The sequence below is a fragment of the Mixophyes fleayi genome, chromosome 3, assembly GCF_038048845.1.
Source record: "Mixophyes fleayi isolate aMixFle1 chromosome 3, aMixFle1.hap1, whole genome shotgun sequence".
In the NCBI taxonomy this organism is placed as follows: domain Eukaryota; kingdom Metazoa; phylum Chordata; class Amphibia; order Anura; family Limnodynastidae; genus Mixophyes; species Mixophyes fleayi.
Window position 1 is genome coordinate 207,539,432 of NC_134404.1, and position 72,089 is coordinate 207,611,520.

Below are 72,089 nucleotides of genomic sequence, written 5' to 3' on the forward strand. Positions count from 1 at the left end.
TATAGGCAGGGTCCACCTTTCCTCTCTCCCTATTGTTTAGTATAGTCAGGCCCCCTCCCTCTATCTATATAGTTTAGTACAGGCAATCCTATAGTTTAGTACAGGCAACCCTCCCTCCGTCCATCTCTCCCTTTAGTTTAGTATAGCCAGCCCCCACTATAATTTAGTGTAGTCAGGCTCACCCTCCCTTCCTATTGTATAGTATAGACAGACCCCACTATAGTTTAGCATTGGCAGCCCACATCCCTATATATTGGTATAGACAGCCCACCAACCTCCCTGCAGTTTTATAATGGACAGGCCCCTCCCTACATTCTTACAGTTTAGTATAGGCCGCCCCCAACCATAGTTTAGTATTTGCAGGCTCCCCTCCCTCTCTCCCTATAGTTTAGTACAGACAGACCCCCCTCAATCTCTCACTATAGTGTAGTGTAGGCAGCCCCCACCCTCTCTCCCTATAGCCAACCCCACTCCCTCCCTATTTCCCTATAGAATAGTATTGACCTCCACTTGCTGTCTCCATATAAGTTAGTATAGGCAGCCCACCCCTCTCTTTCTCACTCCATTCCTTTAGTTTTGTATTCGCAGCCCCCCCCATCACTATAGTTTTGTGTAGGCAGGACCCCTCCCTCTCTCTATATATTTTAGTGTAGGCAGCTACTCCTCCCTTTCTCCCTATAGTTTTCAATAGGTAGCCCCCTTCTCCCTCCCTTTCTAATAATTTAGTATAGGCAGGCCCTCCCCTCCCTCTCTCCCTATAGTTTAGTATAGGCAGTATCTCCTCCTTCTCTCCCTATAGTTTTCAATAGGTAGCCCCTTCTCCCTCCCTAAAGTTTAGAAAATGCAGGCCCCCCCTCCTCCATCCCTATAGATTGGCAAATACAGCCCCTCATTCCTCTTTCCCTATAGTTTAGTATAGGCATCTGGGACTGGATCACTCATAAATAACTTATGGTATCAATTTATTTAAGGGAAGTAGCGCAGGGCGCTGATTTATATAAATTGCCAATGCACTTATTTTTAATATTGTATATATTCTGAAAGAGGAAATCGTTATTTCTGAGACCAGGGTAGAAACTGGCTTTTCCTGTTCTCATCTTACTGAAAGATATGCCTCATTTCTGATGCATATATCTAATACAATAGGCCTTTGTGGATGGAGGTCTTGTATGTATTGGGATGTATTTATTATGGAAGTGTCATTGTTTAGGATTTGTAAGGTTGCTAGTGGAAAACTCCAATTAGGCATATGTGCAAGGGAGTCTGATAGCAGGAAATGCTAACAAAGTTTTGTGATGAAGTGTCATGCCTGCTCTGGCCAAAGGCCCAGGGAGTCGTTACTGTGTGGCCTTTTGACCAGAGTGAATTTCATAGACAAGTGCAAATTTTGTTAGCTTTGCAATGCATGTAAATCCATGTTTGTGTAAATAGGGTATATCCTGATGCTGAAATGTATAAATGCACTGACTTGTACACTGAAATGTGTTCTTCTGATTTTCATCTGACCTGATCACACTGGTATCTTCCACCAGTGTGTGAGAGCAAATAAACATCTTGCTTCAAAGACCTGCTTGGAAGGATATTCAATATAGCTGTATTCCTGGGATCTACAGATTAGACCATAAATGTAATCCGTTCCAGTACCACCACTCTGCCTGCTACCCAGCAGCCCTGGTCAATGTGATAGGCCAGAGGGGATCCGTTCACAGCAACTCGTATCCATAGTAAGAGGTCCGGAGTTACCAGCCCGGGTACACCAGCAATGATGTACACTAGCAGCGTCAGTGACCCAGAAGGAACGTGGTTCTGAGTGCCATAGAAGGAGCTCAGGGGTGGCAGCATTGCAAGCCCCTCCTACTTCGGTAAGAGGGTGCATTTGGGATAACGAAATGGAACGGGGGCAAAGTAAGCCCAGCCGGTTCCCAGCAACAATAGACAGGGTGGCATAGGCTGTCCATCCTGTCACAGCATCCCCCCTCCTTTTCTCCCTATAGGTTAGTATAGACAGCCCCCCTCCCTCCCTTACTATAATTTAGATAGTATAGACAGGACCTCCCCTCCCTCTCTCCTTATAGTTTAGTATAGGCAGCCCCCCTCCCTCTTTCCCAATAGGTTAGTATATGAAGCCCCCCCTTCTTCTCTCCCTCAAGTTTAGTATAGGCAGTTTCCGAGCCCTCTATCTCTAATGTTATTTATAGGCAACCTCTCCCTCCTCCCCCTATAGTTTATTTAGGCATCTCATCCTCACTCCCTCCCTATAGTTAAGCATTGACATCCCCCTTCCCTTTCACCATCTCTTTAGTTTAGTAGAGGAGGCACCGCCCTCCCGTCCTCTATTTTGTTTAGGAGGCCCCCTCCCTCTCTCCCTATAGTTTAGTATAAGTAGACCCAGCTTCCCCTCTCCCTAGAGTTTAATATAAGCAGGCTTTCTTCCTTCTTTCCTCATTTTAAAAACATCCCCCTCTAATCCCTCTCTCCATCCCTATAGTTTATTATAGGCATCCCCTCTCCTAACTCTCTCCCTATAGTTTAGTATAGGCAGTCTCTCCTTCTTTCTCTATAATTTAGTATAGGCAGCCCCCCTCCCTCTCTTCATTCAATATAGTATAAGCAGCCCCTCCCACTCCCTTCCAATAATTTAGTATAGGCAGGCCCTCCCCTCTCTCCCTGTAGATTAGTGTTCCAGGCCCCCCTTTCTTCGTTCCATCCCTATAGGCAGTCCCCTCCCTACCCTCCATACCTATAGTTTAGTATAGGCAGCCCCCCTTTCCTCTCTACCTAGAGTTTATTATAGGCAGGTTCCCTTTTCTTTCTTCCTATTGTTTGGTATAGACAGACCCACCCTTCCCTCCCTCCCTATAGTTTATTATAGGCAGCCCCCCTTACTCTCTCCCTGTAGTTTAATTTAGGTAGACCCCTCCCTTCCACCATCTCTAAAGTTTAGTATATGAAGCCCCCTTTTCCTCTCTCCCTAGAGTTCTATTGTGAAGTATCGACAACAACCACCTCCCTCTCTTCCTATTGTTTATTATAGGCATCCCCCCCTCAATCTTTCTCTGTAGTTTAGCATTGGCATCCCCCTTCCCTCCATCCCTTTAGTTTAGTAGAGTCAGGCACCGCCCTCCCTCTCTCCATTTTGTTTAGTATAGGCAGGCCTCCTCCCTCTCTCCCTATAGTTTAGTATATGCAGACCCCGCTCCCTCTCTCTCTACTGTTTAAACAGCTCCCTCTCTTCCCTTCACTCCAACCCTATAGTTTGTTATAGGCATCCCCCTTCCCCTTACTCTCTCCCTATAGTTTAGTGTAGACAGCCCCCTCCCTCCCTCCATATAGTTTAGTCCTTCTTCCCTCTCACTCTATAGTTTAGAATAGGCAGTCCCCCTTCTTTCTCTATAGTTTAGTATAGGCAGCTCCTCCCCCTTTATTCCTATAATTTATTATATCCAGTTCCCCCCCCTCCCTCTCTCCCTATAGTTTAGTAAAGGCAGCCCCTCTCCCTCCCCCCAGACCTATAGTTCAGTACAGGGAGGCTTCCCATCCCTCCCTCTCTATAGTTTCATAGGCAGACCCCGCTCTCCCTCTCCCTATAGTTTAGTATAGTGAGACCACCCTCTCTAACTATAGTTTAGTATAAACAGGCCCTCCTCTTTTACACCCTATAGATTAGTATAGGCAGATTCCCTCCCTTTCTCTCTTTAGTTAAGTATAAGCAAGCCCTTAATCTCCATCCATCCCAATTGTTTAGTATAGTCAGCCTCCCCTCCCTCTACTTCTATAGTTTAGTATATGTAGCCCTCCTCCCTCCCTCCATTCATTCCTATAATTTAGTAGTCAGGATCCACCTTCCCTCTTTCCCTATAGTTTAGTATATGCAGGCCCCCCATCTCTCCCTATAGTTTAGTGTAGGCAGCCCTCCGTCCCTCTCTCCCTATAGTTTAGTATAGACAGCTGCCACTATAGTTTAGTGTAGGCAGGCACACCCTCCCTCCCTATAGTATAGCATAGGCAGCCCCCCCTATACTTTAGCATAGACAACCACCTTCCCTCCCTCCATCCTTATAGTTTAGTACAGGCCGCCCCAACCATAGTTAAGTATTGACAGACCCCACTCCCTCTCTCTCCCTATAGTTTAGTATAGCCAACCCCCCTCTCAACCTCCAACTCTATAGATTAGTATAGGTACCCCCTTGCTCTCTCCATATAGGTTAGTATAGACAGCCCACTCCTCTCTTCTTCACTCCATGCCTTTAGTTTAGTATAGACAGGCCCCCCTCCCTCTCTTCCTATAGTTTACTATATGCAGCCCCTACTTCCTCTCTCCCTAGAGTTTAGTATAGACAGGCTCCCTTCCCTCTCTCCCTATAGTTTAGCATATGCAGCCCCTTCCTCTCCCCCTAGAGTTTAGTATAGGGAGGATTCCTTCTCTCTCTCCCTATTGTTAAGTATAGCCAGCCCTCCATCCCTCCTTCTACTCTATAGTTCAGATTCGGCAGCCCTCTTCTTTCTCTATAGTTTAGTATAGGCAGGCCCACCCCCTTTATTCCTATAGTTTGTTACATCCAGTTTCCTCACTTTAACTCTCCCTATAGTTTAGTATAGGCAGCGCCCTCTCCTTCCCTGCATCCCTACAGTTTAGCAAAGGCAGACTCCCCTCCCTTTCTCCCTATAGTTTAGCAAAGGCAGCCACCCAGTCCCTCATTCCATATAGTGTTGTTTAGGCAGCTCCCCTCCTTCTCTCCCTATAGTTTAGAATAGGCAGCGCCCCCTCTCCCTCCCTCCATCCTTATAGTTTAGTATAGGCACGCACTCTCCTCCCTCCCTATAGATTAGTATAAGCAAGCCCCCCTTTCCTCGTTCCCTCCCTATAGTTTAGTATAGTCAGTCCACGCCTCTTTCTGTATAGTTTAGTATTGGCAGGCCTGCTCTCCCTAGCACCCTATAGCTTATTACAGACATCCCTGCTCTCCTCACTCTCTCCCTATTTTTTAGTGTAAGAAGCCTCCCCTCCCTCCATTTTATTGTTTAGTATAGGCAGGCCCTGCCTTCATTCCCTCCATATAGCTTAGTATAGGCAGCCTCCCTCCTTCTCTCCATATAATTTAGTGTAGGTGTCCCCTCCTCCTCTCTTCCTATAGCTTAGTATATCCAGGTCCCCCACTACCTCTCTCACTTTAGTTTAATATAGGAAGGATCCCTCCCTCCCTGCATCCCTACAGATTAGAATAGGCAGCTACCCCTCCTTCTCTCACTATAGTTTAGTATAGTCAGCCCCCCATCCCTCCCTCCATATAGTGTAGCATAGACAGCCCACCTTCACTATTTTCCTATTGTTTAGTATAGGCAGCCCCCCCCTCTCTCCTACCCTCCATCCCTATAGTTTAGGCAGGCCCCCCTCCCTCCTTCCAATAGGTTAGTATAGGCAGGCCCTTCCCTCCCTTCCTCTAATTTAGTATAAGCACGCCCCCGTTCCCTCGTTCCATCCCTATAGTTTGGTATATGCAGCCCCCCCTCCCTCCCTCCCTCCATATCTATAGTTTAGTATAGAGAGGCTTCCCATCCCTCCCTCCCTATAGTTTTTTATAGGCAGACCCCCCTCTCCCTCTGCCTATAGTTTAGTATACTCAGCCCCCCTCTCTCCCTATAGTTTAGTATAAGTAGGTGCCCCTCCCTAGCACCCTAAAATTTAGTATAGGCAGACCCCATTATCTCTACCCCTATAGATTTGTATAGGTAGCCCCCACTATAGTTTAGCATAGGCATCCCCCCTCCCTGTAGATTAGCATAGACAGCCCCCCTCCCACCCTGTAGTTTAGTATAGGCAGAACCCTCAATAGTTTAGTACAGGCAGACACCCCTCCCTTCCTCCCTATAGTTTATAATGGGCAGGCCCCCTCCCTCCTTCCATCCTTATTATTTAGAATATGCCGCACCCAACCACAGTTTAGTACAAGCAAGTCCCCCTCCCTCTAACTCTATTCTTTAGTACAGGCAGCAGACCCCTTCCTCTCTCCCTATAGTTTAGTGTAGACAACCCGATCTCTCGCTCCATCCCTATAGAAAAGTATAGGCACCCCCGCTTGCTCTCTCCATATAGGTTAGTATAGGCAACCAACCCCGCTCTTCCTCACTCCAACCCTTTAGGTTAGTATAGGCAGGCCCCCCTCTCCGTCACTATAGTTTTGTATAGACAGGCCCCCTTCTCCCTCTCTCCCTATAGTTTAGTGTAGGCGGCATTTCCTCCTCTCTCCTTATAGTTTAGTAATGGCAGCCCCCCTCCCTCCTTTCCTATAATTTAGTATAGGCAAGCCCTCCTCCCTTTCTCCCTTTAGCTTAGTATAGACAGCCTCCCATCCCTTACTCCATGCCTATAGTTTAGTATAGGCAGCTCCCTACTCCCTCCCTATAATTTAGTACAAGCAGGCCACCCTACCTCCCTCCCTATAGTTTACTATAGGCAGGCCCCCCTCCCTGTCTCCTTATAGTTTAGTAAAGGCAGCCTTGCCTCCAAATAGTTTAGCATAGACAGCCCCCCCACCCACCCTGTAGTTTAGAATAGGCAGAACCCTCAATAGTTTAGTACAGGCAGGCCTCCCTCTCTTCCTCCCTATAGTTTATAATGGGCAGGCAACCTCCCTCCTATAGTTTAGTATTTGCATCCCCCCTTCCTTTCTCCCTAGAGTTTAGTATAGGCAGGTTACCTTCCCTCTGGCTATACTATTGGTAAGTATAGCCAGCACTCCCTCCTTCTTTCCCTATAGTTTATTATAGGCAGTCCCTCCTTCCTAAACTATAGTGGGAGGGGGGCTGATGGCCCTATAGTTTAGTATAGTCAGGCCCCCCTCAGTCTCTCCCTATAGTTTCGTATAGGCAGCCCCCCATCTCTCCCTATAGTTTAGTACAGGCAACTCTCCGTCCCTCTCTCCCTTTAGTTTAGTATAGCCAGCCCCCACTATAGTTTAGTGTAGGCAGGCTCACCCTCCCTTCCTATTGTATAGGATAGGCAGCCCCCACTATAGTTTAGCATTGGCAGCCCAAATCCCTATTAATTAGTATGGACAGCCCACATCCCTCCCTGTAGTTTAGTATAGTCAGCAGCCCCCATACTTTAGTATAGGCAGGTCACCCTCCCTTCCTATAGTTTTATAATGGGCAGGCCCCCCTACATCCTTATAGTTTAGTATAGGCCGCCCCCAACCATAGTTGACTATTGGCAGGCCCCCTTCCCTCTCTCCCTATAGTTTAGTAAAGGCAGCCCTCACCCTCTCTCCCTATAGTTTAGTATAGCCAACCCTCCTTCCTCTCTACTTCCCTATAGAATAGTATTAACCCCCCCCCTTGATCTCTCCATATAGGTAAGTATAGGCAGCCCACCCCTCTCTTCCTCACTCCATCCCTTTAGTTTTGTATAGGTAGGACCCCCTCACTCTCTCTCTATATTTTAGTGTAGACAGCCACTCCTCCCTTTCTCTCTATATTTTAGAATAGGCAGCCCCCTCTCCTTACCTGCATCCCTACAGTTTAGAATAGGCAGTAAAGGCAGCCCCTCTCCCTCCCTCCAGACCTGTAGTTCAGGCTCTCTATAGTTTTCATAGGTAGACCCCCCTCTCCCTCTCCCTATAGTTTAGTATAGTCAGACTGCCCTCTCTCACTATAGTTTAGTATAAGCAGGCCCACCTCTTTTACATCTTATAGATCAGTATAGGCAGATTCCCTCCCTTTCTCTCTGTAGTTAAGTATAAGCAAGCCCTTAATCTCCCTCCATCACTATTGTTTAGTATAGGCAGGTCCCCCTCCCTCTACCCTTATAGTTTAGTATCGGCAGCCCTCCTCTCTCCCTATAGTTTAGTATAGACAGTCACCGCTATAATTTAGTGTAGGCAGGCACACCCTCTCTATAGTATAGCATAGGCAGTCCCCCTTATACTTTAGTATAGACAACCCCCTTCCTTCCCTCTATCCTTATAGTTTAGTATAGGCCGCCCCCTACCACAGTTTAGTATTGGCAGGCGCCCTCCCTCTCTCCATATTGTCGAAGTCAGTAAATTGGATAAAGTCATTTCAATTAAAGTCTAGCAAACTTGGTTGTCTTTGTCTGAAAAGATGCGTACGGTACGCTATGACGTACAAGGGCACGCTACGGCGTGAAAGGGCGTACGCATCCACTACACGTGGCAGCAACAGTAATTGGTCTTTTACCATACATTCGCACAAACACGCATACTTATAAAATAGTACACATTATTGGTAGTTGCAACACATAGTCAGTTATGTCGAAATATAGTAGTATTTATATGTTATATCAGAGTTACATGCATATTAGTGAAATACACAGAACGGGTTAAAGGAATAACATCATGAGTGGTATCATAATAAACCTTGTTACATATCCTATTGTTTGGTGCGCTCTGCGAGGGAATCGCAGAGTGCATGCGCAAGTTATGAATGATAGGGAATTATGAACTACTTAAGACCAAGGAATTCTGGCGGGAAGAGCAGAGCATACCCCCTGCAGAGATGACCCCCTCCTTTGGATTCCTTAGGATGAACCAGCCAATGATTGACAACCCCTTGGACATTCCTGAGACCCGGACCAATAGATGCAAGCCATACCATCTTCATTGTATTACTGTACTTGATTGTGTATATAAGCAGCAGCTTGTGATCCATAGTGGAGACTTCTTGTCCCCAGACTTCAGGATTGAATGACTGCACTGGATCCAGAGCGCCTGCGTTAAGTAACGGCTGTATTTACTATTACATCGCTTGAGCATATTTTTTCCACTTATTACGAATAAATCTTTGTGCGTTGGAAACACAAATCGAGGTTCGACAATCGTTATTGGTTAGCGACAATACGCACATAACAATTGGGGGCTCGTGAGCTTTGGAGGTTTCGTTGCCGATGATATGCAAGACCAACGGATTTCGGTTCCTCAACAAAGGGTGGAGACGCGTCATAAACGGGTAAGAACGCATGGTGTTCAAAACCTGAATTTTACTCTGTGTTGTGAAACCGAATGTCCGTTTTGCATTATCTAGGGCACGCTAACTAGAACCTAGGGACAAAAGAGAAAACTGTTTCTTCTTTCTGTCATTGTGCGTTTTAACTGTATTGCATTGTTTAGCGTATGTGTACTTCCTGCTGTGCGTTGCGAACTTCCGGTAAACTTGCCACGTGGTTAAACAATCGTTTTGATAGTTATTATACATGCATAGTATAATTACTTGTGAAAGCCTCTGAGACATTATTACTATTGTTGGGAACTTTTGATTTTCTGCGCAGAAAAGGTGTATAGTGTGTGATGTTGTAACGTAGATACACTGTTTTATTGTTGAGGTGCTCAGTTGCTGTCTGACGAGGCGGATTGCCCAACTGAAGGACGGTATACAGGGCAGGTATACCGAATGCGAAAACGAAGTTTTCGCAAAAGCGCTACCAATAGATCGCAAGGTTTGCTAATAATTAGTATTGGTAGGCAGTGCGATCCGGTCGCACCGTTAGTGCGAATTGGTGAAGCAGCTAGGAGGAATTATACTGGAAAGGCAGGTTGATTGTATCGACTTTGTGCTCCCAGCGATAATAAACTCAGCAGATTTTGTGGTTTAGCCAGGGTATCGAGGAGCTGATAGCCCTTGGGGCCCACAGTGATATTTCTGTATTAGGGAAAAGCGAGTGAGCGCGGCTAAAGGAAATACGTTCACCGAGGATTATAGATCTCTAGCGGTGAGTATAGCAACAGAGTTGAAATTATTAGGTGGAAAGAACAGAGCATTGCGGTGTGTCTGTATTTCACATTTGGCCGGAAGGAACAGAGCATTGCGGTGTGTCTGTGTTCCGGGTAGAAGGTATATTGTTCAACATGGGTGCTAAGCATACGCTAGAGATGGTCAGTGTACTGCCTAAGGAAGGCCCTATTGGTTCAGCGAGGTTTCTCATGTGTAAGAAGTATGGTGCATATGCAACTGTGTATTGTGACACGTGGGTCGGGATGACCAAAGCTTGTGATAGGCCTTTCCCAACAATAGGGAGTTTTAATGCAGAGGTACTGAATACTGTAAAAGATAAAATATGGTTGATCAAGTCAACGAAAAAGAGAAATAGACATAATGATTGTTTAAAATTGTGGCAAATGGAAGGTAACACGTGGCAGAGCAGCGAATGCAAACCGGAAATAGGCGTGGCGAAAAGCGCGCGCAAGGCGGATGTAACCATTGAGAAGCGTGGCGAACTCAGCGCAAGCGCGCCCCCGCCACCTTATGTGGCGGGAGGGGTAAGTACAGCCGTTGTTAAAACTGAAAATAGAAAAATTACTAAATTGTACCCTGTTTTAAATCAATTTCAATCAAGTGTATCTGAAAACGAAGATGAACCCACTGTGATTTCGGCCATTGCCCATGCTGTTAATGTACTAGAGGCTCAGCGCAAGTATGAGAAAATGGCTGAGATAGGTGAGAGTAGCGTGATCACTAGGAGTGAAAGTGTTCTAAATCTAGGGCCTGTAAATCCTGTAGCGTCCCCTGAAGTTAGTGTACCAGAGGGTGTGTTCCCGGTCCGCACAATATCAGTTCCCAATGGGAAACCGGATAAGGATGGTGTAGTTCCTTTAAGAAATGTTACAATGCATTGTCCCTGGACTAGATCAGAATTACGTTCCATTATGACTGAATTCCCAGATCCTAGAAAAGAGTTAGCTAAATGTCAGAAATTTGTTAAGGACTTAGGGAATGCTCATGAACCAACCAGTAAGGATTGGCGGGTAGTGTTGAGGGCGTGTCTTCCTCCCAATACTAACATACAAAAATTTATTGGAGATTGTTTGTTGGAGGAAGATGACACCCTGACTGATGAGATTAACCAACGGAATATAGAACAAATTGTCAAACACTTAGCCATCTGTTTTCCAGTAGTAGTAAATTGGAGTAAGATTTTCACCATTAAATAAAAAAGATAGTGAAACTGCCTCAGATTACTTTGCTAGAGCTATAACAGCGATTGCACGATTTACTGGGATATCCAATATAAGTGAGGACCCACATCACAGAGAGGTAGCTGTAGGGGTACTGATGGATGGCCTTAGGGAAAATTTAAAGACGAGAGTACAAACCACATTACCTAATTGGAGAGGCGTCACGGTAGACTTCCTTAGGGAGTCTGCTGTGGAGCATGACAAGAACCTTTTTAGAAAAAGGGAAGAGAAAAGTGATAGGTTAATGACGGTAAGTATACAGGCTCTAGAAGGGGTGCATACACGACCACCAGCATACAACCCATATAACAGGAAACCTAAAGTGATCAGGTGTTTCAACTGTAACGAGGAAGGACATTACAGGAGAGATTGTAATAAAGAAAGACCCAATACACATAGGGGTGGGTCACATAGATATCCTCCAAGAAAGGATTCACATAGACTAGAAGACTCACATCTACCCGCGCATATTACGGCAGCAAATGCTGCGCGGGAAATCAATAGTCAGCGCTAGGGGTCAGGTCATACCTGTAGTCTACAGCCAGTGAGGTTAACTGAGAGTCAGAGTGAAGAACCAACAATGATAGTTGACATAGCTGGCAGGAAACAAACTTTTCTTGTAGATACAGGGGCGGCCCGATCTGTGATAACCTCTCCTTTCAATCTACAGGTGACCAGCAAAACTATTCCAGCTATGGGGGTGACGGGAAAAGTGTTACATTATCCTCTAACTAAACCCGCCGAAGTTACTATCGGGCCTCTGCATACTAAGCATTCGTTTCTCTTGGCTGCAGCGGCTCCTACTAACTTGCTAGGGAGAGACTTGTTATGTAAAATGGGATGTGTCATATACTGTACTTCAGATGGTGTGTTCCTAGATATACCCGAGAAGGTTGCACATGAGGTACAGGACATATTGGACACCCCTCCAAGGTTAATGTTACACTCTCCTGTTATAGAACAAAGTCCATCTCAAGTAAAGGGGATGTTGCTGGAAATACCAGGTTCCCTATGGACCAGAGATGGACAGGACACTGGACTGATGGCAAACGTAGCCCCTGTCATGGTCAATCTAAAAAGTGGTAGGATAGCTCCAAAAATCCCACAGTATCCATTAAAACCAGAGGTGGAACTAGGGGTATATCCTGTTATTGAGAGGCTGTTACAACAAGGGATTTTAATTCGTACAGCCAGTACAGCAAATAGTCCCATTTTCCCTGTGAAGAAGAGTGGGGGGAGGGGCTATAGATTAGTCCAGGACTTAAGGGGAATTAACAAAGTTGTTGAGAGCCAATTCCCCGTAGTGCCGAATCCAGCTGTCATCCTCATGCAGATTCCACCGTCTGCCAGTCATTTTACTGTCATTGATCTATGTTCTGCTTTCTTTTCAGTCCCTCTTCACCCTGACTGCCAATACCTTTTTGCATTCTCCTACAGGGGAGTGCAATACACATGGACCAGACTACCCCAGGGGTTCATTGACAGCCCCAGTATTTTCTCCCAAGCCTTACATGACTGTTTGCAATCCTTTCAACCCCACAATGGGTCTGTTCTAATTCAATATGTGGACGATTTGTTGTTGTGCTCTGATTCTTTTATGTCATGTTTACATGATACTAAATTGTTGTTGCTTCATCTTTCACAAACAGGGCACAAGGTGGCAAAGGATAAATTACAGCCATGTCAGACTAAGGTCAAATACTTAGGACACTGCCTCACTAAGGGGCTAAGACACCTGACAACCGACAGAATTGAGGCCATACAACACATGACCCTGCCGCAGAGCCAGAAGCAGATTCGTACTTTCTTGGGGATGTGTGTATACTGTAGGTCCTGGATCCCAGGTTTTTCTATTCTAGCATTACCATTGCAGGAGCTAGTCTCTTCCTCAAAACCAGAACGTGTCGTACACACAGAAGAGTCAGAGCAAGCGTTCTTTAATCTTAAAGATAGTCTGACAAGAGCACCTGCATTGGGAATACCTGATTATGAAAAGCCTTTTGAGCTATTTTGTACAGAAGCTGATGGCTGTGCAGCAGGTGTCCTCACACAGAAACATGGTGACGCTAGCAGACCGGTAGCATACTACAGTGCACAATTAGACAATGTGGCAAGGTCACTCCCAACATGTCTTAGAAGTGTAGCAGCAACGGCCCTTCTAGTAAGTAAGAGTGAGGATGTAGTATTAGGACATAATTCAACCATCTATACACCCCATGCTGTATCAGCTCTGTTAAATTCAGCCCAAACCAGACATGTTTCTTCAGCTAGATTCACAAAGTGGGAACTAGCCCTGATGGCCCCCTCAAACATCACCATCAAACGATGTAGCACCCTAAATCCAGCTACATACCTTCCGTATGTGTCTCAAGAGACACAAAGGGTGGGAGGTGAGGAGACCCTGGTTGATGATGAGTTAGGCAAGAATACTGACACGCATGACTGTATGGAACACCTGAATCAGACCTTTACTGCAAGGCCCGACATACGTGACACCCCCTTAGAAAATGTAGATTTTACGTTTTATACAGACGGAAGTTGCCATAGACAGACAGAGACAGGAGAGCTATGTACTGGTTACGCTGTTGTAGACGATCAGGATGTGGTAGAAGCTGAACCCCTTGGCCCACCTCACTCAGCCCAGGTGGCGGAACTAGTAGCACTAAGGAGAGCGTGTGAATTGGCAGAGGGTAAATCAGCCAACATATATACTGACTCTAGGTACGCCTTCGGGGTAGTGCATGATTTTGGGGCCCTTTGGCGTCTTAGAAACTTTACGACAGCAGCAGGTACACCAGTGGCACACTCACAACACATAAAAGGACTTCTGACAGCGATACAGTTACCCAGAACAGTAGCCGTCATAAAGTGCAAAGCCCATACCTTTGAAGAAGACCCAGTGTCATTGGGCAACAGCAGGGCAGACGAAGCTGCTAAATGGGCAGCAGGGCAACCTATGACTGTATCGACCGAGACTATGATGGTTTTTCAGACATTAGACACGCAGAAATTAATTGAAATGCAAGATTTGTGTTCCCTGCAGGAGAAGGCGGTCTGGAAGGCGAAGGGATGTGGTCAAGAGTCCTCAGGACTCTGGAGGGATGGACAAGGTAAGCCTGTAGCTCCCCGAACATACTATCCAAGCCTGGCTGAAGCAGCACACGGCCTGACTCACCTGGGTAAAGAAGGTATGTGCAAACTGGTGAGAGCATACTGGTGTGCTCCCGGATTTTCCTCTCAAGCTGGTAAGAAAGCAATGTCATGTCTTACTTGTTTGAGGAAAAATGTTGGGAAAACTATTCCAACTGAGCCATCCCACATCCCTCCTACAGACGGACCTTTTCAGGTAATACAAATTGACTATATCCAACTACCACCGTGCAGGAATCTAAAGTATGTGTTAGTGTGTATTGATGTGTTTTCCGGTTGGGTAGAAGCATATCCGGCAGCCACTAATACTGCTGTGTTCACTGCAAAGAAAATTGTACAAGACTTTGTGTGTAGGTTCGGTATCCCTAGAATCATTGAAAGTGATAGGGGTACCCATTTTACTGGTGATGTCTTCCAAAATATGTGTAAACTCATGGGAATCAGTAGCAGACTTCACACCCCTTACCGACCACAAGCCAGTGGTAAGGTGGAGAGAGTAAACGGTACTATCAAGAACAAACTAGGTAAGATAATGGCTGAAACTGGGTTGGCATGGCCTGAGGCTTTGCCGTTGGTCCTCCACAGCATTCGAACCACTCCTAGACCTCCTCTTAATCTGTCCCCCTTTGAGATACTGTTCGGACGACAACCTCATTTGATCGTGAGTCCACAAGACGACTTAAAGTGTAATAATGAAGTGACTGTACAATATCTTATAAGAATGAGTAGACAGCTGAAACAACAACAACAAAAGCTAAAAATGCTGTCACCTGGTATGCCAGAGACGAACTGTCATGATGTTGAACCTGGAGACTATGTTATGATCCGCAATTTCTTACGTTCAGGTTGTTTAACAGACCGTTGGGAAGGCCCGTACCAAGTGCTGCTGACCAGTACTACATCACTGAAGGTTGCAGAGAGAGACACTTGGGTCCATTCCACCCACTGCAGGAGAGTCCATAATCCGGAGAAAGTGCAAGACAAGGCTCAGACCGACGACATAGAGCTGTCACTTGTGAGCCTGTTCCGGGAGACCTAAAGCCTGCAGTTGAGACACCTGAACCAGAGACGTTGCCTCAGAACTATCTTTCCAGCGATGGAGTGGCGGTTTTTGTTTTTCTTTTGTTCCAGGATTTTCCTTGTTTTTACTTTTTCTAGGACATTCTATTTTTGTGAAGGAGGATGGAGGACGGAGGAGAGTTCTGGGAGTGATACGGATGAAATAGAGGCCGAAGAAAAGTTAATAGGATATCCTGAGCAGCCCATTATCAAACTTGGTCCAGGGGTTATGAAAAGGTCTGCTAGCTCAGGAACTCGGAGGCAGTGTGAGGGGCTATTGTCTGATGAGTATTGTATCTGCAAGTTCTGCAACTCCCTAGTTGACGAGAGATGCATCCAACGATGCCAGTCCCCCAGTACTCTGAATATAGGCGGGCATCCTTTGGAGGATTATCACTCCCTGGTGGGTAAGGTGCTAAACCAAACTGAGTGTTGGGTGTGCTCTCATGTGCCTCAAGGGCAGCATAACATAGGACTAGTGCCATTCCCGCTAAACATATCCGAAGTACTCGAATTAAGGGGTGGGAGGCCCATAGAAGGGAGGTACAATAACACTAGGTCCCCTAGTCTGACGCTTCGACAATACTCCATAGGCAGATCGTTGCTGTGCCTAAACATATCTCATGCAAAGCGCCTGGAGAATTGGGAGGCTGACCTATCAGATCAGACAATGGCTCGCCACACTCATTTTAGAGAGAGACTCACAAGGTCACTACTAGGCAGGAATGCTGATGGAAGTCACAAGTTAGGGCGTATAACCAAACATAAGAAGGTATCTATTGGAAAAGTCTCTACAGATAAATGTGAAAATATCATTAATACCGACACGTGTATAGAGCAGATGGAGACACTAGGCATGGGTAGTTTTATCAAAACTCTGTGTGATATAATTCATGGGCATACTGTTCCTTATGTTCTCCCTGATGATGTGTATTTTGTTTGTGGGAGAAAAGCTTATTCCTGGGTGACTCCGAGTTCCAAGGGCTTGTGTTTCTTAGCTAAACTGGTTCCTGAAATCATGACTATTACTCATGAAGAAATGGTAGATATTCACAAGACTACATCACCACCATACATACACACACAGTATGAACACCGTGGCAAGAGAAATATGATTCCTGGTGAGGAACCCATAGCTACAAAATTGATTAGTGAAACTGCTGGTTTCCAAGTTATGGTTGCTCTAGATCTCACCAGGACTGCTCGGGGAACATTAAACTTTAAATATATCCAAGACCTAGCTAAATTAATAGATAATATCACCGAGATGTATGATGACACTTTCAGGTATACTGGAAGGGAGCTACAAGCGTACAAGAAGGAGTTGGTGCAACATAGACTGGTACTAAATTATCTCACCTCTATTACTGGTGGGTACTGTGTGACACTGGCCACCCAGTTCGGTGTCAAATGTTGCACGTACATTACTAATAATACGGAAGACCCTAAAGAGGTTATAGACCGGAAGATGGATGAAATTTTGCAGCTGAAATGGGAATTTCGAAAGAGCCATAATTCTTCGTTATATGAGGTCGGGGAAAAGGTGGCGGGTTGGTTCTCATGGTTGAACCCAGCAAAATGGTTCTCCGGTCTGGGGAAGTGGGTACAGGAAATGATTGCGAGTGTAGGTAAGCTCCTTCTCCTTATACTGGGTGTCATCTTAGCAATTGGTTTAGTTGTCAAATGTGTTCCTACTGTGTTGAAGTGTGGAAAACGGTCTCATAAGACTTACACTGAGAAAGAGACTGAAAGGGTGGTACCAGATACCGAGATCATGATCTGTGAAGAAGTATTGTATAATCCTGAACTTGAAACGGTGATTGGGTGATAGTTTATTACACTATCAAAGGGTGGAACTGTCGAAGTCAGTAAATTGGATAAAGTCATTTCAATTAAAGTCTAGCAAACTTGGTTGTCTTTGTCTGAAAAGATGCGTACGGTACGCTATGACGTACAAGGGCACGCTACGGCGTGAAAGGGCGTACGCATCCACTACACGTGGCAGCAACAGTAATTGGTCTTTTACCATACATTCGCACAAACACGCATACTTATAAAATAGTACACATTATTGGTAGTTGCAACACATAGTCAGTTATGTCGAAATATAGTAGTATTTATATGTTATATCAGAGTTACATGCATATTAGTGAAATACACAGAACGGGTTAAAGGAATAACATCATGAGTGGTATCATAATAAACCTTGTTACATATCCTATTGTTTGGTGCGCTCTGCGAGGGAATCGCAGAGTGCATGCGCAAGTTATGAATGATAGGGAATTATGAACTACTTAAGACCAAGGAATTCTGGCGGGAAGAGCAGAGCATACCCCCTGCAGAGATGACCCCCTCCTTTGGATTCCTTAGGATGAACCAGCCAATGATTGACAACCCCTTGGACATTCCTGAGACCCGGACCAATAGATGCAAGCCATACCATCTTCATTGTATTACTGTACTTGATTGTGTATATAAGCAGCAGCTTGTGATCCATAGTGGAGACTTCTTGTCCCCAGACTTCAGGATTGAATGACTGCACTGGATCCAGAGCGCCTGCGTTAAGTAACGGCTGTATTTACTATTACATCGCTTGAGCATATTTTTTCCACTTATTACGAATAAATCTTTGTGCGTTGGAAACACAAATCGAGGTTCGACAATCGTTATTGGTTAGCGACAATACGCACATAACAATATAGTTTAGTACAGGCAGCCCCCCCTCACTCTCTCACTATAGTTTAGTTTAGGCAGCCCCCACACTCTCTCCCTATAGTTTATTATAGCCAACCCTCCTCCAACGCTACTTCCCTATAGAATAGTATTGACCCCCCTTGCTCACTCCATATAGGTTACTATAAGCAGCTCACCCCTCTCTTCCTCAACCCTTTAGTTTAGTATAGGCAGGCCCCACCTGCCTCCGTCAATATAGTTTTTTATAGGCAGGCCTCCATCCCTCTCTCCTTATAGTTTAGTGTAAGCGGCCCCTCCTACCTTTCTCACTATAGTTTAATACAGGCACTACTCCTCCATCCCATCCTATAATTTAGGATAGGCACGCCCTCTTCTCCCTCTCACCCTATAGTTTAGTATAGGCAGGCCCTGCTCCCTCCCTCCTTATTGTTAAGTATAGCCAGCCCTCCCTCCCTCCATCCATATAGTTTGGTATAGGTAGCCCCCTTCTCCCTCCCTATAGTTTAGTATATGCAGGCCCTGCTTCCTCACTCCCTAGAGTTTAGTATGGGCAGGCTACCTTCCCTCTCCTCCTATTGGTAAGTATAGCAAGCACTCCCTCCCTCTTATCCTATAGTTTAGTACCCTCCTTCCAAAAGTTTAGTATAGACATCCTCTCCTCCAACCCTATAGTTTCGTATAGACAGGTCCCCTTCCTCCATCCCTGTAGTTTAGTATAGGCAGCCCCCCTCCCTGTCTCAATATAGTCTACTAAAGCCAGGGCCCCCACCCTCTCTCACTATAGTTTAGTATATGTATGCCCCGCTTCCTCACTCCCTAGAGTTTAGTATAGGCAGGCTACCTTCCCTCTCCTCCTATTGGTAAGTATAGCCAGCACTCCCTCCCTCTTTCCCTATAGTTTAGTATAGGCAGTCCCTCCTCCCTCCCTACATCCCTATAGATTAGTAAAAACAGCCTCCCCTTCCTCCCTCAATATAGTTTAGTATAGGCAGCCCCCCTCCCTCCATCTCTATAGATTAGCATAGACTAGACCTCCTCCCTCTCTCCATCAGTATAGATTAGTAAAGACAGCCCCCTCCCTCCCCACATAGATTTTTATAATCATCCCCCCTCACTCTTTCCCTGTAGTTAAGCATTGACATCACCCCTTTCATCCCTCCATCCCTTTAGTTTAGTAGAGGCAAACACCGCCCTCCCTCTCTCCATTTTGTTTAGTACATGCAGGCCCCCTCCCTCTCTCCCTATAGTTTAGTATATTCAGACCCCCCCGCTCTCTCTCTATTGCTTATTATAAACAGCCCCCTCTCCAACCCTTACTCCATCGCTATAGTGTATTATAGGCATCCCCCCTCCCCTCACTCTCTCCCTATAGTTTAGTATAGGCAGCACCGCCTCCTTCTACCTCTAAAGTTTAGTGTAGGCAGGGTCCACCTTCCCTCTCTCCCTATAGTTTAGTATCGGCAGCCCACTCCTCCCTACCTTCCTCCATTACTATAGTTTATTATAGGCAGGGCCCCCTCTTTACCTCCATCCCTATAGTTTAGTATAGGCAGGCCCCACTTCCTCTCTCCCTATCGTTTAGTATAGGCAGCCCCCTCTCCCTCTCTCTGTATAGCTTAGTATAGGCAGCCACCCCCCTATTTATTTCCATCCCTATAGATCAGTATAGTGCAGACCCTCCCCTTCCTCTCTCCCTATAGTTTAATATAGGCAGCCCCCCTCTCTCCCTCCCTCCATCCCTATTGTTTAGTATAGGAAGCCCGCTCCCTTCCTATAGTTTAGCATAGGCAGCCCACCATCTCTCTCTCCCTATTGTTTAGAATAGGCACCCCCACCTCTCTTTCCATAGTTAAGTATAGGCTGGTTTTCCTCCCTCACTTCCTATAGTTTAGCATAGGCAGACCCCTGTTTCCCTCTCTCCCTATAGTTTAGAATAGAAATGCACTCCTCCCTATCTCCTTAAGTTTACTATAGGCAGCCCCCCTTCCTCACTCCCTATAGTTTAGTATAGGCAGGCCCCCCTCCCTAGAGTATAGGCAGCCCCCCCTATATTTTAGTATAGGCAGCCCCTCCGTCCTTTTCTCTCTATAGTTTAGAATTAGCAGCACCCCCTGTGTCTTCCTATATTTTAGTATAGGTAGCTCCTTGTTCCTCTCTCCCTATAGTTTGGTATAGGCAGCACACCCTATAGTTTACTATAGGCAGGGAACCCCCTCCCTCCCTTTCTTCTTATAGTTTAGTATAGGCAGCCCCACTATAGTTTAGTATAGGCAGCCCCCCCTTCCTATAGTTTAGTATAGGCAGCCCCCCTAAAGTTTAGTATAGACAGGCCCCCCTCCCTCCCTATAGTTTAGTATATTCAGTCCCCAACCCTCCCTATAGTACAGCATAGGCAGCTCCCCTAATGTTTAGCATAGGCATCCCCCCTCCCTATAGTTTAGTATAAACAGCCCGCCTCTCTCCCCATAGTTTAGTATAGGCAGCACACCCTATAGTTTAGTATAGGCAGGACCCACTTTCTCCCTCTGTCCCTATAGTTTAGTAATGGCAGCCTCCCCATAGTTTAGGGTAGTCAGCCGCCTCATTTCTCCTTATAGTTTAGGAAGGGCTGCACCCCCTCCCTCTCTCTCTAGTTTAGTATACCCAGCCCCCCTATAGTTAAGTATAGGCAAGCCCCCCTCCATCCCTATAGTTTAGCATAGTCAGCCCCCCTATATTATTGCATAGGCAGCCCCTCCTATAGTTTAGCATATGAAGTCCCCTTCCATATAGTTTAGTATAGACAGTCCCCCCTCCCTCCCTATAGTTTAGTATCGGCTGCAGCCCCTATAGTTTAGTATAGGCAGGCCCCTCTCCCTTCCTCCCTATAGTATATTATAGGCAGCCACCCTCCCTCCTTCCAACCCTATAGTTTAGTATAGGCCGCCCCCCGCCTGGTGGTAGTCACCTTAACGATGCTGTAAACACTGACAGTGTTTACAACGACCTAAATAATACAAATGTAAAGACAGAGACATGTTAAAAACATTGACTTACGTGTACACAGACTCAGCCCAGTTCCGATGTGAGGAGACCCCGACAATTGAAAATGACGTCACTTTAATATTTAAAGCTGCAATGAAACGGACCCGGCGTACGATCATGGAATGTAAGTATGAACTTTACCGTACCAGGGTTAGGGTTAGGGTACTTACATTACATGATCGTACGCTGGGTCCGCTGCCACTTTGAATATTTAAGTCGTGGTTCAAAGTAGAGATGGTCACTGACCCGCGTGTTTTGGTTTTGGATTCGGTTTTGGATCTGGATTACCGTCGTGTTTTGGTTTTGGTTTTGGTTTTACAAAACTGCCATTGCGTGTTTTGGTTTTGGTTTTGGTTTTGTTTGGTTTTGTTTTGCTATTTTTTTGGAAAATCCATGTTTTTGGGCCTAAATTAACCCAATTTAGTGCTCCAACTGTTTTAGAGACAAGTAATCTAATTGTTGAGGTAATAAATCATCCAAAAAAACAGTTTAATTCTTCGTTGGTAGGCCTATTCTACACACAAAACAGATTGTCTTCCTCTCCATCTATGCATATTGGCAATGCAGCCATCGTCTTTGAATGTATATTACACCCTACACTTATAGTTAAATATGTAAAGAAATGGAAAAAGCCAGTTTGGTTTCTGTCTCTCAAGGCCCCCCTCCACTTGTATAAAATACCAAAAAATTCAGCCATTATAGACTGTACAATATTAATTGACATGGAGAAAGACAGTTTGGTTTCTGTCTCTCTAGGCCCCCCTCCACTTGTATAAAATACAAAAAAATCCAGCCGTTATAGACTGTACAATATTAATTGACATGGAGAAAGCCAGTTTGGTTTCTGTCTCTCTAGGCCCCCCTCCACTTGTATAAAATACTAATAAATTCAGCCGTTATATACTGTACAATATAAATTGAAATGGACAAAGGCAGTTTGGTATCTGTCTGCATCAGATCCTCTCTCCACTAGGAGTAAAATAGAAAACTATTCAGCTGTTATATAATCTAGAATATAAATAGAAATTGAGAAAGGCAATTTGGTATCTGTCTGCATCATAATCATCAACATCATCATTAGCGCCCTCGTCGCCTACACAAATCTCCCCCTCATCCTCTTCTAATTCCAAAGTGGCATCCTCAATTTGGGTATCACCGGCTACACTCGGGCTATTAAGGCACACATCAGCAGAATGCTCACGATTAGACATCCCACTGTTGGATGGACTCTCCACAGGGATTGTTGTCATTTGTGAATCAGAGCAAATATTCTCCTGTAATGCCTCACTGTTATCTTGCAGCTCGGCTTTGACGCGTAACAGTAGTTGTGCACCAATTGTAGGCTGGGTAACTTTTTGGGATCTGCCACTAATAGCCAAAGGTGAAGGCCTCATTCTCTCTTTGCCACTGCGTGTGTAGAATGGCATGCTTGCAATTTTTTTTTTATCGTCACTTAACTTTTGCTCAGTTACACTTCTTTTTCGCTTCAATACAGTAAAATTTTTTTTGGTTTTTGTTTTTTGCACTAATTTGAAAACACTCTGTTGTTTGACATCGCCTTGGCCAGATGACGTACTGGGAACACTAACATCAGGACTGGTGACAGAACCTGGTTGCTCATTCAGATCATATGTGGACTGCTTTGAATCCATTCTGAGCGCAAACCACTGGGGAGTGCTAAAAATTATTTAGTAGATACTGCTGACAGATATGACTTTTGACAGCCAGAAATATTAATGCACAATTAGGGAGGACACCCCAAAAGCACTGAGGAGTGCTAAAAATTATTTAGTAGATACTGCTGACAGATATGACTTTTAAAAGCCAGAAATATTAATGCACAATTAGGGAGGACACCCCAAAAGCACTAAGGGGTGCTAAAAATTATTTAGTAGATACTGCTGACAGATATGACTTTTGACAGCCAGAAATATTAATGCACAATTAAGGAGGACACCCCAAAAGCACTAAGGAGTGCTAAAAATTATTTAGTAGATACTGCTGACAGTTATGACTTTTGACAGCCAGAAATATTAATGCACAATTAGGGAGGACACCCCAAAAGCACTGAGGAGTGCTAAAAATTATTTAGTAGATACTGCTGACAGATATGACTTTTGACAGCCAGAAATATTAATGCACAATTAGGGAGGACACCCCAAAAGCACTGAGGAGTGCTAAAAATTATTTAGTAGATACTGCTGACAGATATGACTTTTGACAGCCAGAAATATTAATGCACAATTAGGGAGGACACCCCAAAAGCACTGAGGAGTGCTTAAAATTATTTAGTAGATACTGCTGACAGATATGACTTTTGACAGCCAGAAATATTAATGCACAATTAGGGAGGACACCCCAAAAGCACTGAGGAGTGCTAAAAATTATTTAGTAGATACTGCTGACAGATATGACTTTTGACAGCCAGAATTATTAATGCACAATTAGGGAGGACACCCCAAAAGCACTGAGGAGTGCTAAAAATTATTTAGTAGATACTGCTGACAGATATGACTTTTGACAGCCAGAAATATTAATGCACAATTAGGGAGGACATCCCAAAAGCACTGAGGAGTGCTAAAAATTATTTAGTAGATACTGCTGACAGATATGACTTTTGACAGCCAGAAATATTTATGCACAATTATGGGGGACACCCCAAAAGCGCTGGGGAGTGCCAAATATGAAGAAAAAATAATAAACCTCTATCCTCCTCTCTGCACTAGCGATTTTGGTTAGAGCAATTGCAAGAACAATATTGTATTCTCTGTCCCTGCTCTAATTAGCCTATGACTACACCCTGCTCTCTCCCTCTGTCAAATGGCGATGGATTGCTGTGGAGGCATGTATTTATAAAGTTGAAGTATCGCGAGAACCGAGCCCCGAGATCCGACGATGTCACAATGACGTTCGGCCTCGATTTGGATTCGGAATGGGCGGGAGAGTACCGAGCTGCTCAGCTCGGTACTCGGATACCCAAAGTTCGGGTGGGTTCGGTTCTCGGAGAACCGGACCCGCCCATCTCTAGTTCAAAGTGACGTCATTTTTAATTGTCGGCCTCTCCTCACATCGGAACTAGGCTGAATCTGTGTAAACGTAAGTCAGTGTTTTTAACATGTCGCTGTTTTTACATTCAGACTATTTAGGTCACTGTAAACACTGTCAGTGTTTACAGCATTGGGAACACGTACTACACCCGTTATTATTGCTGTGTTAGTTACAACAGGAATCCATTATTTATTATTTAGCTTACCAAAATGCAACTAATGTTATTTTTATACAATGATTTCAGTATTTTAACTGATGTTGTTTATTACCTATTATAGGGAGTTTTGTATATACAGTATTTATACAGTATGTGCTCAACCTGTCCTATGTAGTCTCAAACAATCACTTATGAACCTCAAAAAGCATAAATTCTCTTCACAGACCTATTTTTGCACAATCAAACCCACTTTTACTGGGAAAAGCAAGTTTGGAATGCAATAATTGCAGCATCTGTTTGCAGTGCTGCCAAATGGAATCTTGGGCCCTGGTGCGGTTGCCTCAGGCTGCATGTACAGATATGGGAAATAGATACGTATGTACTTTGAGTAAGAAATGCTATTTTGCGTGCAAGGCCATTAAGAGATCTAGACAAGAGGCTCTTCCAATTATATTGGATGATGAACGGACCTTGGCAGACTTGGAATCTCTGCATATGGAGAATGGTAGCTCAGTTCAAGTTAATACTTGTCAAGAGGGCAAACTGAGGGGCCTATTGAACAAGTTGTCCCTACAAAGAGGGGAGGTGATAGGTTTAACCAGTTAAGCAAATGGGAAGCCTATTGGATTTTTAGACTCAAAACACTGACACCACATGGTCTGAATGACTCTATAGAACTCAATAATATCTAAGTATTCTGGCTTGTTCATTCTTTATTCCATTTTTATCTTTAAATTTGTTTTCATTTTTTATTTATCATGATTATTATTATTTTTTTATGTGTATGCATTGTGGTGTTTGTCTTTTGATTCTTCAGTTGTCATGCCATATATTTCAGAGTTATGCTATTTCCCTTGATGGGGTTTTGTAGCATCTGCAATATATTTTTTTTGTTATGTTTAGTATATATATATTTTTCTATAAATGTATTGAATTCTGGGGACTGTGAGCCTTTCTATATGTTATTATATTTATTTGTTATTAATTGAGTAATGGGGTGTTTGACTATATGGATTAACATAATGTCAGTTTATTTGATTGATTATATAATTTTATATTGTTTTTATAAATTGTTTGTTATGTATGTTTTTTGTTATTTATGGCCGTTGCATTAATCAGATGTAAACAGTATTTAGGTATGTTTATTACTTACCCTTTCTTTGACTCATTGTCTTAAGTTTGATTACTGTAGGTTGGTTGGTTACTTTTTAATCATGCTACCTGTAATGAGCAGAATGGACTGCTCGTTTAGATCTACCTGAATGAGGAACTTGTTGGACTCTCAGCTGTAGACCACAAGATTGGCTGTGTGCTCATTGAGGGAATTGGACCATGTGATTCTGCTACAGCTCTTTAAAACAGTACATATTAATGGATTACTATCTATGTCTCTAATGAAACGGATGTTTGTCAGCTGAGAAATGTGTCAGCCTATATTTCACTTTGGTGGATGTTAGTGCACTTCAACCCCGGGGTAGTCTCTTACTTTATTTACATCAATTGGACTGTTTTTTGACATATTCCATGCTGTGGAAGTGGCAGGAATTCGTGGTTGGAGAGATGGTGTGGATCTTAATCGTTCTCAACAACTTTTCCGGGCTGCTCAAGGTGTCCGAGTTCGTCTTGCGGCTCCGTTTCCGGGATTTGCTCAAGTACTTCAGGTTTATCTTCCCCCCCATATATCATCGATTTTGCATTTCGATGTGATAAAAGGGAGCAATTACTTCAAAGTATTTTGAACGGGACGCTTACCAGGTTATTATACGAGTAACAAATTGGAGTCACACTCAGTTGTGACACATGGAAGCTTCAATACAGGATTCTTTCCATTCAAAGTCTGGCAACAGTGGTAATTACAAGATTCCAATCAATGCCATGGAATATCTACCATAGTTTATTTAATTGCCCTTTATTTGTATATAAAGGTTGCATATAATACAGTACCAAATATATATACCATATGAATTACAAATTTCCACCAATGTTTTAATGTTTATTTTTATGTTAAAATTATTAAATGGTTACATTTTAGTTTCAAGCTTAGCACTCTCTTTTGTTTATATTTCATGCATATGTTACTTACGGGCTCCAGAACCCGTTCTGAGAGAGCTGCAGCTTGACTAAGCACTGTCACTATTATTGTAGAGGTCATTTTAGTGCCCGACTTGTTGTCTGTTTCAGATATGGGAAAAGCCAGTTCACTGTGCACAAGCTATGTGAGGTGTGATCACATAGGAAGATTTTGGCCTCACACAGTCACTTTTTCGCCCCCTATTCCAGCTCAACTGGAGCCATAGATGAAAGGATAAAAATCAGATTGCCAATGCAAAGCCTCCAAGAAATGCCCAGGAAGTGTACTTTTTGTACACGCCCCCCCCCCCACCCCCCACACTCTTTCAGCGACCCTGTCTTCAGGGCAAAAGTTTTCAGCACTGATATGCAAAGGCGGACTGATGGTGATTGGTACTTGTTAAGTGTGTATTAAATATAGAAATGTATTTAGTTATTAAATGTGGAAGTGTATTTAGGTATTAAATGTGGAAGTGTATTTAGTTTACACTGAAGTGCAGAAATCTGATTTTATTTTGTGATGCAGGATTATGTAAATGAGATTATGCCAGAAAGAGGGTAATTTACATGGGCATTCCCTGCTTTGTTCAAAAAGTATTAAAATTTCTGCCACCCCTGTAGTCTTGACCTCTATTCTTATAGTGGGACGCATTTTGCACTTTCCAGTTAGACTTCTGCAGCTAATCGAATTACTAGGTGTAATGTAATAAACAAACATAATAGTGGCATATAATAAACATAGTTTTGATGTTCCATCACTCTTACGATTAAATTAAGACATAAATGAAGCTAAACAGAACAGTATTTTTGGGGAATAAAAGAAAAAGATAAACTGATAAAGGTAAGAGCGCACTTATGGGGGCTTGTCATTGCCCAGAAACCCCCAGGAAAACTATCAATTCACGTCAGGCATAAGTGAGGATGTTAATACTCCTACTGCTTTCATTGTAAAACTATTACATTCCACTCTCTTACAGTCATTTCTAAATTTCCACTTTGACCACTGTATGTACTATATGGACAAAAGTATCTCCAGCGAAGTGCAATCTTAATGCTTTTAGCATACCAAGTCATTTTGGACATATATATATATATATATATATATATATATATATATATATATATATATAATCATCATCATCATCACCATTTATTTATATAGCGCCACTGATTCCGCAGCGCTGTACAGAGAACTCATTCACATCAGTCCCTGCCCCATTGGAGCTTACAGTCTAAATTCCAGTTAGAACCGACTGAATCCCACCCCTGGGTATATTTACTAAACTGCGGGTTTGAAAAATTGGAGATATTGCCTATAGTAACCAATCAGATTCTATTTAACATTTATTTAGTACATTCTACAAAATGACAACCAGAATCTGGTTTCTATAGGCAACATCTCCACTTTTTCAAACCCCCAGTTTAGTTAATATACCCCTAGGTCCGCTTAAAACTTGTTTCAGAGAACATAAACACAATATAAGTATAGGTTTACAGACACATTGTCTAGCTAGACACTTTACTTTGGTACACTGTCAGAACCCGATAGGTTTGGAATCGGAATGATAGAAAAAACAAACAGGGGAATGGATAGATATCGGAAACTGTGTGAAGCCAAAATGTCATGCATATATAAATTACAATCATTAGCCCTTAATGGGCTTAATGAAGCCCTAGAATTTTATGATGGCTAATATTAAAGACAAAATTAGGGATATATTAACTAAACTTTGGGTTTGAAAAAAAGTGGAGATGTTGCCTTGAGCAACCAATCAGATTGAAGCTGTCATTTTGTAGAATGCACTAAATAAATGACAGCTACAATCTGATTGGTTGTTAAAGGTAACATCTCCACTTTTTCAAACCCGCAGTTTAGTAAATATACACCATAGTCTCATCTTATAATATTCCTGAGGAATTTTATAGGTAAATATTCTTCTAATTAATTCTTCATACTTTAATCTTAGCTTATTGAAAGATGTATGGGTACTATTTGTACACTTCTTTGATATATCACAATGTTTAATACAACCAGTGCTTTTTTTGTAAGAAAAAAGGTGGCGGAACTCACATCACGTAGTCAATCACTGAAAACACACACATCAGTTGTATAACGAAACATAACAGTCACCGCCCGCAGTAAGCTCAGCACGCAACCCCACGACCAATCACAAGCTGAGCAGCACCACAAGCCGAGTAGTGCCATCACAACCAGCGCGGACGAAGTATACATGCATCGGACTCGACACACAAGCAGCCCGCATGCACCATTTTAATGATTTTTCCGCCAACCTGCTATGTTCGACTTAGCGATTCAAGTCCATGTGGACCAAACATCAAATATTCAAAAGTTACTTTTAAAACTTGGAAAGATTCTGTGAGTTCTATGACAAAAAAAGCACTGATTACAACCATGAGAAAACCATATATGACTTAATTATATACATACATATGCTTATGAGAAAACTATAGGGTAAATGTATCAAGCTGAGAATTTCTGGCGGGTTTGAAAAGTGGAGATGTTTTCCATCATTAACCAATCAGAGTCTAGCATTCATTTTGTAGAATGTACTAAATATATGATAACTAGTATCTGATTGGTTGCTATAGGCAACATCTCCACCTTTCAAACCTACCAGAAGCTCGCAACTTGATACATTTTCCCCTATGACTTAACATCCTTGGAGTAGTGGATTACAATTTATTTATGTATCTGTTTCTATAGTACATTGATTCCTATAGATTTCTACGATAGATGATTGTCCATGTGAGACAGATAGAGAACCCTTGCTCACAACAACTTGCTTGCCTCATGCGGACATTATATGGATTCAGTTAATAAATGTTGCTGAGATAGTTATATGTATTGATCAATATTTAATAATAATTAAGAATGTCTATAATATAATTTTAATACCCAAAAGTTGCTTCTAATGAGAATTAATATTTCATTTATGTGCGTTTTATATAAATAATAATTAATATTTGTTTTATGCGCGCTGAATTTATTTTTAGGATTTAAGCTTTTTCTGAGTCACTGTGGAGGTTTAATTAATATACTTATGAATCTATATGTCACAAACATTTTTTTTAATTGGCCTAACTTACAACATTAATAATACTGTTGTGCTCCTGAGATCAGATCCATCAATATATTTCTAATCATGATTTTATATACCACTAAAATTTTTGAATCGATTGAATCTATAATAGTACTGTTGTGCTCATAAGATCAGCTCCATTTTTTATTTGTTGAATACACACTATCACACAAGTTTGAAGTTATGCAATTAAGTAATTATCAGGTGCTAAGTTTTTAATTCCTATTTAAACACAGAAGAAAAGAGAAGAATAAATATCTTTGTAAAAGTCTGACAGAGTCAGATGAAACACGTTAAGCTGGGTACACACTACAGAAATTGCGACCAACTTTTTATGCCGAGCAATTTTACATGCGATCGATGGTCCGATCGCTCAGTCCATGGACTGCATACACACTAGCCTTGTTTAGGACGAGAAAGGGAAGAGCGGACGTCCCGTTAGCGACTTTTTACAGCCATGTTGTCGTGAACAATGATTTAAATTCCGTACACACTGCAGCGACATTTGCGGGGAAATGTACGAGATACCAAAGACATTAGCATAAAGGGGCAGAGCTTTAGCTATAGTTAACTCCCTTTATTTCTATAAAATAGAAGTTTAGTAATATACATTACATTTAGAAAAACATTTAACTGCTAAAGTGGAATGCAATGAATATTCCCTAATAATAAAACCCCTTCGTATGTAATGGAATGCTCCATTCTCGGCGTGCATCATCGCCAATTGGTCCACAGCAGAAACAAACGCCCATGTCTGAGTGTATAAAATGACAGAGGAACCTGTTTGGCGCCGAGGAGCATCAGAAGATGGCGAGTGAGAAAGTGGCAGTGGGGGTTGCGGGTGAGAAGATGTCAGTGGGGATTGCGGGTGAGGAGAAGGTGTCAGTGGGGGTTGCAGCTACAGAGACGGAGATAGAGTCAGAGATGGTGCTGGAAGGGCCAAAAAATGTTGGAAAAGTTAAGGTGGGGGATGGAGATACTCAAGAAGAGCAAAAAGCAAATCCAATGAGCCCAAGAGCGGTGGAGATGATGGTAAAAGTACTGGACCAGGACGACAACGACATTAAAAAAGGTCAGTAGCAGATGTAGGATACCTGTATTGTAGATGTAGATGTAGTAGATGTAGTGTCACATAAAGCAATAGAAAATGCTAATTTATAACCTAATTTTTTATGTCAGAAGGAAGATTTAACGGTGAGAAGGCCTGTTTAGATAACACTGATACCATTAATGTTAGCAAACAAGGAGAAATTGAACAAGAAAAATATACTAAAGAAGTTCTACACAAGGGTATTTCAGTGAACATGTGTAGACACCTAAATATTTTGGGCACATACCTGTACCGTTATAATAACGTTATAATAACCAAAATGGCGCCTGCTTTCCAGAATGCTCGGAGGTTAAGCCCGCTACTATTGCGATTTCGCCACAGGGGCCAAAATATAGATATAAACTGATCTCGAGCAGTGTGAAAGGTGAGAAAATGAGAGAATTTATGTAGTAGATTATAAATTACAGATATAGGAGTTAAGTGATAAAAAAATGTATTTCCTTGTTTCGTAGATAAAGAAATCAAAAGGATTAGAAACGACATCAAGATCTGTTCTGCCACAAACCAGTAGCACCTTTAAAAATAACTTAAAAATAATACTCTGCAGTATTCAGCTCTGTGATTGGTTTGGGTGCGCTCACTTCTCATGCGGATCTTTCTGACAGCTGTGTGTGTTACAAACGAGATTGGAATGAAAATATTAAACGGTACGACCAACCAAATGAGACGAGAATCGTCCACTTGGGCAGACTTTCGACCATCGTGTCACAGACAGGGCCGGATTAACCATAGGGCTAACTGGGCTACAGCCCAGGGGTCTATGGCATCAAGGGGGCCCTTGAAAGTGCTCAGCAGCAGTATTGATCGATTGGGGGCGGGGGCGCCCCTGGCGCGATCAGTGCTGCTGAGCACTTTCACTGCGGTCCTTCGTCGGCGAGCTGTAGTCTCCTTACTGAGGAGATCTCGTGTGTCTCACTCTCAAGAGATCTCCTCAGTAAAGAGCGTACAGCGTGCCGGAGAAGGATGTAAGTGCCGGGGGTGTGGGGGGGGGGGCGGGCAGCTCGGATCACGGGGGGGGGGGGGGGGCCTCACGGGGCAATGGAGGCCCCCTTAGCCCAGGGGCCTCCATTCCCTTAATCCGGCCCTGGTCAGAGCACACACTGAGCCGACTTTTGAACGAGTGGTCCTATGTCGGCAGTTTGAGCTGATTATTGGACGAAAACAGTGTAGTGTGTACCCAGCTTTAGTGGTTGTTTCTCCAGGAGTAACTTATTTCCCTACAGATATCGAGTGATTGGAAAATTCAACCAGAAGATTCTGTATTTCCTGATGACCACTGCGCAGTCATTATACGCTCTTATATGCTTTACATGACTCTGTCTGAAAACTACCATCAGTAGCATTTCTTTGGAACCTAACCCAGCTGCTGTCGGCTGCTGTTAAGAGCATCTGGTTGAGGGGGTATTACAAGTACAGATTATTCTGAGGAGATGGAATTTCAAAAAATTGGTTTTAATACAACCTAGAGAGGATTTTATAGAACAATACTAAACTGGAATTAACATTTTTTTATTCAAGTCACCTTTAATCTGCAGTTTAATTTACTACTTCAGGATATTCCAACCGAGCATTCTCTGTTTCTGGATCGTACTAGATTATAATGTATTTTTAAGCTAAAAATGTGTAAGATATTTTAATAATATTTTTATAAATGTACATAAACAAGTTTCGGCGACTTGCAGAAATCGGAGCTTCATACATTTACCCGCATGATAATTAATGATCATTTTTATGTGAATAATTGATAGAGAACTTGGATACTAATATATAATAGTGTGCTGAAGTGATGAAGGGATGATGGAGAAGAAAAATAAATATAATGATGTGTCAATGTCAGTAGTGAACAATAACATAACCTTATAAACAATAAGAATTACAACAGAGGGATGGTCATCAGCCCAAAGGATATTAAAAGACTGAGGTTTGGAATCCAGTCTGGTATAGGCTCCTAAACATGAAAGAGTTAAGAACAAGGGGCATGACTGGATTACTTGGCTAATCCCATGCTGTGTCACAATGGAAGTTTCTTAGCTGGCCTGGTCATAAATACTCTGTGGATTTATGAACTTCCTCTTTGATCCTGTGTAAGTTTGAATAAGTAACACTCACTTTATTTAGCTGTCTGATTTTTTTCTTCCAGCACTGTGGTTTAGCCCTTCTGCTCCATGGGAGATTTCTGTCCTCCCTGAGCTAGCCTTAGGACACCTGCGTTATGGTTTGAGAGGTGTACAGCTGTATCAAACTCCCCACCTGCTACTGTCCTGTTTCCCTTTGTGCCTCCTTTCCTGTCCTCTTTTGCTGTGTCTCTATCATCTGCCTGTTATTGTGTCTTCATTTGTTTTGTCCCATTTTGTGCATTTTCCTGTTGTGTTCACTGCTTGTTTGTTGCCTTGTACCTTTTTTCTCCTGCCTGTTCCCTGCCTTTTACTTAAATCCCTTTCCCCTTTCAACCACCCTCAGTCCTTGCCCTGCGATGTTAGCTTCTGCCAGTGCCAGCTCTGACCTTGCAAAGTGGTGGTCACTGGTTCCGCAGTCCCTCCGGCACCATGCATCCACCGCCCATCTTACAGCAGTTGCACTGTATGGCTGCCGGTGACTGTCAGAGGGAATACCTGCCTATTTTCTTGCATCCGTCTGTCAGGCTCTCTGCTGCCAGAGGGCAGTTAAAGAACCCATGCATGGCGCTGGCCTGCTGGTGCCTGGCCTGATCCCTCCAGTGGGCTTGCTCTTCCATCCCCTTATCATTTTAATACAGTTTTTCCCCCCATCTCCCTCCACTGTCCCCATTAGCTCTGCTGGCCTGTGAGAGGTAGGGGTTTGTGCAGTCCTGCTTCTGTTAATATTGCTGGCCATGTATCGGGCCATGCTCTTGGGAGTGGCCCTAGTGCTGGTTTGGCTGATGACTTCATTGCCCCATCCCATTGCCTTCTGGCTCGGTGGGGAGTTTGGGGGTCCCACTTATTAGCTCGACCACTGTCTGCCTCTCCGGTCGGGGTCCTTCCTGGGCTAATAGTGCATCCTACTGTGCTGTTGGGGCCTAGTGGGGTTTCTCCTGGCCTTCAGAAGCCGGAGGGTGATGCTCAGGGCTTTGGGGGCTGCCCCTTTTCACTCTGCTGGATCTCAAATGTTGCAGGGTTCCCTTGCCAGTGTGTGGTCTTTCCCTGGGCCTGCTTTCCTTCTCTTGCCAGGGTCTTTCTCTCAGTCCATTCCTTGGTCATTCTCTGAGCCTACAGTGACTTTGGACTTCTGTCTCCTCAGATTTTCTAGCCTATGTTCTCTGGGGCTTCCACTCCCAATGGGGGCGGGTAGATTTTCCTGTTATCAATATCCGCATTTAATGTATGGTGTTGCAATCCCCTTTTCTTGCCCTTTCACAATGACGCTGGCCCTGGACCCAGCTTCCTACCCCCCCCTTCTCTGTAGCTCATGACGGTGGCACTAACATTACTGTTTCAGCCAGTGTCTCAGCAGCCAGGGTGGCCAACACTCTGCATCTGCTGGAGGTGGATGAATCAGAGGGGCAGGAAGCAGTGGACTGTTAGTCACCGTCCCCCGCATTGCATGAATAGAGAGGGGACAGCGGGGACGGCTGCCTGCCGGCTGGGGAATCTTTGTTTCTAGGCAACAGAGACGCTGCATTCCCCAGCCATCAGAACGCTCCCTGAGTAGGTGCAGTAGCATGCCTCGTCGCTAATTCTGGCTTCCCGTCGGCGGTCAGTGACGTCATTGACCGTCGGCCACTCACCTGCTTTGCAACTCTGTATAAACCTGACTCTGACACCATTAGGGTGCCAGAGTATCAGGTCTTTTCCTGCCTCCAGCATTCCATGTGCTATTCTGCTGCATTTGATCTCCTGTGATGACCACGCTTGCACCTTGACTATTTTCCTAGATCATGATTTGATTTGCTTGATCTCCTGGTTTGACCTTGGCTACTCTGACCATCCCTTTGGATCTCCCTCAGTACTATATTGTCCGATTGGCTTGATCCGAATCGTCCTGACCACCCTCTACTAAAATGGTAACTATCCTGGAGAACCGGGACCTACGCATCCTTAGCAGCAAAGTCCAAACCTCCTTGCTGGGTTCCCTGGTGAATGCTGTGGTTGTGTTAGACTCCGCTCTTCCTTGTACAGTATCACCAATACCAGTTAGTAGCTCCATCCAATTCACTAGCCTGACATGGACCCAGTTCTGGTTGGTGTTCCAGGTTCAGATGATAACCCTGGGTGAGCATGATATTACTCCTGATGATGTGGTGTTGCCTGAATTTTCTGATTGTGTGAGCTCCAGTAAGGAGTCTTCGGGATAGTCTGCCCGAATAAACTACTTAAGGTTTTGCATAAGCATTGTGCAGGCAAGAATGCCCCAGTGGGGAGGAGTTGTAGCGGGATACCGCAAAGCAGGTCCGGTGTTACAGGCGATGAGATCATTAAGGCCATTTTCATTGGGGTGCGCCTGTCTGTGCTGGATTGGATTAGGAAGGGCCAGTGTGTAGACCTGTTTACTATCACAAACAAGGTGAGGGCGATGATAGGTGAGGTTAGCGCGAGAGGTGGGGCGATACTAAAAGTTATAGGACCTATCATATTTGGTTATGCGGATTTTATCTTTTTGCTACCTGTTACTTGGACACAAGGCCTGGAGAGTATCTTAATGTTCTTAGATACATGCATATGGTACATGACATGTACATGAACTCTAAGCAGGGCGCATGGTTAGCTTATGAGGAGGAGTTTCAGGCCAAGTATGACAGCCTTTTGAGCATCATGTTTGGGTTTAGGACATAGAGGTGTGGCTTAATGTTTCCCAGGAAGGGAGGGAGGGCGTGGACAGTTTTGCGCAGCATCGCTGGGCGCGCAAGGGAGGCCTGGCATGCCCTTCCACAAAGTGAAAAATGCTATGCATTCAACAATGCTTGCTTGCCACTTTGTGCACTTCTGCCTGTGCTGCAGTGCCATTAAGTCTTGTGATAAGCCCATGGGTAGGAACATTCCCCCGTTAACACTGCTAAGTAAGGCCCTATCTCCTATTAAGTTGGATTGCCTGGATCGGTGGCCTCCTTCTGTTGCATTCCGCTTTGAATCCTTCCATGTGGCTCCGCTTGACCAATGAATTTTATGTCAACAAGTATCTTACTGCGGGTTGCGCTATGTCCTAAGCATTTTTTGCATGTTTTACTTCATGTCTTCAATAGTACTTCAAGGTTGGTACTGGTCCCATTACTGGGACAATTTAATTGTGGTCGGGGAGAGAAAGTCTGCTTCCTGTATGAAAGCTTTGTTGACTTTACTTGCACTATTTCATTCCCTTGCGGTTCCAGACGCACGCGATAAGATGGAGAGTTCTACGACCTGCCTGTCTTATTTGGGTGTGGAGTTTGACACTGCCATCTCCCCGCTGATAAGGTGCATAAGCTTCAGGTGATGATTACGGAGGTGCGGGGTTCCTCAATTTTGGGTCTCTTTAATATTGCCTACACGATTGTTCCCATTGGACGGATCTTCTATCGAAGCTTAAAAGGGCTTCTGCAGGCCGCACTAAGACCCTTAGCCTTGTTTCCTTGTCTTTGGAAATACATGAAAACTTAAGAGCGTAGGAGGTGCTTCTGCATAAGTTTAAAAGGGTGCAGCTTTTCAACAACGCCACGGGGGCGGTGGGTTTTGCCACTTATTTTGACGGCAGTTGGTGCGCTGCACGGTCGCCTTCGGAATGGATCTGACTTCGTTTTGCTGCAATTGTTTCTGTGGCCCTGGAGCTGAGGGCTCCCAGTTTCCAGTGGAAGCAGATTGTATTTTGGTTTGACAATTTGGGTGTGGTGCAAGTCATTAACAGGCAGAATGAGTTATGTCTACCTGTTGTCAGCCTTTTGTGGCGGTTAGTTTTATGTTTCTTGCAGTTTGACGTGTGTTTTTGAGCTCGGCACATGTTGGCTGATGCTCTGTCTGGTGAGCGCTAGGATAGGTTTAGGGCCTTGGTGCCTCATGCAACCTTCAGTAGCACACCTTGTTCTGCTTATGTCTGGCAGATAGTCAAGCCAACATAGAAGGCCCTGCCGAACTTTCCCTCGCACTCCACACTTTTAAGAAGTATAGAGGTTCCTGGAAGGAGCGGTCTTTGTTTGGGGATACCTATGCCATCCAAGGTAAAGGGTTACACCAGTGCATGTTCTCCTTTATTTGGGCTAAGTATTGAGGCAGTAGGTCCAAGGCTGTGATTGCTGCTACCCTTGCAGGCATATCCTTTTTTCCTTTCGTATTGGGGCACCTATGTCAGCAGCAGTGGCGGGTGCTACTTTATAGAGTATTCAACAGCTGGGGCGATGAAATCTAATGCCTACAAACAGTATGTGCGGCCTTCTCTGCTGTCCTGATTTACTGATTGTGTTTCTTTCTTCTTTCTCACTTTCTCTTTTCTCTTTCTCTTCTCCTCTTTCTAGCTCTTGGGGACAGAGGGCTTCAGCTGCTTGTTGCATTTGGATGCAGAGGCGCCAAGGGATGTGTCTATTTTTTTCTTTGAAAGCAGGCTTGATTGGCTCTTGGCTATAGCAAAGGTTTTACGGTTTTACCTTTATCTGAGTCCCTGTTACGGACTTACCTTATCCCCGCCGCTCCGTCCAGCCGCACTTCCGCATTCAGGACCATGTGACCGCACCCGGAGGCGGTCACATGACCACAACCCAGAGGCGGGGATTTTGAATCCCCGTCTGTATAAAAACCTCACTCTGACACTCGCTGAGTGTCAGAGCAACACTTACCTGTTCCTGGCTCCTGCTCTTCGTGGATTGCAGTGTCTTCCTGTTCCTGTGTCTCCTGTGTGCTGATCTCTGCCTGTTTGACTTCCCTGGCTCTCTATTCCCTGTGTACCGACCCGGCTTGCTGACCATTCTCCTATTCTTGTGACCCGTGTACCGAACCTGGCTTGTTGACTCCGAGTTGCCTTCTGATTCTGCCTGACTCCACTCCTGTGTACCGAACCGGCTCGTTGACTACGCTACCACCGCTTCACTCCGCTGTACTACATCTTGAGGCGAACCTGGGGACCGCGACCTGCGACTCCTGGCAGCGAAGCCCACCCCGCCTTGCGGCGGTTCTTGGTGAACACCGGGGAGATCGTTAGACTCCGCACCTCAGGTAAGCCAGCGCTAATCAAGATTAGTAATATAGTATCCAGAATCTGTTACAGTTTGCTCTGACCATGGATACCACAGCTAAAGATCTGTTGGAGCATTTGGTAGGAAGGATGGATAAACAAGAAGCTAACCAAGAGCAACTTTTAAAATTCCTCAATAGCCTATCCACTCGCTTGGATGTTGTCCAGAACACCCTAGTGGCTGGTGGATCACCTGGGCCGGCAGTGGCCCCTGTACCTCAGGCAGCAGCAGCAGCTTCTTCCTCGCAGCTACGGTTACCTAACCCACCTAAGTTTGATGGAGACCCTAAAAATTGCAGAGGATTTTTAAATCAATGCTCTATACAATTCGAGCTTCTACCTGGGAACTTCCCCTCCGGAAAAACGAAAGTGGCCTATGTGATTTCGTTATTGTCCGGTCAAGCCTTAGCATGGGCTTCCCCCTTATGGGAGAGGGACGACCCCATTCTACATGACTTCAACCTCTTTTTGTCCACCTTCAAGAAAATATTTGATGAGCCAGGAAGGGTGTCCAATGCCGCTTCCGGCTTACTACGACTCCGCCAGGGAAACCAGTCTGTGGGGCAGTATGCGGTCCACTTCAGAACCATGGCCTCTGAACTTCGCTGGAATGATGAGGCTCTAGTAGCTACATTCTGGCAGGGCCTTTCAGACCGAATCAAAGACGAGTTGGTATCCCAGGAACTCCCTACATCTTTGGACGACATTATCTCCCTCTGTGTCAAAGTTGATTTGCGTTTCAAGGAACGTAATTCCGAGAAGGAACAGTCGCGGCGTAGCATGATTCGCTTGGCCCCCAACTTCCAAACCCCTGTTTTTCCCCCTGAAGAGCCCATGCAACTTGGGAGGACCCGCCTATCAGCCGAAGAGAGGGAGAGGAGATTTCGGAACAAGTTGTGTTTATATTGTGGTGAGAGTGGCCATCTTCTGAGTTCTTGTCCCAAACGCTCGGGAAACGACAGGGCCTAACGAGTTCTGGAGCTGTGTCGTTGGGCCTCTTTTCTCAGTGTCAGTCAGTTCCCAATAGTAATGATTGCCTGTCTATTCCCATTTCCCTTCAGTTAGGACTAAAGACCTTCCCGCAGTCGGCTCTTCTAGATTCCGGGGCCGCAGGAAATTTCATTTCTGCCACAGTAGTTAAACAATTCGCTATTCCCACACAAGCCTTGGAACAACCCATCTCTCTGATGGCCATTGATGGGGGAAGAATCCCTGAGGGGTCCATCTTGGTACGCACTATTCCTCTTCTACTTCAGATAGGAGCACTTCATCGGGAGAAGATTTCTTTTCTAGTAATACAGAGATCTACCAACCCAGTCATCCTAGGACTTCCTTGGTTTCATGCCCACTCTCCCACCTTGGACTGGAAATCTGGTCACATATTGTCCTGGGGACAGTCCTGCTTCTCTCGCTGCCTACAGAGAGTGGTTCCCCCGAATAGTCCCAGACGTACCCAAGAATTTCCTGTGACTCTCCTGCCTGAGCCATACCAAACCTTCTCTGATGTTTTCTGTCAACAAGAGGCCACTAGACTTCCTCCTCACAGAATCTGGGACTGTGGCATTGATCTGATACCTGGTAAACCCATTCCCAGGGGCCGTGTTTACCCCCTTTCCCTCCCGGAATCTAAGGCTATGGAGGAGTACATCCAAGAAAATCTAAGCAGGGGCTTCATCCGCAAGTCTGCCTCCCCAGCTGGGGCTGGCTTCTTCTTCGTAAAAAAGAAAGATGGGGGCCTCCGCCCTTGCATTGATTACAGAGGCCTGAATGCCATTACCGTTAAAAATCGGTATCCACTGCCACTGATTTCTGAACTATTTGACCGGATCAAGGGTGCCACCATCTTTTCTAAACTTGACCTCAGAGGAGCGTATAACCTTATACGCATTAAGGAGGGGGATGAATGGAAGACGGCGTTTAACACCCGAGACGGCCACTTTGAATATCTAGTCATGCCTTTCGGGCTATGCAATGCCCCAGCCATATTTCAGAGCTTTATGAATGAGCTGTTTCAAGACCTCTTGTACCAATCTGTAGTCATCTACTTGGACGACATTCTCATCTTTTCTCAAGATCTAGCATCTCATCGTACTCATGTATTGGAGGTCCTCTCTCGTATTCGAAAAAATCAGTTATTTTGCAAATTGGAGAAATGCACCTTCGAGCAGAGACAAATTCCCTTCCTGGGATATATTATTTCGGGCACCGGTCTACAGATGGATCCCACAAAATTGAAAGCCATACTTGACTGGCCCCAACCTTCAGGCCTTAAAGCCACTCAACGCTTCCTAGGATTCTCCAACTATTATCGTCAATTTATCAAGGGGTACTCCTCTCTCGTGGCTCCCATCACAGCATTGACCCGCAAATCTGCTGACGCTGGTATTTGGTCCTCTGAGGCTATCCAAGCCTTTATATTATTAAAGTCTCTCTTTTCATCCGCACCCATTCTTCAACAGCCAGATTGTTCTCGTCCCTTTGTCCTGGAGGTAGATGCCTCTTCTGTTGGCACAGGAGCCGTACTATCACAGCGAGGTCCTTCTGGAAAACTTCATCCCTGCGGATTCTTTTCCCGTCGCTTTTTACCTGCTGAGAGGAATTATGGGATTGGCGACAAAGAGCTCCTGGCCATCAAATTGGCTCTCTCCGAATGGAGACATTTACTAGAAGGAGCACAATTCCCTATCACCATATACACCGACCATAAGAATTTGCTATACTTACGCACTGCCCGATGTCTAAATCCTCGACAAGCAAGGTGGTCCTTATTCTTCTCACGCTTTGATTTCAACATCACTTTTCACTCAGGATCTAAGAACACGAAGGCAGACGCCTTATCTCGCTCTTTTGATCCTGCTGACATGGAATCCTCGGAGGATAAGAAATTCATTGTAAATCCATGTCAAGTATTGGCAGCTACACACCTAAAAAAGGGCTGCCCTCCAGGCAAAACATTCATCTTGCCACATCTACGCACCCGGCTCCTTCACTGGGCTCATCACTCACTCTTCTCTGGGCATGCCGGCATTCGCAAGACCTGGGACTTATTGTCCCGAAGCTACTGGTGGCCTTCCTTGCTGGAGGATGTGAAGAAATTTGTTGCTGCTTGTTCCAAATGTGCTCAACACAAGACCTCTAGGAAGAAGCCTTATGGATGCTTGCTCCCATTACCCATTCCTGATTACCCTTGGTCACAGATCTCCATGGATTTTATCACGGACCTTCCCCCTTCCAAATCCTGTACTGTAGTGCTTGTGGTCACGGATCGCTTCTCTAAAACAGCTCACTTTATTGCTCTCAAAGGCCTTCCTTCTTCCTCCTCCTTAGCCGATATTTTTATTAAAGAAATATTTCGCCTCCATGGCTGTCCTCAACATATTGTCTCCGATAGGGGATCACAATTCATATCAAAATTTTGGCGGTCTTTTTGCAATAAATCCGGGATTAAGCTTGACTTCTCTTCCGCATATCATCCCCAGTCCAATGGGGCTACTGAGAGAACCAACCAAGAATTAGAGAAGTTTCTAAGAATATTTATCTCTAGTAACCAAGACAACTGGGTGGACCTTCTCCCTTGGGCCGAGTTCGCCCATAACAACCATTTTCATGAGGCCATCTCTAACTCCCCCTTTTTTGTTCTGTATGGCTGCCATCCTAGACTACCCACCTTCTCTCAAGTCTCATCTTCTGAAGTTCCAGCAGTGGACTCTCTGGTTCGTAACTTCTCCGATATTTGGGAACAAACCAAGACAAACTTAAAACAAGCAACTTCTCGTTCCAAAAAATTCTACGATAAAAGGAGAAGAATGACTCCAAGTTTTTCAGTTGGTGACAGGGTATGGCTATCCACCCAGAACATTCGTTTAAAGGTTCCCAGTAAAAAATTTGCTCCCAAGTTTATTGGCCCATTTGCTATATCTGAGATTATTAATCCCGTAGCCTTTAGATTGAGTCTGCCTCCCTCTTTACGTATACCCAATGTCTTCCATGTCTCCTTGTTAAAACCGATGGTAACCAACAGATTCTCCACCTCATCCAGAACTCCTCCTCCTGCTGTGGATCGGGATCAAGTTGAATACGAGATTAAAACTATCCTAGATTCTCGTAAAGTTCAAGGTGCCATACAGTTCTTGGTGGATTGGAAGGGTTACGGTCCTGAGGAGCGCTCATGGGTAAGAGCCATTGACCTACATGCTCCCCGTCTACTTAGATCCTTCCATAAAAAATTTCCTTTGAAACCCTATTAGGTGTCCGGAGTCCACCTTTATGGCAGGGGGTACTGTTACGGACTTACCTTATCCCCGCCGCTCCGTCCAGCCGCACTTCCGCATTCAGGACCATGTGACCGCACCCGGAGGCGGTCACATGACCACAACCCAGAGGCGGGGATTTTGAATCCCCGTCTGTATAAAAACCTCACTCTGACACTCGCTGAGTGTCAGAGCAACACTTACCTGTTCCTGGCTCCTGCTCTTCGTGGATTGCAGTGTCTTCCTGTTCCTGTGTCTCCTGTGTGCTGATCTCTGCCTGTTTGACTTCCCTGGCTCTCTATTCCCTGTGTACCGACCCGGCTTGCTGACCATTCTCCTATTCTTGTGACCCGTGTACCGAACCTGGCTTGTTGACTCCGAGTTGCCTTCTGATTCTGCCTGACTCCACTCCTGTGTACCGAACCGGCTCGTTGACTACGCTACCACCGCTTCACTCCGCTGTACTACATCTTGAGGCGAACCTGGGGACCGCGACCTGCGACTCCTGGCAGCGAAGCCCACCCCGCCTTGCGGCGGTTCTTGGTGAACACCGGGGAGATCGTTAGACTCCGCACCTCAGGTAAGCCAGCGCTAATCAAGATTAGTAATATAGTATCCAGAATCTGTTACAGTCCCCTGATAAGTTGCCTCTTGTCTTTCACCCTTTGTTTTTCTGTGCTCAATTCTATGCATCCTCTTTTTTGTGGGGCTCTTCTCTGGCCGGTCGTGGTGTATGATTCCCATGGTATTTTTTTATCTCCTGATGGTTTGTTGGCTGCTGGTTATTGTAGATACTGGGTTTGAAGTCTTAAGGCTATATTTACTAAACTGCGGGTTTGAAAAATTGGAGATGTTGCCTATAGCAACCAATAAGATTCTATCTTTCATTTATTCAGTGCTTTCTACAAAACGATAGCTAGAATATGATTGGTTGCTATAGACAACATCTCCACTTTTTCAAACCCGCAGTTTAGTAAATATACCCCTTAATTTTTTTTCTCCTGCCTTACAGGCCGTCGGGAATCCAGGTGATTGGCCATTCCTTTGTGCATTGGACTGCTTTGTATTGGTTGGCCAGGGAAATTTTTTCTTCCCAGGTCGGGTTGTTGTGGTATGGTTGAAGCAGAAGGGTCTGCGCTGGTCTGGTTTTCGTACCAAATGGTGCTTATGGCTTATCAGGGAAGTATAAAACAACTAAGAAGAGCTGAGTGCACAAAACATCACATAGATCCACATTTGCAAAAAAAATACCTACCAGTTTATTTCACACAGATGTTCCAGGTTACACATGTGTCTCCCCCTATCCTTGTAAGTGATTACTGATTATAATGAAGCAGCTATGGGGGTAAATTTCTCTGTCATGATTTGCTAGTGAAGTTTTTTGTCATTAATGAAACTAGTGAATCACGTCCGATAAGGGGACCAAGTCTAAATCCAGTGCGACTCATTTTTCATCAGGTGTGGGTAGATAAACCCTCACTCTACAACTAGATGTTTTATTTGGGGTTTGTTTTATTGGTACTTTAGCTCCAGGTATTAGTGTGCACCACAGTAAAGACATACAGTGCTCCCCGCAGGTATCCAAACCAGATAGATAGAAGAGAGGCACCACTTGCCATAAGAAAGCAAAATACTTGATTTATCAAGACCCTATCCAAAGGTTTGGGTGTTGGTGAATACTTTTACTATATGAACAACAGATCATGAACTATAACTTTATAACAAACATATCACATCTCATTGATAATATAACTGAAATATATGACAATACATTTAGGTTTATAGGACAAGACTTGCAGACAATCAAGATAGAAGATAGAAGCTATCCAACAAATACTAGTACTTGAACATGTGACTGTGCAGGTGGGAAGATATTGCATCGAGTTAAAAACCCAGTATGGGGAGAGATGTTTTACACATATAAATGATTCATGATGTGATATCCAAGACGTGAAAGAATTAAACATGAGACAGGTAGGGGAACTCAAAGAGCAGTTTATTGAAAATGACAAAAATCTCTCCCTGCGGGAGTTGATGTTTAAACTTTCATTGTTTCTCAGTTGGCTGATAGGAGGGTTGATATCAGGAATAGTGCACACCCTTTTGTATTTAATACTTATAGGGCTTACTATCTACTGTTGTAACATCTGTATCCCACCGGTTTGAAAAGTAATTAGGGGAGGGGGGTAGTACAAAGGGAATATAGAGAAATATGGTAGTAAGGAAACAACCCAGAACATCGCCACCAGCTGAATATTTCCCAGTGAGTATGAAAACCAATCAACAACTCCCGCACAATGATTGTGGGCATAAAACACTGTACCTATGACTATACCTCATTTATATGTCATATGTGTTACCTTCTTCCTCCAATGGGGGCCGGAACAGCTTTATCTTCATGGTTTAGGCAGTTTTAAGGGACAAAGAAGGAGAGGAAACTTTTAGTAAAGTACAGAGGCAGAGGAGGAGAGAGAGAGGGGGGATTAGGCTATATGGCTTTTCTGGCTCCTAATCTATATAAACCATATGTGGGGGGTATATTTATTCTAATACCCAATCTGGAAAAATATATAGGAAGGGGGGGTTGACATAGATATTGTGGCTCCTAATCTATAAATTATATAAGTGGGGGAGGATGTCAAGACTATTCTGCACCCAATGTATAAAAAAAAATGGGGAGAGGGTTTGACATGAATTTTATGGTGCCTATCTGTAAAAGATTATGAGGCTTGTCGAAAGAAATAGTCCTTTTTCATTAAATGAGAATTATATTAATTTAATGTCAGAGATTGGTGGGGGTAGAGTACATGTACATATTAAAAGGGAATAGAAGCATGTTGGGACTGATTGAGGCAATGGAGGCTTATTTATTAAATGTAAACACAATTAATTTAATGTTGGGTGGAAGTAGACCTAATTATAAAATGTGGGTACTATTAATTTAATGTACGTCTAGTTGGGTTAGGGTGGACTAGTGTTTTATCAAATCTTTGTTTTAAAGGAGGTGAATAATAATTATCTCTTTTCCAAACAGGACACCTACATTCCAGAATCAGGCCAAGCAGGAACTGACCTGAAGACACCATCAGTAGCACCAGGTAGTCAACGCTACAGAAAAGGTCTGTTTTATCTGTACTATGGCCCACAATTTCTGATGGCAGCCCTGCAAATGCATACACTTATGTCCCATGGCAGTGTAGGGAAGTGGCTTAGCAGTAAAAAAGGAAAGTCACATTCACATATTTCTACACAATATAACTGTCATGGTTGGCTTACAGGAAATTGATCCCTAGGCTCTGCTGAACATGGCTAAACCCACCCATGGGTGCAGAGTCTAACAGACAGGTGGTTTTCACCAGGAACCCCCACAAGGAGGTATGGTCTTAGCTGCACCAAGTCTGCAGGTCGCGGTCCCTTGAGTGAGTGTACAGCAGAACGATGTGGGGGAGCCAGGTGAAGTGGATGGAGATGATGGAGTCCACAGATGAGTGGTATAAATACAGGCACAACAATAATATAGGCTGATGGTCAGCAGCCAATGAGTCACTAGCAGAATAGGTGCTCTGTGGTATACAACGAGAGGACAGAGGCTGTCACTATGAAGTACTCTGGAGATGGTAATGGAAGTACTGGTGCAGCAATAGTTCAACACAGCCAGAGGCTGAAGGCGGACTGGAGTGGTGGAGGTAACTCGTAGTAACAACTGATGAATCCCAGATGAAATAGCAGATGAGAGAACTGAAGCTGTCTCAATAGAGTACACTGGAGATGGTAATAGAGGTACTGGAACAGCGATAGTTCAACATGGCTGCAGGCTGAGAGCAAACTGGAGTTATGGAGGTAACTTGTAGTAACAGCTGATGAGTCACAGAGAGAGTAGCGGCTCTGAGCGGTAGCGATGAGAGAACTGAAGCTGTCACAATGAAGTACACTGGAGATGGTAATAGAGGTACTGGAGCAGCGATAGTTCAACACAGCCAGAGACTGAGAGCAGACTGGAGTAACGGAGGTAACCCATGGTAACAGCTGATGAGTCACAGATGTAGTAGATGCTCTGAGTGGCAGTGATGTGAGAACTGAAGCTGTCACGATGAAGTACACTGGAGATGGTAATAGAGGTACTGAAGCAGCGATTGTTCAACACGACCAGAGACTGAGAGCAGACTGGAGTAGCGGAGGTAACAGCTGATGAGTCACAGATGTAGTAGCGACTCTGAGTGGTAGTGATGAGAGACCTGAAGCTGTCACAATGATGTACACTGGAGATTGTAATAGAGGTATTGGAGCAGCGACAGTTCAACACGGCCAGAGACTGAGAGCAAGCTGGAGTAGCGGAGGTAACCCGTGGTAACAGCTGATGAGTCACAGATGTAGTAGCGGCTCTGAGTGGTAGCGATGAGAGAACCGGAGCTGTCAAAATGAAGTACACTGGAGATGGTAAGTGAGGTACTGGAGCATCGAAGGTTCAACATGGCCAGAGACTGAGAGCAGGCTGGAGTAGCGGAGGTAACTTGTGATAGCAGCTGAGGAGTCCCGGGTGTAATAGCGGCTCTGAGTGGTAGCAATGAGAGAACCAGAGCTGTCACGATGAAGTACAATGGAGATGGTAAGAGAGGTACAGGAACAGCGATGGTTTAGCACAGACCATGAACTGAGAGCAGACTGGAACACAGGCAAACCACAAGGAGAACAGGAACCAGAACCACAGGCTGCAGGAAGTGAGTTTGAAGAACAGGCATCAGACAGGTAAATCCAGGAGGTTTAAATAGTGCTCCAGAAGTGCTTAGCCAATGAAAAAGAGGGAGGAGGTTCTGAAGTGCAATAGGCTTGCACCTGCACAGAACTGAATATAGCTGAATGAATGAACTGGAGAATGTCTGATGCTGGGACATGGCAGTTTCCAGATGAATGGACTGCAGTTAACGAGACAGGTACTATCTGTGAGACCGGAGCGTTACAATAACATAATGAATTGTCATATACACAAGACAGTATTGTGTCTTAACATTTTTATTCATAAATGCAATTGGCATAATCCAAATAAAATGTACTGAAATAAAAGCACACCCCCATGTTTTTTTTTACTATTTTAACAATCCAGTGGGAATCTTCTTTCCTGCATTAGTCCCAATAGAAATGACAAAAATAAAATCTTGATATATGGCCTCAACCTGAGATAATATAGCCACAATGCTAAAGAATGAAGTTCTATAGCTGGAGTGGTAAATACACAAGCAGCCAATGAGAAGCTGCTAGGTAGGGCTGCTGGTTTCATCATCATCATCATCATCATCATCATCACATATCTTTGTACTATGCCTCCAATCGGTGGTAGTCATTTTTCCGTAGGAAGAAATTATAATGCAGACAGGATAAATGCAGGTACTTATATTTCCACAACACTGATAAAATTCTGACATTGGGTCTAATTCATTGCTAAGCTTATCTGACGTTTTCTGAGGATCTTAAGAAAATCTTCTCTGAGCATGCCTAGAAAAGGGAGATAATAAGAAAAATTCACTGCGTAAGTTAAGAATTTCTTAAGTTAAGATGAAAATTCTTCTTAAATGCACTTAAGAAGTTCTCCCAACACTTAAGAAAAAAGGGTTGGGAAAGGGAGGGGAAAGGGTGGAAATTGGGCGAAGATCGTATTGACCCAAGAAGAGTAAGCGTTTACCCCCAGATCTGTTGGATAGATAAGAAGAAATGCTTAGAGTTTTTCTTAACTTCTTGCTTAAACTTAAGGAAGCTCGGAGTCATGTTTAAGTCCAAAACAGCTATAGCAGCAGCTAATTATAAAATTACCTAATTATAAAATGTGGGTACTATTATTTTAATGTACGTCTAAACTGTTCAAAAAGCATTGTTTGTTTAAAACACAACTAAATATGCACAACACACATCTTAACACACTTCACTCAAATTTTTTTCAAATTTTATATTAATATCAAACATTAAACAATGTACTATTTTTTAAAAACAACCATGGTGGATGCACAGTTGTAATAAATTGCAATGCAAAGTGGTGGATTTGTAATATCTAATAGTTAGCCTATACCTTTTTTGATGTTTAAAAAAAACGGCTAATAATACGCTTGTATAAATGAAAGACATAACAGCTTAATTTGTTAAAATTGTATGGATACATTGTGCGAACATAAACCATGTGTACTCTTCCATAAGGGATACATAGGAATTCCACACAAACATGGGGAGGATATATAAACTCCACAGAGATAAGACCTTAAGTGAGAATTCAAACTCAGGACCCCACTGTTGAAAGGTGGATTGTCTAACCACTAAGCCAACGTGCAAGTGGAAACAATATGTGCATGATATAAACTAGAACGAAAAGCTGAGCTTTTCTCATTTTTATCAATGTAAATAATTATACAATGAAATTTTATAGCCCTAAATCCTTGGTAGATGCACAGTTTAAATAATTTTCTATGGAAATTCATTGATGTATAATATAATAATAATAATAATAATAATAATAATAATAATAATAATAATAATAATAATAATTGGACTTAAAATTGTTTGTCATTTTTTGCCTTCTGGGATTTTTTGGGCACTTCTATAAGTGACACATTGGAGCAAACCCGCAGAAACATGGGGATATACAAAGTCCATACAGATACAGGCATGACTCTGGATTCGAACTCATGAACCCACCAAGTTATACTTAATATTGTAACAAACATACAACACAACACAGGCACTAGTGGCAACCTAAAGTGTTAATGAGCATAATAAAATAAACAATTACACACACCTTCCTAGTAACAGACATGAAGGATCATGTTTTGTTTTATAAAAAGTCTATGCAAATGCATCTCCGAATAATTTGCAATTAGAAATAAACGCAAACATATTTTAATCAGTATAAAACTAAACAACAGATTTCCGTAACCAGCATTGCATAGACCCAGCATCAGATCTCGTCATCTGATACCACTGTGGGCCAAAAAACCTGGATATACAATCCACAATAAAAGACTGCTTCATGCACACTTGAAGTTGGCTAGGACTCTATAGTGGAGTTTTCTGGTATGGCCTTGTATAGTGAACTTTTATTTGTATTGAGAGTTATATTTTAGCTTACCCTTTTATAGACACTTTAAAAGTTTGTGTTTGTAAGATATTTTATGTTCCACAATGACAGTGCATCTCAATTTTCATATGTAATGTGCATTTTAATGTGTGTGTTGTTTATCTTATAAATTTTAACCCAATTTTTTTTGTTTTTATTTGATTGGGAGGTGTTGTGAAGCTTTTCAATCTAATATCTATTAATACCGCTTTCATACTGCCGCCCCGGCAATATCCCGGATTTTTCAAGCCGGGTTTTTGCCGGGGCTCGGAGCGTCCCAGCTCAGAAACACCATTCATACTGCACCTCGGACCCGGGAATTTCCCGGGTTGACCCCATTCATACTGCACAAGTCTGTGCCCTGGCAATTTGTGGGAGTTATCACCACCATTTCTCCTAAACTCCTTCTCGAATCTTCCACGGGCTCCCACCGATGACATCATCCTCCAGAGACAGGCAGACAGCCAATCAGCTTGTTTTCTTTGCAACCCGGGTTGAAAAACCCGGGTTGCACCATTCATAGTGCAGGCAACCCGGGTCCGACCCGGGAATTACCCCTCGATAAATCCCGGGTTGAAGACCCGGGTTTTTAGACCCGGGATTTTTGACTTGTACCATTCATACTGCACCAAGACCCGGGTCGTTTGAGCTCGCCCCTAAAAATCCGGGATTTTGGTGCAGTATGAATGGGGTATAAGATGATTCTTATGTGTTTTTGCACTTCCTCATGTTGCATGTCTATCCAACAGGTCCCCAGCCCTCCTGAAACCTTGGAGGCATGCCACTCCAGGTTCCACAGTGATTTGCAAGGTGAAATCTTTTTCTAATATGGTTTATATCACAATTTAAAATTCTGTAACATCCTAAAAATACAATTGTTTGGTGATGAAAGTAAAGGTATGTTTCATTTTTCAAAACATATACAAACACATGCAACAGACCGTTTGGACTTTTGTAATGGGGCTGTAAGGGCTGCCTCTGCCCCTGCTGAGATTATCAGATGTGACTTTTATAGCCATAGCACTTAGAAAAATAATGATGAAGCTTGATTGTTAGCGTTTAGGTTTAAATAGACCAAACTAAAGGCTTTCATTGATGTACTACCAGGTCTTATCTGGGATATGTCTGCCTCACCTGAAAAATATTCAGTAATTAAGCATAGTCTGTGTTAATCATATATCTGACACTCTATGTGAATGATCTTTTCTTTTCTGCCCAGGTAAAGTTCATAAAGTCAGTGTTGTCTGTTTTTAAGGCACTGATTTGTCAATGTTTTCTAATGGAGATTCCTTGCATTCTTTTTCATTTTGAGGATAAGTGAGAAACAGACATTATTTTAGTAAATAGCTAAATGTTTGTATTTTATTCCAATAGACCTTATGATCCAGCTGTCAGCTGGAGCACAAAAGAGGTGCGGCAAGGATCATTTCATGGAGGAAGATCAAGACATGAAGGACTTGCCTTTGTAAGCATGTAAGTATCTAAATTTAACAATATTATTCCTTTTAGGTTATTGGGGGACCTGCGTTACAGTTAAGGCATCATAAATTGTAGATTTTACAGCTTGAAAGTACAGGTGTGTACAAAGAACACACAGTCAAGTAATTTATTTTTTTTCAAAATGGTCTAAGGTTGATCTCCTTTTCTCGATGTCGATAGATGTAAACACTTTGATGATATGGTGATCCTTCATATATATTTCTCCCACTAGTCCATTTATTCAACCAATGTACATAGGGAAAAATATAAAAAAAACACATATAGTGTATTATCTCAAATATTTATTTAAGACATGTGGGCTAAAAACTTCAAATCAGAACAATTGCAAAAATGAATCCTGATATAAAAGCGGCAAATGCACTCCTACCAGAAAGCAGGAGACGAGTCAGCGTGTAAGTATAAGTCCCGGGTACAAACTGCAGAATAATCAGCTGTTCTCTAGCTGGTGTGCATCCACTGCAAACAGAAACAGGATATCCCGTGCTGGCCAACGCGTTTCAACCCCGCCTCTGGGGTCTTTCTCAAGGCATGCCCAACCCCAGTTTTTTTATATTTTTCCCTATGTACATTGGTTAATTTTTTTTTTGCTGTTTGAACATTTTCTTCACTCATTGGTGATAATTAATTACCTTAACACATATCCTTGGTGGTATTTCTGGGTGTTTATTATCGGTGATTAATGAATCACTTACCCAGTTTTTTTTCATTTTTTCCACATAAAATAACATCTACCATATCGTTTGGAGAAAAGCATCTAAGATTTAGATTCCTTTATTGGATGGGACTTTAACAACATATAAAGAACACCATATTAACAGAAGGCTGGAAGATAAACAGAGAAATAAAGGAAAACAGAAAAGGATTAGCTCTATGTTGGACTTTATGATTATATATATTATAGGTGTTGAGAACTTATATATATATTTTTCATTTTGAGTGTTTGATGCGCCTTATGTGTATATATTATTGTTATCAGATTGTTTTATGTAGTGGCATTTATTGTATATTTAGGCAGTCATCAAACAGGGAGCGCTAATTTTAGGATACCATTTAATTTGTTTTCAATTACAGTTTTCTCCTGGGTCATTTCCTACCTCTCAAACTGCTCCTGTAGTGTACCCACCTCTGGCACATTCTCTCGTCCACTCTCACCCTCTATTGAGGTCTCACAAGGCTTCTTTTTCTTTTTTTCTTATAAATGTTGTACTTTAAAATTGTACATCTCTTGTTTTGGGGTACTAATTTGATCATTTGGCCTCCAATACCACCTCTGTGCTGAGGACACCCAAATGTACATTACTTTCCCTGACCTATTTCTTTCTGTACTATCTGATGTAAACCACTGTCTTTCTGCATTCTCCTATGGATGTCACAATGATATGTAAGGCTCAACATGTTCTAAACCAAGCTTATTATTGTCCTTCATGCCAGAGTCACCAACTGGCCTTCAATCTCACACACTGTCAATAGCACCACTATACCCTCTTTGTTGCTTAAAATTTAAATCCTCAGTAAGTTTGTGATGGGGATAGCAGGAATCCATTAATAAAGCCTAACAGAAAAAAACATTTGCACAAACAAAGGTCCCACAAAGTTTAAATATTATACCCCCTAGAGCCTAAACAACTGTCCAAAATAATATTCCAAACAGTGCACCAAATTAGGAGCTGCCTAATAATCAGCAATTTTCTTTGCCTACAACAGCATAGTGTCCCCCTGTCATAATGACAAGCAAGCCCTGATTAGTATGCACTGCCCTGCATTTTTTAGGGTCAACCCCCTACATAGGGGGATCCACCCATGATATGAAAATAATATATCCCTTAAATAAACAATGTGTGTGTATATGGGATAACAATATTCCATGTAAGTAAAAGTTAACTGGACCACTGTAGGTCCCAGGATGGGCAGATTTAGCCAAAGTAGCACTAGTACAACAAGGGCAAGAATAGTCAATGTCCGCATGGCCATGCTGGGACTTAGAGGGCCAGATTCCTGTAAGCAAGTGCCTGTAATTGCGAATAGTGGTATACACTTCGCATAGCTCCGTCAAGCCCTCATTGCTAGGACCTGAAGAATTTATGACAAGCCAAGATTTTGTAGACAAGTATGGAAAAGATTCACAAATGACCTGAGCTCGCCGATATGTGCTCTGAGAACCAATCATAGAGCAGATTATTGGAAAGTATAGCATTTCAAAAATGAGAGCCAGCACCTGGCCTAGGCGTGAGCTGCGGATGCTGGCAGAGCCCATGGACAGTATGCCCGCAGGCCGTTATATCATCATCCTCATCATCATCATTTATTTATATAGCGCCAACATATTCTGTAGCGCTTTACAATTGGGGACAAACATAGTAAACTAATAAACAAACTGGGTAAAACAGACAAAGAGTTGAGAAGGCCTTCTCGCAAGCTTACAATCTATGGGTTATATCCAAACGAGATGAAGCTGCGGGGGGCATACACTAAGGTGCACCACTTTATATGATGGCATTTTAACTGCCAGCGCAGCATTGTGCAGCTCCAGCGGTGCTGAAGCGACTTGCGCTGGCGCCATCCACAGCTTTTGGAGGAAGTTTTAAGAATGAGTTCTCTATTAATCGCCTAATATACTTAAATCCAAATAATTTTTTTGTTTTTTAACAATTACTTTCAAAGATTTTCAAGGACATGCCCTATGGAACTACCCCTCCAATGCAACATGCTTTGACCATGTGACAAGTTAATTTATAAATGGCCTTTTTGGGATTCAAACATATGACCCCAGTGCTCTGAGGCAGAAGTGCTAACCACTAAGGCAACATGCTGATTTAAACTCCCATACAGTTTTTAAGATAACACTGGTAGGTGGGCAACGCTCAAATTAGTGCAAACCTCATTTGTCAATATTACAAGGCCTTACCCAAATACCTCATTTAATATGTCTCCCAAATCTGTCACTATTTAGATTATATAAATATTGCTCCGAAAAGCTACAATATTAATGTAGTACTTATTGTTAGAAACAAAAAAATGTCTGTTTAACATCCCTATGTCACCTAAGGCAAATCCAAGATTTGTTACAGGCCATCTGAAGGTGTTGTGTGTCTCACATTTAATTTTTTTTTATTGAAAGACACTATATTATGTGTGTCGCTAAATGCATGTTTCATAATGTCAGCTGACATTATTATATTGTAACATGTAGGTAACTGTGAAACAGGGAGAACATTTATAAAGAAACTAATGTGTTATACTTATTCCAACAGGCCATCAGAGGCTTGAACAACATGAGGCCAGGGAGGAGCATGAGGAGGAGGAGGAGGATGCGGCGGGGGGGAGGAGGAGGGCCATGTGGAGGCTTTTGTGGAATGTAAGTATTTTTAACAAACAATTTGATATTTTTGTTGTTGTGGGTAGGCCCATTGTAGTCATCATAAAGCACTGTTTTCCCACATGCCATTTGCCTGAAAGCTAGTTATCCATTCCAAAAATTATTAATCCTCTGGCTACTAATGTGTTTAGCATTCCATTAACCTTTGCAGACATTTTAAATTTACGTCACACTTTACACCTCCGCCGATTGTGTCAAACTTCACCCCAAGAAGTAATTTATGTATGAAAAATAACGTAAGCATACTAATTATTTTTTTTATTTCCTTGTTTTTAACAGCTCAAGAAGACACCAGAACAGGGGAGGTGGACCCAGCATCGGTGGGTTCGCTCATCCAAAAACTTAATTAAAAAAAAATTATAATAAAAAAATACAACAAACTAAAAAACAAACAATTTCCGATTAGAAAAATTATATGGTTTGTTTTAATTTTAATTTAATAAATCTGTTTATGTTGTTGCCTATTTTCCATTTGTATTTATATTAAAAAAAAATGTGTGTATCAAACATGTATTCATGTCACATTTCCAAATAATGAATGTACATTTATCACATACATTAAGCTTTATTTTTCATGGGTCACAACATGGTTTGGAAGAGGTTCAAAGTTCCTGTTTGGTTAACTTTGTTTCCCTTATTCAAGCCCACAAAGTAGAGATAGAGAAGAGCATGGTTAGAAATTGAACTCATGACCCCAGTGCTGTAAGGCAAAAGTACTAGCCACTAAGCTGCCATGCTGCTGGATTGTGGTCTGGATAGTTTTTTGTACAGCTGAGTACATAACATTAAGTACAAGCCGTAAATGAAAAAAAAAAAAAAGCTTTCAAGACAAAATAAAAATAGTTACATTTACCTCAAAGGTGCCTGTCCCCTCCAAATCAACCCACCCCCCTCCGAGTCTTAGGCTATTCATAGTAATAGATGTCAGCATGCACATAATAATGTGAATGTGACCTGTGGGCCACAATCCTTTTTGAAAGTAAATAATTGTAATAAATTAAAAATGCACCTTGCCCTAACAAAGTTGCATTTGAGGGGGAGATACATCTAAAATATGAGGACAGATTTATCATGGTGTTAGAGCGTGTAGTAGATCAATTTTAAACGACAGAGTAAAAATCAAGCTATCAAGTGTTTGTGTGTTAAATGAAAACAAACCATTACTTTCTATATTAGCTAAATACTATCCTAATATTAGCTTTTGCAAAAACAAAACAGTAATTAATGAATAAGGCCAACACGGTGCACACAGATGCTATGGCCATGCTTGGTATTCAAACTCATGACGCCAGTGTTGTGAGGCAGAAGTGCTAACCACTAAGTTACTCCTGCAGATCTTAACTGGCATACATTTTTGGATAATAAGGAAGAGTAGCTATATTGTGTTGTTTTTTTCTTGAAGTACTATTATCTAGCTCTTACATCTGTTGCACACATGCTGTGTTGTTGAGTTTCTCACTCTAGTCTATAGAATATATTTATTTTTCTAAATGAACGTTGCTTTAGTGGTTAGCCAATTCACCTTCCAACAATGGAGTCATGAAGTCTATATTCCTGACTCATTTTGTAACGGTCAGGACACAAATTTTTAGGATATATTCATTTTAATATATATATATATATATATGCATGTTTATTTATGCTAGCAAATTAGATGCATTTGCATCCACATGCACTCATTTCAACTCAAACTTATTATACGATCTTTCATGTCGGTGATTAAAAAGGTGTGCTGATTTAACTGAGTAACACTTTAAAATCATTTGTCAAAGGTAATCTAATTATATAAATGCTAACGCAACTAATAAGGAAACAAGAATTCTATAAAATATAAACGCAATTGATTGTGTTTTAACATTTGTAAACAAACTCTTCGCACCTCCCACATTTGCCGTTACATAATACCGTCTTATCTTTAAATAAGAATCGGATCTTAAGAAGCGGATCTTAAGATGGACTGCTTAAGATCCATTGCTTCTTATCTCCCCGTTTGTTCTTAAATTACTCATAGCAACTTACGCACAAGGGGCCTGATTCATTAAGGATCTTAACTTGAGAAACTTCTTATTTCAATCTCCTGGGCAAAACCATGTTACAATGCAAGGGGTGCAAATTAACATTCTGTTTTGCACACAAGTTAAATACTGATTGTTTTTTTCATGTAGCAGACAAATACTTGATAGCTTATTTGTACACTGAAATTAAAATTTTATATTTGTGTGCTACATGAAAAAACAGTCAGCATTTAACTTATGTGCAAAACAGAATTCCAATTTTCACCCCTTGTAACATGGTTTTGTCCAGGAGACTAAAATAAGAAGTTTCTGAAGTTAAGATCCTCTGATTCAACCAGCTCTAGGCTTGGCCAGCAGGGTTCCATCTGCCATGATGCCAACCAGCCCCAGGCTGATCAGCACAGGGCTGGATTTCCTAGGGAGTTGGCATCCGCAAAAAAAATGTGGGCCCCCTCCCTAGGGGTATCAAGTCTAGTCAGAGCTGGATTAAGGCTTTGGGGGGCCCAGGGCACTTAAGACAGGGGGGCCCCTAAGATCTAAAATTAAGGCAGTGGTTCCCAAACTTTTGCAGTTTGCAGCGCCCTTAGAGTCTCCATAATTTTTTTCAAGTCACCCCTCCAAAATAATTACTGAGCAGTCCCGTTTTATAAGTAATTGGGTCAAAATAGCGTAATAAGTATTTAGGTCAGGACAGAAATACTTATTTAGTTGTATGCAAAAATAATACACATAAATCCAAAGAAAAATAATATTTTTAGATACCGTATATACTCGAGTATAAGCCGAGTTTTCCAGCACATTTTTTGTGCTGGAAAAGCCCCCCTCGGCTTATACTCGGGTGATGCTCCAGGACACCAATGCACGGCCGTAACGAGGATGGTGCCTGCCTCCATAGCTTCAGCCCCTAAGTTCCGCTTAAGGGCTGAAGAGAAAGAGAAAGAAAATATTAACTTACAAGTTTGGTGAGAAAAAATCAACTTTCAAGAGCTTGGTGCCTGTTCCCGTAAGTTCCGCAGTGGAACGCATGTGCGTTCCACCGACCGGAAGTTCGGCATTTGGAACTTCCGGTCGGTGGAACGCACATGCGTTCCACTGCGGAACTTACAGCAACAGGCACCAAGCTCTTGAAAGTTGATTTTTTTCTCACCAAACTTGTAAGTTAATATTTTCTTTCTCTTTCTCTTCAACCCTTAAGTGGAACTTAAGGGCTGAAGCTATGGAGGCAGGCACCATCCTCGTTACAAAATACAATTCTGTGCCCACAGTATACTGTATCTAAAGTAAAAATATGGAATATATTTTATATATGGTAATTTGTGAAAATAATATCCTGTAGCACATATATCAATGTACATATGCAATGAAATATCAAAGTACATATAAAAAATCAGTGCATTGATAGCAAATTAAAATATTGTACAATATTATAGCAACAGATATATACCGGTAGGTTAATTACCGGTAATGACCGTACTGTAACATGCGCATAAAAACCATAAATGCGTATGCAGACATATGGATAAAGTCCAGTTATCAATAAAGGAGGCAATGTATAGATAAAAATAGAGCCAGGGTTTGAAATTCTCTATGTCTAAGCAGTACGAGAATAAGGAGATCTCCAACATGTATACTCGTTCTAATAAATAAGAAAACTGATTGATAAAACACAGCACAATCATGAATGTAGAAGTTGCTGCATGCCATCAGTAGAACAACTCGCTCATCGCTTGAGTGTTCAATAAGTACCGGTATATTATTAGTTGTAGTCCTTTTAGCTTCAGTATGGTGTCCGTGGAATTGTAATCGTGCATTGTGGTCCTGGTAGGTTAAATACAGTCACCATCAACGATTGGTGGTTGTATTATCGCAAAAAAGACACAATGAAATGTCTTGTGTTGTGTGTTAACACTTCATTCCCCCATATCCCTCTAGGATTTAACAAGGGGATGTGAAATGTCTTGTTGGTATTTTCCCCCATTAACTGTATATACTGGATTACCCGTATGTTGTTGTTATATCTGGAAGATGTACCGTAATTAGAAAAACACAACTCCATCATTTTACTATAATAACATTAGTACACGTGTCTCTTCTGCAAAAGTACGGTAATAAAAATTAACCTAGTAGTATGTTTTTGGAGTGTGGGAGGAAACCGGAGCACCTGGAGGAAACCCACGCAAACACAGGGAGAACATAGAAACTCCACTCATATAAGGCCATGGTTGGGAATTGAACTCATGACCCCAGTGCTGTAAGGCAGAATGCTAACCACTACACCACCGTGCCGCCCAGATATTCAACCCTGCATCATCACCCATCTTTCACAAACAAAGCAACCGAAAGTATGTGTGTCTTCAAGAATTTGGACTGTGCGCCAAAGCACTTAGCGGCGAGGGGTGCTGATGAGAAGCCGAGATGCCCTCACTAATTGCAATGCACGCATCCTGACAGGGGGGGTCACTGTTATCTAGAGCTGCATAACTGCTGGGTGCCGCTGCTTCTAATGAATGTGCTTCCACTGTAGTGGAAGCCTGGGGTCTCAGCTGAATGTATAAAAGTAAAGTAAAAAAAAAAAAAAAGAAGATGAGCATAATAAAGTGCATAAAATACTAGATGTTTTTTTTTATCCTGTTAGAAATGGATCCCAGTACTTCTAATCCTGGACCAAAACAAAAACGCAGGTCATACGAAGCTGGCTTCAAACTTAAGGTTGTGTCAAGAGCAGAAGAGAGCAATAACAGTATTGCAAGTAGGGAATTTTGTGTTGACGAAAAACAAGTGAGGGAGTGGCGGAAAATGAAAGCTGACTTGGAAAAGATTCCAAAGGCAAAAAAGGCTCAACGTGGTTTAACGACTTCATATGAAGCTCTAGAGACTGAATTGCATAAATGGGTTATAGAGTGTCGTCAAAATGGTTACTGCGTGACACGTATGGGAATTCGCTTACGTGCCCTTCAATTGGCTAAAGATGACAAATTAAAAGCACCAGGCATTGAAAATTTTGTTGCGTCAGCAGGATGGTGTACCCGCTTTATGAATAGGTTTGCCTTATGTTTGCGGCAAAGAACAAAGATTTCACAGAAGTTGCCAAAAGACCTTGAAGAGAAAGTGATGTCATTCCATTCATTCATCATAAAACAAAGAAGGATCCATAACTTTGACCTGGGAGATATTGGGAATATGGATGAAACACCTATGACCTTTGATCTTCCTAGCAACAGAACTGTGGCAAGTTTGGGAGAAAAAATTATTTTACTCAGAACCACAGGAAATGAAAAAAAAAATTTCACAGTCGTTCTGTCATGTTTGGCTAATGGAACTAAGCTGCGGCTTGTCATTATTTTTAAAAGAAAGACCTTGCCTAAAAAGGTCAAATTCCCACCACGAATTACAGTGCGTGCACATATTAAAGGCTGGATGGATGAAGACGGAACAAAAAAATGGCTGGAAGAAATTTGGAAAAAAACATCATTGCTAGTTTGGGATATGTTCAGAGCCCACACATCTGATGACATAAAAAAATTGGCAAAGTCTTCTCAAGTTACTTTGGCCGTTATCCCAGGTGGGCTTACATCTGTATTGCAGCCCCTAGATGTGTGTTTAAACAAACCTTTCAAAGACCGTGTGCGAAAGATGTGGCATGAATGGATGTCATCTGGTCAAGCCCAACTGACAAAAGTTGGAAATCTGAGGAAGCCCGACATAGAATTGGTAGCAAAGTGGGTTCGTGATGCATGGGAAGAGATTCCAGAGGACATGGTGCAACGTGCCTTCAAGAAATGTGGCATTAGTAATGCTATGGATGGCAGTGAAGACAGCGCTTTGTATGAGAACGACAGCAGTGATGGTGATGACTGCGATCTCTGTGATGACGACAATGTCTATGCTGATAGCCTCACACCAGATAGAGTTGAAGCTCTGTTTGGACATACAGATGATGAGGAGGAATCCAGTTTTGAAGGATTTTAACTCTTGTGTTTTAGCTTGGTTGCTGATTGAGCTAAGGTTTTTGTACTTTTAAAGTTATTGTTGATACCATATTGGTTTTGTTGACTCTTTTCCACTTACAGAGCTAGTTTACTGTTTTTCTTTGAAATAAATATTCAAAAACATTTAACCTACTGATGCCTCAATTAATGTAATTTTATTGGTATCTATTTTTATTTTTGAAATCTACCAGTTGCTGCTGCATTTCCCACCCTAGGCTTATACTCGAGTCAATAAGTTTTCCCAGTTTTTTGTGGTAAAATTAGGTGCCTCGGCTTATATTCGGGTCGACTTATACTCGAGTATATACGGTATTTCTTTCAATTATATTTCTGTCAAAGAATAATTTACAGCTAACTCACTCTGTGCCCCATCATCATCTGCATCCACACTCTGTGCCCCTCTGCATCGACACACTCTGTGCCCTTCTGCATCCACACACTCTGTGCCCCTCTGCATCCACACACTATGTGCCACTCTGCATCCACACACTCTGCCCCTTCTGCATTCACACACTCTGCCCCTTCTGCATTCACACACTCTGCCCCTTCTGTATTCACACACTCTGCCCCTTCTGCATTCACACACTCTGTGCCCCTTCTGCATTCACACACTCTGTGCCCCTCTGTATCCACACACTCTGTGCCCCTCTGCATCCACACACTCTGTGCTCCTCTGCGTCCACACACTCTGTGCCCCTCTGCATCCACACACTCTGTGCCCCTCTGCATCCACACACTCTGTGACCCTCTGCATCCACACACTCTGTGCCCCTCTGCATCCACACACTCTGCCCCTTCTGCATTCACACACTCTGCCCCTTCTGCATTCACACACTCTGCCCCTTCTGCATTCACACACTCTGCCCCTTCTGCATTCACACACTCTGTGCCCCTCTGCATCCACACACTCTGTGCCCCTCTGCATCCACACACTCTGTGCCCCTCTGCATCCACACACTCTGTGACCCTCTGCATCCACACTCTCTGTGCCCCTCTTCATCCACACTCTCTGTGCCCCTTCTGCATCCACACTCTCTGTGCCCCTTCTGCATCCACACTCTCTGTGCCCCTTCTGCATCCACACTCTCTGTGCCCCTCTGCATCCACACTCTCTGTGCCCCTCTGCATCTACACACTCTGTGCCCCTCTACATCCTCACTCTGCCCTCTCCCTCATTCTTTTGCCCCTCCATTGCTGTTTCCTATCACCATTCCCCTCCGCTTCTTTACTTACCATACTTGACCTTCTTTCTTCTATTTCTTCTGTTTTTTTCTTCTTTCTTCTTACCAATTCAGCGGTGCCTGGGTCCCAGCATCCTCTCTCCTGCCGCTGCTCACTGAATGTCGGGCATCATATATATATTAATATTAGTACAGGTACTTGTAAATTGTACACGCACCTTTGTATAAAACGCATGTAAAATAACGCCATTGGGTATAAGGCTATTAGCATTGACACATCCTGCATTACATCACTACAGCCCGCAGTATGACACTTACAGCTCTCCCGGAGGGCTCGCCAAGGTTGTCTGCATAAGACAAATCATTGCTTACACAAACTAAAATACTGTACATTAAAACAATCATCAAAAGCCCACATTAAAATGGGTATTGACACCACACATTAAAACTTGCATTGATACCACACATTAAAACTATCATTGATACCGCACATTAAAAATACCATTGATAACGTACTCTAAAACGAACATTTATACCACAAACTAAAACTAGCAATGATACCGCACTTTAAAAATACAATGTATAGTGCACATTAAAACTAGCAATGATACTGCACATTTAAACTAACTTTGATAACGTAACACCAATTTTGACTATATATATATCTATCTATCTCTATTTATCTATCTATCTATCTATCTATCTATCTATCTATCTATCTATCTCTATCTATCTCTATATGTGTGTGTAGCTATGCATATATGTGCATATATATGTGTCGACACACACACATATATATATATATATATATATATATATATATATATATTCATGCAGGACCCTCTATTTTATTAATCAATACTAAAGTAATTATCGAAGCCTGCCACTTATATTAAAGCTTTAATTAGATTACATAAATATGTGTATATAAATAAATAAATATAAATTATATATAATGTACTACAATTTTATTCAAACTTTAATATAACTGGACGGCTTCAGTAATTACTTTACTAATGATTAATAAAATAGAATCTGCCACTCTGGCATTGGCTCTACCAGTCTAATATTAATGTTTAATGTATACTTATTGAAACACTACTGATAAAATAAATAATCATATCTATGTACATATTTAAGAAGACCCCACATAGCATGATTATTACTTGTTTGCTTGATTAAATATGTAAAATGTAGCCACTATATATATATATATATAGACATATTTAATCGAGAAATAAACATGTTATGAAGGGTTTTCTCTATATATTTATTTATGTATAATTTTTGGTTCCACTCACCTACTCTCTTCTGTCTTCATGTCGAGGAGGAGCTGCTGCAGCTGCACATGCGCAGCAGCAATACCATTTTGGCCTTTTTAGATATTACAGCAGCCGCGGTGCTGCTAACACAGAGTGGGCGCATCGCGCATGCGTCAGTAGGGACCCCGCCGCTGTCAGATGTCACGGTTGCTGTCAGACAGTAACTGACAGCAGAGGAGGTAATGCAGGTGACAGGTGAGGGGGGGGGGGCGCGGATAGTGGGGGCACTGGGAAAGTGGGGGGCACAGAGCGGTTGCTGTCAGTTGCTGTTAGACAGTAACTGACAGCAGAGGAGGTAATGCAGGTGACAGGGGGGGCGCGCGGAGAGTGGGGGCACTGGGAAAGTGGGGGGCATGGAGCGGTTGCTGCCAGTTGCTGTTAGACAGTAACTGACAGCAGAGGAGGTAATGCAGGTGACAGGGGGGGGACGCGCGGAGAGTGGTGGCACTGGGAAAGTGGGGGGCACGGAGCGGTTGCTGTCAGTTGCTGTTAGACAGTAACTGACAGGGTGACAACAGAAAAGGTAATGCGGGCGACGGGGGGCCCGCGGAGAGAGTGGGGCATGGCGTGATTGCTGACAGACAGTAGCTGACACAGCATGTTGACAGCAGAAGAGGTAATGCGGGCGACGGGGGGCCCGCGGAGAGAGGGGGGCACGGAGCGGTTGCTGTCAGACAGTAACTGACAAGCAGGTGGACAGCAGAAGAGCTAATGCTGGCGATGGGGGCGGGCGCGGAGAAAGGGGTCACGGAGCGTTTGCTGTCAGTTGCTGTCAGACAGCAACTGACAGCAGGTGAAGTCATGCAGGCGGCGGGGGGCCCTCGGAGAGAGGGGGCCCCGGGGCACGTGCCCCCTGTGCCCCCCCTTAATCCGGCTATGAGTCTAGTGCTGATAGCACTAGGGCTCTTCCCACACACCTGGGGGGTGGGGGTGGGGTAATAAATTGTTAAAAAGAAAAAAAACAAACCACTATTTTACCTTGGTGAACTACAGGTTCCAGCAAGCTTGGTTTGCCATGAACAGTATGGGCATGCTGGTGCTTGTAGTACTACAAGCTCCAGCATACCTATGGCTGCCAGGGCATGCTGGCATTTAGGGAACCACAAGTGCCAGCATGCCCTGGCACCCAGGCCCCACTGGGACCTGTAGTGCACCAAGACAAAATTGACCACACACCTCGTTTTAAAAATATTTTTATTTGAAATTAAAAGAAAACATCCACCCCTGTAATACTCCCCAATCTTCATCTATAATCCAGGATTCTACATGTCCATACAATTATAATTATATATATTATATTATATATAATTTTTTACTTTCCATTCAGATGACGTACTGTGCATGCCGACAGTAATCTTTCTACAGTTAAGGGGGCAGTTGTAAGAGGTGCCGCCTCTTCAATGTTAATAAGTAAGGCTTACATACTGTAGCCGTAAGGTATTCGCCAACTGCCCCCTTAACTGTAGAAAGATTTCTGTCGGCATGCACAGTTCGTCATTCTGTGCTGCCGCCCTCTTCATTAATCGCATTTCCTCGGAATCAGTATAGTAAACAGTCGTTTTAAAGAAAAGGTTGCGTTCCTCAATATTCGCACTGAAGATGTCGTTGTCACTCGTCGGGGTTGCCAGCATCGGTTATTAGATTACCACCGAACAGATGAATGCAGTTACTCACAGTTGCTTGTAGTACAGCAGTATTCAGCAGTAACAACAGTTACAGCAATCAGGCAATACAGATTATATGCAGTACACGCTTGTATGTAGATATGCTGGTGGTGATGCACTCTTATGTAGATATACAGATGCACGCAGGTTTGCTATATTGCACAGCCATGCAGTTTATGTTGTGACAGACTCCTCTAATATATCTGTAGGGACAGTATGGAGTCTCTGTTCACTATCGGAGGACTTTTGGTGGACTTATATTATTAGTGCCACGTAGCTCTCTAAGCTGAGACTGTCCCCTTCAGTGTCTGTAAAGTATGTGCGTCACGAAAAGCCAAACTTCCGATTTCGGAAGTCTGGGCATACGCAGTAGTGCAAATAAGACATTGGAATCCTGCCCCACTTCCTGTTTCCTCCTAGACCACCAACATGTAAAAGTAAAATATGAATTTGATAGTAATGATATGATTGTTCCGATATACTTATTAAACACAAAACTGTACTGCTGGGATGGCTCCACTAGATGGTGGTCATGGACTGTGCTAGGATAATGTTAGGCTCTATGTAGAAAACAAATATTTTCATCAGCCCAGCAAACAACCAAAAGTAAATGTGTTACTATAACATGTCACTTGGGTCTAAAATCCATAAAGCTCTGAGCAAATCTGCAGCAAATGAGGTACTTCAGTACTGCTGTGAACACCTTGACATTTTACTAGACAGCAGTTAACGTTTAAGAGTGTTAGCATAGGTGAGGCGTAGATTTTTAAGGTGTGCATTATTATGCTATTTTCCAATTAAGATGTTTCCTACTATGAACTAAACTGTATGTTTCACTTCAACATTTTGCAAGTTTTTAAAATGTAGTCTTACATTTCATTGTTGAGGTGATGAAAATCATTAACGTATATTGTCTGTCATTTTGTCAATTTGTAAACTATGATAGAAAGATTAGAGCTAGAATCTGATTGGTTGTTAGAGCTAACATCACATGTGGGCCACATTCCTCAAAGCTATTAAGTCCCAAAATATGAATTTTATCACCAGATACAAAACATCTTCATGTGATACCCACCTCATGCATGCCAGCTTTCAAAACTTCTCCCCTGCGACAGGGGGTAGGAGTGGGCGTGGTGACAATGTTGCAGCACCATAGCCCCGCCCCCACTATAAAATGGCAAAATTCACGGCATTGAAGAGCGGGGGCAGGGCTTAATGATGTGATTAGCCCGCCCCCACCATTCAATGCGTTTGCCATTCTAGCCTATTGGGAGAGTATAGCAGGAGAGGGATCTTTGGATCCCTCCCAGGCAGTCTTCATGCCCTCCCCTCTGTTAAGTACCAAAATTTACCAATCAGATACTGGAGTTAATGCTACAGTAAAGTCATAGCCAGGCAGCCTCTTATCAGATGTGCAGTCCTCGTTGCGATAGGGGATGATAATTATCGGGGGGAAATGCGGCCATTCATAAATAAGTCCCTAAAAATCTCATGTGCATTTGGCGCCTCATTTAGAGTTGGATGTATGTGGGATAAAAATACAAATTTACATACTACACATGCCTGGAAAGGTGGTGCAGGGGTGGGCAAGCATAAGTTGAGAACAGTAAGGGTGTGTATATGCCCACTGCGGTCTGAAGAGAGTATGTGTCTCCAGAAACGCTTTGTTGTAACCTTTACGGGTACACGAGGCCTGGTGTAAAGATATGTGATGATGACACCAGCAGCACTATCCAGATGCTTCTCTCCAGCTGATAGTACTTTCATTAGCATCTCTGCTATATTACATCAACTCACAGCCATCTACTCATATTACACATTTTTCATTTAAATAAATAATGAAAGCTCAGTAGATATGATAAATATGATAAATATTAAACTCACTTCAAAATAATCCTTGAGCTTTTTTCAGTCAAAATATCTTTTGATACAGTGGCCAAAATGGAAATTTAGAAGTGTTGGTATGGAATTTCCACTTTGAAATGAATGGCCTGGGACCTGGGGGCCACCTAGGCAGCATGAAGGTTTAGGTATTTTGATAGAGTGAAATTAATTTTAGATGTATTTTAACACTATATAGTAAAATATAAAACATATTAAATAATGCAAGGCAATCCACCCTGTGTCCCCCACCTCTCCTTTGTCCAATTACCTTTCATCAGAGTCACTTTAACCCTCCCTCATGTCACCCTTGTGTAGTTATACGTTCCCTCATATCACCATATTATAATAAAACTATCTAAAATATCTCCTTTATATCTTTCATGTTACCCTTTGTCTTTAACTTATCTGCTCCCTTTCTCTGTTTCTATGTCCCCTTATCCACCTCTCTCCTTCCCTACCTGCTCTACCCTGTGCCTCACATCCTGCTTCTCTTGCTCCAAACTTACTCCTTGATCCTCTCCATCTTTCCCTGTTTCTGCTCCTATTAGTCCCTTTCACTAGTTAATTCACACTTTTGCCCCTCGTTCATCACACTGCAGCCTCCTCCATCACACTGTGCCCCATCCTCCATCATCATCACACTGTGCCCCCTTCCCCTCCAGGGCCGGTGCAAGGTTGCTCAGCGCCCTAGGCAAAGACTCATCCCACCCTCTCTCTTCCTGCTAATACTCCCTTCACAACTCCATCACACACGTTACATTAGTAAAATAACAATAATAACTCTTACCTCCTCCTGACTGGCAAGACTACAGTCCAGATGCACTGATGTCCAGACATACTGAGGTCTGATGCTGTCCAGGCTTCACTACTACCCAGGCACAAATGCAGGATATCTAGAGGGGAGGATCTAAATGTTAGATTTCAGAACAAACCGAAAAAAAAACATGACATCACTCACCTGTTACATACTGACTTGTGCCCTGCTGCCCACCAACTTTTACACACATGCCTATCTGCCCACTAGCTATTCTCACATATGCCACTCCTTGCCCAACAGCTTTTGCTACTACCCGCATAACACCAGCATTACTCACATGTCCCCCTGCCCACTGGCTTATCTCTCACAAACACCCCTGTCCTAGGCGTCCTACCCAGATTTTTTTCACATATGTCCCTCTTGCCCACAGCTTAATGTTTAAGTAACCATTTATTTTTTTAGTTTTTGCCCACTACTTGGCTCTTCTCTGTTGCTGTCTATTAGTATAATTCTTTTTATATCTACAGAATACATTAACACATGCAAATAAATAGAGAAAGGTAATCTAAATGACATAGTTAATCTAGGCTTTTCTTTATTTATTTGCATGTGTTAATATATTCTGTAGAAGAATGCACATGTGCAAAGACATTTTGCTATAGTAAACGGAGGGGAGAGCAGGACGGTTGCAGTTAGGGATCCAAAGATCCTTCTACCACAATGCTCTTCCAATAGGGTAGAATGGCTAACGCCATCGGGGTCAAGCCTAAAAAAATCAAAAAGCCTAGCTTTTCGGAGCTTGTCGAATTTTCCCAGACCACAGTCCCCATTAAAAATCATGGGGACTGTGGTTTAAATAGAAACTTAGCCTAAAACTGTAGATATCTATGATACCTCCTGCATTAATCATTTGTTAGCTAACTAGGTTTTTAATAATGCCTAAACCATGTGGAAAAAGCCATTTTTGCATGGTTTATGGCTTCATAAAAAGGCCCCATAGGCTGTAACGCATGGAGATTTCTGAGGGTACCCCTGCCCCTCATATTTTATCCTGCCACTTATCCCCAATATTTGCAGCCTTCACCCCCCTCGTTTTCTGTAGCATTCTCTGCCACGCCCCCCTCATTTTCTGTAGCTTTCTCTCCCTCCCCCCATTTTCTGTAGACTTTTGCCTCTCCCCCTCTCCTTTTCTGTAGCCTTCTCTCTCTCCACCCCTAATTTCTGTAGCCTCTCCTCCCTTATTTTCTGTAGCCTTAGCCCCCCTTTTTCTGTAGCCTTCTCCCCTCATTTTCTGCAGCCGTCTCTCCCCCTCTTTTTCTGTAGCCTTCTCTCTCTCCCCCCTCATATTCTGTAGCCTCCCTCCCTCATTTTCTGTAGATTTCTCTTTACCCTCCCCTTGTGTTTTGTAGCTTCCTTTATTCCATTTTCTGTAGTCTGTACTTACCTTCTCTTCTTCTTTAATCGCTTCTCTGCTTCCTGCTTCTTTTTTTCTTTATCTTCTTTCACTTCTCCCGGCTCCTCTCACTGATAGCATTGTGACATCAGAACACTGCTAGTGAGAGGAGCTGGGAGCCAGCCCCTTCCTCCATCATCACAATGTGCCCCCATTCTTCACACTGTGTCCCCTTCATCATTACCCTGTGGCCCTGGCTGCTTGTGAAGAAGTGGGGTGCAGAAATGCCGGCATGTCATACCGGCACATACCGCTTCGAGCACTGTTTTGATGTATAAATAGTGCTCTTTTGTACATTAGATGCAAGACATATTGAACACAAAAGGATCATGTTTATTTTGAAGTTAAAAAGAAATACTGATGTGTTTTGAGTGGGACGCATCTTGATATATGTGCAACTCAATATACACAAAAGTACGCATTTGTACGACAGAATTTTTACAAGTACATTTAAAGAACAAAATGTGTCAACCTCTATTTGAGGTCCTATATCATCTATACAAAACATATGGGATGCGTGTGACAAAAAAACATTTTAATTATTATTTATATGTGGAATTACATAAAATAAATGTTGATGAACAGGTCTTGTTTTAGAGAATAAAAGATACTACATAATACAGAAAAAAAATCATACAATCAGGATTAAAGTAGGCCCAGCTTCTCTACATCAAAGTATTAGAGGGCCTGATTCATTAAGGTTCTTAAATGAAGAGGATACCCATTTCAGTCTCCTGGACAAAACCATGTTACAATGGAAGGGGTGCAAATAAGTGTTCTGTTTTGCACATAAGTTAAATACTGGCTGTTTTTTCATGTAACACACAAATATCAACTTTAAATTTCAGTGTACAAATAAGCTATCAAATATTTGTGTGTTACATGAAAAAACAGTCAGTATTTAACTTATGTGCAAAACAGAACACTTATTTGCACCCCTTCCATTGTAACATGGTTTTGTCCAGGAGACTGAAATGAGTATCCTCTTCATTTGAGATCCTTAATGAATGAGGCCCAGAGTCTTTAAAACATACATATTTACCTTGATTACTTGGTACGCTACAAACAAAAAGGAGATGTATTTTTACCCTCTCCAAAGTAGGGTGGCAGAGGTTTTCTTTCAAACACTCTAATAGACTGCTGCTAGCAAAACAAAATAGAGAAAGCAGATTTAAATAACACATAACAAAAAGTAAACATTTCTGGAACAAAATAATCATGAGTAGTTTTGCATATATAGCATCAGGAAATTTAATTTCACAATGACACGTGCATTATTACCATTGTTCAAAAAAGTTTATTGCATTGTGTTTGAGATTTTACATGAAAGATTTTATAGAAAGTAAACTTAAAGTTAAATAAACAAGCTAATCAAATCTGTGAAAGTTCTTAAGAAAAATTAGGGCAACAAATATACCTAATTGGCCTAAAATAAGCCCACAAACAGCAACTGATTGTTAAATGAGTTATTTTGTAAAATATTTGAACTGTATTGAATGTCAAGTGTTTTGCACCATATTGTTATGTTTTAACCCTGTTGTTTACACTATTACTTTACCACAGCACACACCGATATCATTCCTTCATATTTCCTTAAATGTTGTTAAATGTACCAGTCTGGTTTGTCTCCCATTTACACTTTTGAAGTTCATTTGTGTCTGTTAAGTCAGATAGGGGTTCTCCTAGGTCAAACCGTGGTGTGTGAAGTGCTCAACCATTAACTGCTGTGAACCTAGAAAGACAGATCCGGCAGGAGGCACTGCAACACCTGGATATGAGATGGTATGCTTTCAGGCCCTAGTGGCTCAGCTGATAGTCCAAATTGGTGATCTAAAAGCAAAAATAACTAAAAGATCAGTCTTACAGCAATAGCGTGGATCAGGAATACACAGGAGCTTCCACAGGAGTCAAGCTAGCAAACAAGTTGCACTGACACTGAGCATGTGTTAGTGCCGAGATTAAGTAGAGGCAGGTTTGAATGACCCGCCCCGAGGGTGAGTCATGTGACCTACTACCAGGAAGAGTAGAGCGAAGCAGGATTGTTACATACAGCCAGGAATATGTGTTAGAGAACTGACCAGGGTTATGGTCACAGTCTCATAATTAACCCCATCTGCCTTGCTGCTTATCAGAAAGAGATGGAAGAGCATAGAGTGTTCCAGACTGAGAGTTTTTGTTTCCAGGACAGTGAGTTTCCTACAGTTTTGAAAGACATGGAGATAAGAAGAAAGATTGAGAGGTCCAGCATAATCCTTAGGAGAATGGTATCTGAGGCTGGCTAAAGTAGTTGAGCATCACATCCACCTCAAAGATGAGAGAGTGTTCAGAGAGAGGTCATGAAGACTGATACCTCGGAAATGGAAGATTAAAGAAAACACTTGAGAAGCCTAGTAGATATGGAAGTCTTAGTGGAGTCAATGAGTCCTTATGTTTCTATCATAATCATGGCCAGACAAAGAAGAAGGGACATCCAAATGTGTGTTGACCTAAAAAGATTAATCCCAGAACAATGCACAGTTCTCCAAAGAATATAGTGTTTTTCAGTACATCTCTGTGTAAGAATGTTAATGAGAAGGCTGGCTTCATATGAACCCTGAGGATTTACGAGTTTGAGATAATACCATTGATCAGAGTGGGGGTGTATACAGTGGTATGCCATACTGCAACTTGTTCTACTGCCTTCATTGTAAAACGATCACATTCCTTTCACTTATATTCCTTTTTCATACCGCTACTTCTAAATTTACATACCACCATTGGATAATTTTCCTAGGAGTAAGCAGTATCTGTGACATATTTTAGCTATATTGTTAGCTGATTCTGCAAAGAATATAGTTGTGACCAATTGGCATAGGCCTACAAGGTTTGAGGTTGAGTGGGTTGCTGTGGAATACCAAAGAAGACTTTATATAGAACTTGAAGATTACAAAGCCACTTAATGCACTTTAATAAGTACATTGTTACTATGTTCTTTTACAGTTCTACTTTTACATCATACACTCCCACATCATTCCTTATTTTTCCTTTGTATTATTTGTTCATAAATGCACCATGCTGGTTTGCCCCATTTACTTATTTATTTAATATAATTCTTTATTTCGCTTGATCAAAAGCATAGATACATACATTTGTATAACAGAACAATGGTACCAAAACTCTATGCACAGACAAAATATGCAGTTGTAAGAAACATGGTGAAAGAGAGCAGGAACAATAAACATACAACAGAGAAATAAATACCAGTTTTTAGCAATACAATATGAAAAAAAAAATATGCGGTAAGGTATCCAAGGAATGACTGATTAGGAAGGATGGGGGTATAGGACTAGTAGGGAGAGAGCCATATCCTTGTTATATTATCTTAAGGGGATTGAAACTTGGTATGGGCCTCTCTCAGGATTCTAGTATAACCACAGAGAGTAATGTGAAATGGAACAAAATGGTTTATTTTCAAAATAGGTCATACAGGTAAAAACTCAGATGCAGTAAATGATAAGGCAAATAACTAAAGTCCATAGAAACAGTGAAAACAGGATCCCAGGATACCCAGGTAGCTAAGGGACAGAAGTATTGGATACCTGGCCTGACAGTTTAACTGCAGGTACAAATTAGACAGAGTAAGTAGGTTAGGCTGGGAAGCAGGACACTAGTATTCCAAGCAGGGGAGGGCTGGCAGACTTTGGCCCGGGGGCAAGCACACCGCACTGGCCCATAAGTAGCGGCCCATCCTTAAAGGGTGGTTTTTGGTACAATATATATTTATCTATATAAAAAGAGGCTATTTTAGTGTTGCTTAATCCATATATATGTTTTTATTCCCAGGCCCAGAGCTGAATTAAGCCTCTGGGGGGCCTGGGCACTTTAGACAGGGTAACGCCCTATGATGTAACATGGTTATTATTTTAGACAAATACACAGGCAATACTGTGTGCACTACTGTTAGGTGTACACAGTTCTGCCTTCACAAGCAGTACACGGTGAAGCGGGACATACCTCCCAACTGTCCTAAGCAAAACAGTCACCCAAATTCAGGACTGCCCCACTAGATTCAGGATAGTTGGCAGACTGT